Source organism: Phalacrocorax aristotelis, chromosome 8 (assembly GCF_949628215.1).
Source record: "Phalacrocorax aristotelis chromosome 8, bGulAri2.1, whole genome shotgun sequence".
Taxonomy (NCBI): domain Eukaryota; kingdom Metazoa; phylum Chordata; class Aves; order Suliformes; family Phalacrocoracidae; genus Phalacrocorax; species Phalacrocorax aristotelis.
Genome location: NC_134283.1, coordinates 35,287,342 through 35,359,430, shown reverse-complemented (window position 1 = coordinate 35,359,430; position 72,089 = coordinate 35,287,342). Strand labels below are relative to the sequence as shown.

Sequence of the window (72,089 nt, the reverse complement as noted above, 5' to 3'; positions counted from 1 at the left end):
TAAACTCTGAATTACCCATGCTGTGCCTCACTAGGCTGTTGGACCTGGCAGAAGGCTGTTATGGCTCCACTCTTCAGCTGCAACTATGGGGATATTGATTATTTGTGCCCTAGATGCTTTAAAACTAAAGCAGTTGAGAAAGCAAGAGGGAAAAGCAGCATTCCCAGGAAAACGGCTGAAGTGGGTCCAGCTTGTCGTTCCTTCACAGTGTGAGTCTCCTTCAAGAAATGAGTATTCGAATCTGTTATTCTTAAGGGAAACACTTAATCACAAGCTTAACTCTAAACAAGCTTAAATGGTTTTCTGGATTTTCTGACTGAGGGGAAAAAAAAGATGAGAGGAAAGAAAACAGCATAGAGGCATCCGAAAGAATAAAAGAGAAAACAAAAAGAACAAAGACACACAGAAGAAATACAGTGCTGCATGGAGAAAGGAAAACTTAGGTGTTAAATTGGGAGGGGGAAAGGGAGAATTCAGATGTAGTTGAGGTAAAATATGAGCAGCACAGACCAAAAAACACCCCCACACCCCAAGTTTGGAAATAAAAAGTCAAAGACAATATACCCCTTGACCTTGAGTTAATATTCCAATGAGTCAGAATGAATTATTTGTACTCTGCAGCCCACTTCATGTTTTTCTGATACAGAACTGGAATGATTGTTGTTGTTGTTGTTTTTGTTATTATTATTATTGGATTTGCTTCTGGGGGAGTACTAACAAACCAAATATATTCTTTTCATTTCTCCTTCATGCTCTACTTCTGCAAGATGGATGTGAATGAAATCAGAGCTCCAACGCCAGCCGTCACACCCGCAGCATCATGAGATGTGAGTCACCTCAGGTATCTGCAGCTGTGGCAGGTGAGGTACTAATGCTTTTGTGCCTTTCCAATGCTGCATTCAGCAAGAGCTGAGTAGCCTCTCTGCTGCTCCTGTCTGTGCCGTTCTTGTTCAGCTAACTCAAGATGGATGTTAAAAATCCCTTCTGAGAGGAGGATGTGCTGCAATATGCTGCTATATTCTGTGCTACAGCTTATGCCGTGGTGCAGAGAAGCAGCGTACATCATATGTGCAAACCCAAAGTGCATGGATAATAAATATAGTAACAGACTTCTTATGCCTTATGTTAAAATACATTTCCAGGGTAGCACATGCTGTGGGCTAGTGGAAGTTGCACGGATGGCCTATCCAGGGCTGTAGCAAGGTGGGTCTGGAGAGGCAGATACAGGTTTCCTAGTGGGACTGCAAATTGCCTTAGCAGCAGTGTCTTACCTCAGCAAGGTGCACCTCTGGTGAGATACTCAAGAGCATAGAGAGAAGAGCTGCCTTTGCTCTTGCTGATTGCGGGGTGGGGAGGGGGACAGGATGGACAGGAGGGGTTGGAGACATTTATCCTAGGAAAACAACGTGCTTTATTATGGTTTTAAATGTATTCCGCTCTGTCATACACCTTGCTGCTCAGCAATCCTTCACTGTAGGGAACTGCTGAGCTTTAGGACTCCAGTCCTCATCCACAGCAAGCACACCTGCTATTGATGCTTATTACCGTGAGTCTGTGATGCCAGAAAGAGTTACTGAAGTTAGCAGGAAAGTAAATTTTCAAACCTTTTGCATCCTGCTGGTTCTCCTCTGTACATTTGGGCTTCCTAGGCTAACTTCACACTGGTGTTTATCTCCTCGGGCCAACATGAACTCAAAAGGTGGCAGCTTTAGTTGCAAGGGGTTCAGCCCAGGCTGATTAGCAGATTTCTGCTGTCACCCCAGAGAAGGCGATTCCTGCAAAGTGCAGGTAAAAGCAACATGGGCTGTGTGACCTGCTGAGCACAAGCTGAACATGGCGAGGGAACGTGCAGACTCCAGGCAGCAGAAAGCAGAGCTTGTTTTGCGAGCTTATAAACTGAGCAAACCTCAGGTTAGCAGAGGCACAGGCATGAGTAGAGGCACTTCCCTCTATACAGGGGGTTATATATGACCCTCCAGTTGCCAGGCTGAAGACTGGGGAATAAAGGTGGTGAAACATCCAGGGACCTGAGTATATTCAGTTACTAGTCAAGGACCCCTGCAGCTCGGCATGCTGCAGTGCCGCAGGCAGCAAGCTGCCTGCAGAAGGGAAGAAGAAGGGGAGCAGGGACAGAGCAAGGAGTCCAGGAATGGGCAGCACTGTGCAGAGACAGGAACCTTTGTTTCTTCATGAACCTTAACCTTCCAGTGCCGTGCATGGTCTAAACACTGAAACTCAGCTGGGAAAGCAGCAAATACATGGAATAAGTAGCTGATCCCCAAAAGCCCTAGATCTGCCAAAAGCAGCCCCCACTCTCCCATATCAGAGCACCAGTCAAGGCAGACAAACTCCCACACAGGCTCTTTGCCCAGGGGAAGGAGCAGGGAAGGACAAAAGAAAATGTTCCTCTAAACCTCGCGCACACACGGCCAAGAATTTAATTACATGCCATCTTTTGAGTCTGTCCCATACCTCGTTCTGTCAGGGGCTTGCTGATTTCTTTCCTCATTCAAACTAATCCTGACCACATTGTTTGGATGGTCTAACTCCTTGGCTGGCCCAGATGCCTTATCACTTCTGCCAAGATACTATTTCATTCTAAAATTCATGTTTCGTGACAGAAGACTCCTCATGATACAGATGATTTTGCTAAATGAACAAGAGCAATTGGGAAATAAGGACCTACCAGCAGAAAAGAGAAGTGCCAGGTGGCTTGCAAAGCTAGAGGATTGCCTGTCACTGCATGTCTGTTTTCTCAGAGGACCTATACTGCGAAGATGAGGTTTTCTAGGTAAAACAGAAAGTCTTGTCCAGGGGTGTCTTCCTTCCATTCCTGAGAGGATTGGATTTGGAGTCATCCTTCCACAGCTGCTAGGAAATAGCATCTTGTGAGCACCTGCCAACAGTGACAACGTGCTGATCACGACATGAGTGGGGTGGGTGTATAATGTGAGGGATATGGGTAAACATGCACCATTAATCTTTGACGTGAGAGCAGACCTGGGAGATCTTTGGTGGTTTCTCATAGGTAAGCATTTGGGGCTATCCCCAAAGGAAGAAGGTTGGATTCCAGCTGCTTTGCTGCTGTTTGTTTGAATGCAGGTAATCCAGCGTGGCTCAGAGACGCTCAATCCTCACACGGGCATTGCTTTGGCTTCGATCATTGTACAGTTATGTCCAGCAATCCTCATCTCAAACTCTGCATGACTGCAAATAAAAACAAAAAGGTAACAAATTTGTCCTTGTTTTGGGTTAGTAAGTAGAAACTTCAGATCTGACTGAAGAAAGGAGCAACTTGGAGAATTTTTCTTTGAGATCCATTAGTGAACTCTTTCCAATCCATGTTTTGGGTTGATGCTTTGTTCTCAGCCTATGTGGTTTCTACTGTGTGAAACTGGCTTTCTCTTGCACTCTCAGTTTGGTCCTGGCTGACTCTACATTCATCCTCTACTCAGCCAATGCACAGTCTTCATTACCGTCCCGATCTGGGCTTCAGGTTTTGCTGGAACAAGCGAAAGCAAAGGGCGACAACAAAAATTATATCCATTGGCCAGGGAACATATGTGATATTTGCATTTGTCACAGCCACTTAGAGAAGAGGGTGCTGTTTGCTCCATAACCATTGCGATATCCTTCACAGGTGGTTAATGCATTCTGCCAGCACATGAAAGAATAATTGGATAGCCACTTTTTTAAGCTGTATGTAACCAACCATATCAAGTTTATCACTAAATGTCAGAGTTCATCATAATCTAATCACCAGAGAGCAAGAAAAATGAGCATACTTGTCTCCATCAATAAACGAGTGATTATTCAGACAATAACTAGGTTTATTTCCTTTATTTCCATAAATGTTTGAAGTCTTATGAAGATGCTCTGGAGAAAGGATTATTTATGTTGGCATCCAGACAGTATAGTGATAGGAGGTTTAGAAAAGCTAGAGAGAGATGTTCATTTAGAAATTATCCTAAAAGTCTTAATCATTTTCATTTTGCAGAAGGAAACTGGGACATGAGATTATTTATCAGATTAAAAATGCACTGCCTGTTTCATCTTGTAGCATGCAAGCCTGATGCACAATGGCATCACTGGAAAGCCAGTAACAAGGAAAGAGCCAAAATTTCTGCTTTAGTTTTTATTTTTCAGATAACATGGTCATTCTCCTGCCAATTGGCCCTTCTTCCATGTCCCATTTTTGGAAGTTATGTAGTATCAAATGTTGACATGTTACCAAAGAAAACCACTCACTGGCAACAGTAAAAACAGTTTTGGTCAGCATCAGGAAAAAAAAATGTATAAAATATGGCTGCACGTCTCTAATATGTTCTAACATGGAGAAAGTTATAGCTTGTCCCCAGAGGGATGACAAACTGCATCTCTGATGGCTGAGCAAATCTAATGCCACATGACACCTGCGCACCCACGCATGCCAGGAGACAGGTGTGTGCTGTAGTATTTCATACAAACAGATGTCCTCAGCCAATGCACCAAGTTGCCTGATCCTCTCATGAGAAAATAGAGATGTTAGGAAAGGAAAACAATTTCCTCTGTGATCCATTTGCCCTTGCACCTATTCCTCACGCCTCCAGACTTAAGAGTGAACATCTGATGGCCACTCAGGCAGCAGCAGTGGCTCTGGGGTTGGGAAGAGGAAGCGTATGAGGACGCGCTGGAAAATATTTTAGTGACAAAAATAGCAATACATCAGCCTGAATGAATGGTAAGAGATAAGGATTCTTTTTCCATGCTCAAGTGGAAATACTAGTAACAGCAGTCTAAGGAAGCTTTGCCAAATTTGGCCACCAGAGTCCACGGGGTGTTTGCAGTGCAGTTCTGGTTAATGACTTCTTGCTTTTCCTGCAGAGAGCTAACAGTCTGAGAGCACTTCCCCTCAATTTCTTGGAAACATGGGGGAGATCCCATGAGAGGGGAACTTCTCTGTGAGTTCCTCACCCATCTGGATCAGGATGACAAACTCAAATCCCTAAGCAGGGGCCTAAGAGATCTGGTTTCAATTCTCTCTTCACAACTTTGCTCTCACCTGCCCTGACCTTTGAAGCTGCTGCATCTCTCAAGATGTGAGATTGCCAGCTTTATTGATGGGGAACAGCCAAAATGCCTTTTCTCTGTCCCTGCTCTGTTTTATCATATTACACGTACATGAAATACCTAGCAACAAAAGAATCTGGATCTTTTCAGCACTGCTGTAATGTAACAAGAAGACGGCTTCACCTATTTCCTTCTGAGGTCTTCTGTGACTTTGTGTGACTCTATGGCCAACCTGGTTTTCCTGCAGGCACTGAACAAGGGCTTGTGCTGGAAAGTAAGAGCCATTATGCCTAAAAAAGGGTTAAATGAGAACTAAATAAAATTGAAATCTGGATCTTGAGCAGGTTTGCCACTTCACAACTGGGGCCTATAGCTGCTGGAGATCGCTTTTGAAAATGTCCTTTAACACCTTTAAAACATTCATTTTAAAGCCTATTTCAGCCTGACATTTCTGTAATACGTCACTGCAAAATATCTTCTTAACAGCTGCTGGCAGTTCACGGCATCTTAGTGACCTAAATGCTGTGCAACAGTGGCCTGTAAACAGCAAATGCTGTGGACGATTTTGCATTACCTACAGCCCTGCTGTTAGGAAGAAGCGAGGGAGGAATAGCAATAGCAGGAAGCACCAAAGTTTGGGAGAGGAGCTGGGGGATGGGAGGCAGGGGACAAGCTGGAGAATATGGATGGGGGTCAGGAGACACTGTTTCTGCAAAGGGAGAGTTGAATTCCAGACTTAGTGGGAAGTGGGTGGCAAACGGACCCAAGCGGTCCTCTCATGTCTGCTGTCAGAAACCTCCTCAGGGACAGATGGCTGCCCTTGCTGCCTATCACTCCTGGCAGCGCCTGCCGTGCTGCTGCCAGTGTCCGTGCTGCACACAAGCCCCTCTGTCTGCTTAGGGCACCTCAGCATCCCTCCAACGCCTGGGGCAGACCACTGCTTTCCACTCTGCAGTGGTTCATCTCCAGGCTGAGGTCTCGTCCAAATACTTTTCCACTTATTTAACTAGAATTATGCTGATTAGACCCAGGAGGCCAATGAAAGCTCTATTTTGTTCAGCCCTTTCCATACCCATAACAAGAAGCAGAGCCTGCATCGTAGGGCATCTCACCTGAGCAGGCAGGACAAAGACTGAGAGGATTCCCCCCCGTAGCAATTCTTTCATGCAAAATGAGCTGAATATATGTTTGATCTTCCTATTGAACATGTTTTTATAAAAAGCAGACAGTGCTTTCTTCTTACCTTTTAAAATTACTGTTTACAACAGTTTTCTACCACATTTACGAGCTAATTCAAAAGCTTTATTGGAAGTCATACACCCCAGAGTTGTTTGGATGTAGTACAAATGAAGCAAACAAAAAAGAGGGGGGTGAAAAAAAATTTTTAAATCACTTGCAGGTTAACAAGATTTCAGATGGAAAAAAAAACAATAGCTCAGAGCTGCTGTGTGAGAAACTCTGAACCTATTTATTTCTATTCTCTCGCTTCTTATTTTAATGCATCACAGTTGAATTAGCCTTGGTAGAATTTACAGCCCTTTTGGTCTACTGGGTACGCTGAGTCTTTAATGTCCCAAGTGGTCCTATGATCTGTTAATTACCTTATTGCGTGCAAAGCTATATAGGGCTATTTCTCTACAAGAATTCTTTGTCAGGATCAAATTAGTTCTGGGGCCCCCATTCTGTGTGATGTCGAGCATCCTCAGCTCCACACAGGGAGCGTAAGATCCTCTGCTCATCGCAGGATGCATCCAGCCCTTTTTCAGGATGAGACAGTGTGTGAAGTAAATGATCAAAGTGGCCCATTAGATAAATCCATGCTCTCATCGTTAACCACCCAGGAAGTTGCAGGGGAATGGTCTACATTTTCATTCTGTATTCCGAGCACTGGGCTTAATCTTGACATTCCCTCTCTTTGTAAGGACAGTTCTGGTGCTTGTCTCTGAAGGGGTGAACAGCAGGTAACAGCTGAACTGAGGTGGTAAAACATCATCTTGTTTCTTCCTAACCCAGAGGAATTGTCATAAGCAAGGGGAGATTTTGAATGAATGGTATTTCTGTAATGGATGGCCCCATTCAAAGGCAATAGGCGAAAAGGCATTGCAACAAACAGTTCAGAGAGATTTGAGTTTTCCTCTTTTATACAACATCTTTCATCCCTTGCCTTGTAGAAATACCAGTTGATTAGAGACACTCACTTTCCCATCCTCTAAACCTCATGCCACAGTTTGCTTTTCTTTGCCCCAAATTATTGCCCATTACCTTCAAAAATGGCAAAATTCTGCTTCTGCAAGTAGCAAAGGTCCCCATGTCCATGGTCCCCACAGCAGCAATGCCTTCTGGGTGCTCCTTGTGTGCTTACAAAGCTCAGTAACTGAAGGGTCTCTGTTAATAACATCACTGCAGTATTGTTTCAGCTCTCCTCTCATCTGGATGGGGAAATACATAAAGCTTCTCTTCTGGAGGACCACTTATTAAGGGAGGTTGTCACTGTGTCTTCCACCCTGAGCATCTTTTTTCCCAGTCCCTTACAAAGCAAACAAATCTTGGCTCGTTTTGCTGTCTGTCAGAGGCGGAGGCAAGCAGCTGGCTCCCCTCCAGCTGTGGAGGCGCCGTGGAGTGCCTCACCACCAGTCACACTCAGCTCACTGGACTGCAGACCAGTGCCCTGAGTTGATCTGTGAGGTGGCCCACCACGAAGCACTGCAACGGGCTTTGCTCTGGGTCTAAGACTCTGTAAGGCCTTACAATAAGCTCCCCAGGAAGCTATTATGGTGGCCTGTGCTTACCCCTGCTCTTCTACTCTCTTGCAATTGGGAAACAGTCCCTACACCTATCAGTCATAACATTATTTTGTGCAACTAGACCACCTCTCCTCTGAGGATCTCAGAGGTGTTTATGATCTGCAGGGCCTGGGATCCTGCAGGATCCCTGCTAAGGGAGATGAACATGGGAGTCCATCCATCAGACACTGCATGAAGGTGGATATTCTAGAGGATGAGGAGAAACTTTGGTTACTGCAGTCCATCCCACCATGCTCCATCGAGCTGCCTCCTCCATCCTCAGCTTCCTCCAGCCCAGGCAGTAGATGCATCAGCCCCATCTCCTTATTTAGATTAGGAATCTTATTCAGCACGGGATTGAATACACATTCAGTTAGGCAGAGGGCTAAGAATGCACTGTAGGGTTTTTCTGAGCCTGAAAAAGGTCACTCTATTTAGGCCACAGGGAAAAAAAGGCTACAAATCAGAGAGAAAAGTGGATTATAAATAGGAATCAAACTAAGCTATCATTTCTTCATATGCCTTATTCCTTCAAAAAGCCATCCCTCATACCACCCTGGATAACTGTTTGGGCTGGGCAGCTCACTTTGACTGCATTTTCAAATTTTCTTCTTTTTTGGTTTTCTGGTACAACATCTGGAAGTGGGACTATAGAGACATTACAGAGACAGGGAAGGACAGGGCCAGTTTTCTGCACCGCTAAGTGAGCACCACTTAGGTACAGCAGTACCTAAATGTGCCCTTGGTAAGCAGAACTTGCTAATACTGTCCCCAGTGAGCAGCAGTCATTACCAATCACAATTATTAGGCTAACTCAGTTTCCAGAGAGACATCCAACTAAAGAGATCATCTTAAAGCTGTGCAAATTTGTTATCACTACCTGCAGATGGTGAAATGTGATGCCAGCTTTGCTTCTTACAGCTTTTCCCAAAGTGGCTGTTGTTGGTCAGCTGTTGGGTCAAACCGACCTGCTCCGATGGGGCTGCTGCTTTCTCACCTTCTCATGCAGAAACAACCACATTGGTGGGGCAAATGGTTGCATTGCAGCTCCAGGGGAGAAATAAGGTGGGGGTCCCAACCTCCTGACACCCTGTCCCTTGTTGCAGCCACTGCACTTGTGCCATGATCATGCATTTTCTTGTCTGTGTTGGCTCCTTGCCCCAGCATATCATTCCTGGTGCCATTACCATAGTGATGGGGTTTTGCCAAATGGGAGTTAAATTATACCAAGAATAGAAATGGGTAGGATTTTTTATGTGGGAAACGACAACTGCAGAAGCATTCTTAATAACAGTATTTGTACAAAGTTAAATTCAGTACTGATACATACAAAGAAGGACTACCTAATTCCTAAAAAAAAGAAGGCAGTAACATTTCTTTTAATAGTGAATCTTGAATTACAGAGCTGATATCAGTTTTAGGGCTAAAACTGCAGACTTTTTTTTCCTCTGAAACATGAAAACATGGTGGGATGACTCAGACAACTGGAGCACTGCAATGGATAAGGATATGGTTTAGTGGTGGACCTGGCAGTGATAGGTTAGTGGTTGGACTTGATGATCTTAAGGGTCTTTTCCAACCTTAATGATTCTATCATTCTATGATTCTATGATACAGGAAGAATACTGAGGTCAAACAAGTGTGGATACTAATAAGCCCTTCACCAATGTGGTGGAGGACCAGTTAATAGGATATTAGGAGACACTGAGACAATTGACTTCTATAATCATTTAGAAGCTACTCAGAGGAAAAAACTGTTAAGTAAAATAAAATAAAATTTTAATTAGCTAAACTCAGAAGTTTAACATACACAATATAGACAAGGGAAGAAGCATATATATGATATTCAGAAGCAATAGTAAACTGGACAGGGTAAACAGAAGAACTAGGAAGAAATTCACAATATATAACGTCACAGCTGAGAATTTATATGAAGATATGTTTTATGCTGATGGGAAGGTCAATGAAAAGGATGTGTGGGTGCTGCACAATTGGAGCATATAATGATAGTAAACTATGTTAGAGATGGACAATAGACTGACTGCTTCTATAGTACTAAAACTAAATGAGGACTATGTTGTAATTGTGACACAATCATTAGACAGACAATTACTAGAGATACACAATTAAAGAATGGAGGAAAAAAAAAACAAGGTGGAGACGGTTCTCTCTGAAAAGACCATGTTAAAAAATAGTGTGGCAAATGAGAGTCTTGTCAAAGGAGATTAAAAGGAGAAACTACAAGTGTAGTCATGTCTGCACCAATATGCAAAAGAAAAGAGAAAAGGTAGAAAGATGTAATCCTGACTATGCAGACATGCTCCAGGGTGTATTAGTTGTATTACAGGCGGATGTGCAAAGTTACCCAGAGGTATGTATGAAGCACAATATGACAAATGTGACAGGACTGAGCACTGGATACTCTGCCAGTAGGAGCTATGTATTACACTATGAGCCTGACAAAATGATAGGGACATAAGAAGATAAGAATAATGGAATTTCTCATTTGTTGCTTTCCTTAAAATATTTCCTATGGGTCCTGGCAAGGTTAGCATAAACATAAGGTATGATAGTGCTTTATTGTGGGCTTTGCCACTCAGTTAGTGTGTTTCGCAGGAAACAGAGAAAAATATATACACATCTGCAGCTATGAATGTGACTTGGTAAGGGTCGTAAAAAAAGATGAGAAGTATAAAAATTATACCGCTTATTTGTACACAACTGGGAACTCACGAAGGAGGTATCACACCACATGAGTGAGAACTGGATCCACTGAGCCCTTCTGGCATCTGTAGTAATGGCAGTGTCTAAAACTTGGAGGAAAGCTTTTGAAAGGATTCCTTGGCTTGCCCTGCCCTATGCTTGTGCCCCCATTGCAGTCAGTGACTGAAGACAACTCTATCCTTATGGTTATGTCATGGCAGAGTCACAAACTGGAAACAGGGAAAGCCAGGAATAGCATCACTGGAAGATCTCGCACTCCTAGTCATGTTACCACGCTGCACATTTCCAGCCATTCCCTTTTCTTCTAGCCTATTGATTAGGCTCACTGCCTCAATACCTTAAAACACCATGCTCAGCAATTCATAGTTTTGCTGGCTGGTACAATTTGCTACAGCCTTATCCTCAAAACCACATTTAGTATCCTATGCAAGGTGCACGAATGTCCAATTTGTAAACAAAAGTGAAGCGACTGTGTATCCTTTGTTTGGATTATAAATATCAGCCAAGTGCTTTGGGGGTCAAAGCTTTCCACTGTGCACCCCTTTTTGAAAGGGATTCTGTTAAATTATATATGTGCTTGTATAAAAATCGCAGGCTTTTACTGCAAGCTGAGTTAATGAATAGGTATATTGTACAGCTGCCTCATTCACTCTAAAGGGCAAATCACCTTGTCGTGTAGAGTCACCAAAAGCCAAAGCTAGGACCATGGGGGCCACCTTGGACTTGCTTCTTCCTGGGGATGGACTTACCCCATGGACTTTCTGTTCAGTTTTGGGTACACAGAGTTTGTAATCTCAGTCTTGGGACTGTGGGATTTTTATTTGCTCCCCACTCTCCTACACATCGACATTGTTCAGAGCTATGTCCAGGCTATTTAGCTTTGCCAGGCTTCCTTCACTTCTGTCTCCCAGGTGGGCAGGGGTCCTCCCACACTCCCACGCTCTATGCAGGTCCAGGAGCTGGGCTGCAAATACCGATCATGGTTATTGTTTGCTTTTTCTGCCTTCCTGATGTTTCCACAGCCACACTTGATGGAGGCACTTGGTCCCCTATAACAAACATCTGCATTTGATTGACAACATTTGAAGAGTTAAAGGCAAGTTATGGCACAGTTCCCTTTCCCTCCTCTCAGATCAAGAGCAATATCACTGTAGCCCACTATGCAACCCCCCCACCACTGACTTTTTTTGGGGTGATTCCACCACATATCAGTGGGCTGCAATACAACCTCCACAGGCAAGGTCACACCTAGCTTCAAAGGAATAGGCAATGTAGGGCAGGAAGCTTCTTGTTGTCTTTGGCAAACCAACAAGGTCACCGGGGGTGCTTATACCACCAAACCGCCTCCTCCAATCCTCTCACGCACCCTGGTCAGAGCCCAGGCTGTGCCCTGCCTTCCCCTCTCCATTGATGGGCTGCGCTGGGGCTGGTGCATGCCTGGAGCTGCCACTGAGTCTAACTGGGAGAGACAGCAGTCTGAGGGTATTCAGAGGCTCCTGTAGTTAAGAGCAGCACAAATGGTTTTTAATAGCCTGTACATCATTCTGATTAACAGCTAGGGGACATTGGCACTGATACAGTCTCTGTATGGCAGAATAAGCTGGAACAAAGACAACAATAAAAAAAAAATTTCTCTTATTCCAACCCCCCTGCTGGGGGTGGGTGGGAGTGCTAAACTTTCCGGTACTTGGAAAGAGGGAAATGATTATATGAAAAGGAGAGTGTCAAAGAAACATCCTCCATTTCCAACTCCTCCTCCAACTTTGTACTCCCCTTCACCACCTCCTCCCCACACAGACACCCTTCAGCATGGTCTTTATGAACTTTCAGACTAAAAAATCAAGCTGTTATTCAAAAAGTAGTAGTGGGGTCTCCCCCCAGTATTATGGTACCATGCACAAAGACTGGGTCTGTGTACTCTGATTCATCATGGCAGCAAGGTTTGGGAAGAGAAAGCTCTGCAGGCTGGGAATTCTCCTCTGGGGACCAAAACTGATGAAGCTGAGTTTGAGACTCCCATGGTCACAGCAAGCAGACTGAGGTCAGAGGAAATGTGCCATGCTTCAGGCCTCATCAGTGATCCTTTAAATACACTTCCTTTCTGGAATGCCAGAGATTTAATCTTGAACATTAGTGCAATTAATATGGAATAAAACTGTTTATTCTGGTACCTTGTTTTTATATTTTGACAAAATGAAGGTGCTGAGAGCAGAGAGTAAAATACTTTAGTGAATAGATGAAATAGTTGCTCTTTATTCTACACCTCCCTAAATTAAATAATTTTGTTTCAGTTTGCTTAGCTTCTGAGTGGAAAAATTGCTGAAAATGGACAAGAGTATTAAAGAGAGTTATAGCTGGCATAAACAGACCTTCGAGGAGAGAAATTACAGGACTGTATTAAAAAAATAGATTTTAGTGCAGCCCAGTGAAAAGCAAGTTTGGGTTTACAATGTAATTTGCAAAACCTGCAGGTGATTGCAGGAATACAAACAGAGTAAAAAAATCAATGGTGTAAATTATTAAAAAGCAGAGGGCCAGATCCTCCATTAATACCAATGGCTTGGTCCTTAACATCTCCAGGATATATAGAGAACTACAAGCGAGTCTAGCAAGACAATTTTGAAGGACAATACAAGGATGAGACAAAAAATTGTCTCATTAGAATTTGGGATGAGTGTAGTCGTTTGTGAATCTGGGAGTAAATAATTCCGACTATTAGAAGAAGAAGCTGAAAATTCCCTTAAGTCACTCTGCCCCATCATGTATATTGTTTGTGGTAAACATATTACCAAAAACCATTTGGAAAATGTTTTATAAAGCTAAAAATACATCCTCAGTCCTGTTTACTACTAAACCCTAAAGTAAGGTTTTTTGGCATCATACAAGATTCAGAGAAAAGCATTTGAAAAACCTGTAATTACCTTAAAATAATTCTATATCTGAGTAGAAGTTACCTAAGTGGAAATCTAGGGATTTTTCAGTCAATGGAAGATTTGCTGCTGTTCTCAACCGACCCAAGAACCTGCCCTAAGGTAACATTCCCCACTGGGGACCTGGCATCATGGTAGGTGAACAGTAGCTCCTTGGGAAGCTGAGATTTTCCCCTTCCCAATGGGATGCAGTTACAGGGATGTTCTTCCCAGAGTTCAGTTCCCTTGTGGCATCAGGCCTAATTGTGGCTGTTTAGGTTTTCTGAAAGACTGAACAGCCACTTCAGATCTGAGGACGGCTGTGGGATAATTGCCTGGAAATATAGTGGGGTTTCTTGGAGAAAACAAGAAAACACCCTGGTGAAGGGCTGATTCTCTTCCCCCACCACCCCACCCCCACCTTCCCCCGCAAGTTACCATTCCAGCAAAACTACCCCAAAGGATCCAGTCTGCAGAAGTGGGCGTGCACATCTTCCCCAGCCAGCCACAGGAGCTCAGAGGGGTGGCACTGATTGCCGTTTCCCCATAAAGCACACGGCAGTGAGCTGCTGCTCTTGGCCAGCTTCATCTTCAAACATAGGAAAGGAAACTCCCCAGGAGCTGCCAGACTGAATTCAAATTAGAAGGCAGCACTGAGCCAGCGGATGGAGTGTGTACGGACTGTCACCAAAAATCCCTGGGCACCAACACTCCTCTCCTTTCTACAAGCCTCGCCAGTCACCACCCACCCCTTTGCTGTCATAACAATTTGGAGGTAGGCTTAGTTTGGGATACGTTTGACAGCCTTGGCACGCTTTACATTCAGGGGGATCAGACAGTTACATCCTCTTATTTCTCCATAGAGCCATTTGTCAGCAGGTGCTTGCAGTCATTCTGGGTTGTATAGTATCTGGTCCTTTTTATAGTACAGACTCATTACATTGATAATTAATCCGATAATGCCTATATGTCTGCTGTTATCTCTGAGGAGCATGCAGCCTGAGCGATGAGCCATTAACACACCTCGCCTCTCATTGCCTTATAGCAACGATGAAATCTTCCCTAAACTTCACTCACTCTCCTTCCAGCCAGACTTTACAGTCAACGTGAGATTATACCCAGGTGGGGTTTTTGTAAATGTGATTTTTCAATTATGGAGCCAAGCCTTGTTCTTGGGTCTGACGTTGGCATTCCCAGTCCAGGTGGATGGGATCATGGGCTGAAAGATAAGCGAGAGATCCCGATCCTTTGGCTTCTTGCTCTAAGCAGAGAGTGTTGCAGCTCCAGCCCTCACCAACTCTCAGAACTAAAACAATGCATCAGGCAGACTGCCTGGGTACGGGACAGTGGTTATAAAAGGCAATCTATGTGGGTCTCAAACTGTATCCTCGCAGACTTATTTATGTCTCACAAATATTTTAAAAATAAGTGCTTAAAATTAAGAAAATACAGCCTCAGGTGAGATCCTTCAGCAGGGCACCTCTGATCTTCACATGGGAAAAAATGGTATGCTTGTGCCTGGCTTTAGGAAAACCCCGATCAGGGTGTCCAGCCCCTCTCCAGGTCAGTTAACCCTGCAGGAAAGACGTTTTGTATCAGTCACAGATTTTGAGTTTGTGTTTTCTCATTTCCATGTTTCTGAAGGAATCAATGACTGGGAGGTCTTCTGTTTGGGTCTGAAAGATACCATTTGCCCTGGGTTCCTTGTACCACTATAAAGTCCTAATCCAGGGAAAGGAATAAAGAACAGACTACAGAAACAAGGGGAGGGCAGCACAGAAATTATTTTTGCTGAAGCAAATGAACACATGCTGTAGCTAGGGAGGAAAATAAATTGAAAAAAAAAAGAAAGAAAGAAAAAATCAGAAGGAGCATTTCATTTCAATTACAATGCTGTTCTTTCCGTGGAAGCTCAATCGAGTGGTCTTCAAACAGTCCAGAGAAACAGAATTCAGCTTGAAATTTTATATACTCTGCTGAGCCCACCACAGTGGGTGGAGAGGGCTGAGCCCAAGGCTCTGCCGACCACCTTCTCCTGCTCCCACCCGTGCAGCTCCCACCAGTCCTGTGAGTGCACTGCAAAAGTGTCTGACAGCCCCCGAGAGCCACGAGCAACAGTCCCTCGTGGCACCACTAACCCTTACCTTTCCTTTGAACCTCAAGGGGCTGTTTCTCCACCAATCAAGAAAGAATGTGGCATCAGGCTGTTTCCCTAAAATGACTGTGACGGTTTTTACGTCCCACAACAGGCAGCTCCCCAACAGAAAATGCATCACAGGCAGAGGTAATCAGGGATCCTAGACCAGCAGCCTAACCACACCAACTAACTTTCTCTCATCTTTCTACCCAATTACGTGCTGTAAAATGCTCTCTCTGAAAGTAATTAGGTTGTCTTGTTTAGTCCCTGCACAAGTGATTACAGAGAGACTCTTGGTCCTGTGAGTGGTGGAATTACTCACAGTAGATACATCCCAGATAAAAGCACCCTCGCTAAGGCCTTAGTGTGCTTCAAGAGCTTATTTGTGCTGTTGGATTTTAAATATGCACCAAAGCTTAAGCTCAAGTCACTTCAATGCATTGCACTGTCTGCACTGCAGGAACACCTCTCTGCCTCAGCAGCTCTCAATAAGCAGAACAGGGCAACAGCCATTCAGTAATAAAAAGAGCAAAAAAAACACCAAAAAAATAACACACTGTCATTTAAATGTCTGTATTCTCATGGGACCCAGAAAATCAGACTTAAAGAGCCATATAGCCAAAGGCTGTCGTTTTACCAGCATTCTGGCAGAGCCCAGGCATCCGCTTCCTTGCTCACAGATGGCACAAATCAGTATTTTTTATTCCCATCTTGGATACTCATCTCTGGACATAGGAACTTGTACCAGGTTAATGCAGAGGAAGAACCCATTCCTAAAGGTAGGATCGAGACAAGGGAGAGAGGGCTGAGTCCAGACCTGCCATTAAATCCAAACACAACTGACCCAAACGGGCAACTGGGTCCCTGTGGTGCCCTGAGCCCAAGGGTCTCTGCTGATGGCCAGCTGGGCTCTGCAACAGGGCAAATGTGCTCCTGGCCACGCAGAGACTCAGGGCTGTGCAATTCTCTTTGCTGGATAAAATTTTGGAGGGGCTTGCACAGGCTGTGCTACAGAGAGCCTCACACATTGCATCCGAGGTCCCCACTGTGTGAGTGGGTTTCCCAGTTTAAGTGTTCAGACTTCACAGTTCAGCCTAGAGGACATCGAAAGTATAGCCCAAACAGCACCTAAATAAAGACAAATGGTTGGGTAGGACAAAATTTCTTGTCTGTTTTATGACTTTAATAATTGTGAGATTTCTTCCTGACTGGGGATTGCCTAATCCTCCCCCTTCCAGAGCAATGCAGTCCTGGGCATGGGGGCTTTGCTGACAGCAACCGCTTCCAGACTTCCTCTTGATGCAGGGCTGTGCATGCTCTGCTTTATAATCATTGCTAAGACTGTATCAACCAATGTGTATACTGCTGAAATGTAAAGCTCTAAATACCATCCTGGTTGTTCTCCAGTCACTCTCCTTTCCTTTCCATCCCATAAACTTCCCCCTTACCACTGCTCTCCTGCATTTTGCTGTCTTGTGTCAATTTTAAAGGGTTCCCCCAGGAACAATTTTATTATCTGTGGCAGGATAGAGGCAGATTTAAATATACTCAGCCAAAGCTGTCGCTCAGATTCTCAGAACAGCCTTTCTTCTACCACAGTGCTGTGGGTTTTGTTTACACAGCTCTCCCTGAGGGCCTGATTGCTGGGAGCCAGTGGTAGAATTTGAGCTAGAATTAGGAAATACAGGACGCTGCTGTCTGAGCATTATATAGTGTCTTTTTTCACAGACACGCAGACTTTAAAGGGAGCAAAGAGAAACTCTATTTAAGCAGCCAGATCATGCATGGCTGTTCAATACAGCGCTGCAGTTCGGCCCTGCGTGGTGATGCAGGAGCGTGGGCCCACCCCCACAGACGTTTTTCTTGCAGGTCCCTGGATACCGTGGGACTTGCAGCACTTCGAGACCCTCTGCACCATGGAAACTGGCAGAGAAGCTTTGCAATTGCTGCGTGCACTGCGCTGTAGCTGGTGGTGACCCATCTCATACAGACTTTTCCACTTAGGCTTGGACAGGAAGGATAAAATAACCCGAGGAACAAATGGGAAGGCAGTAGGTACTGGACGGGCAGAGGAGTTGCCGAGTACCTCTTGACTTCCAGTCGGGAGATAAAAAGCTGCAGTTCCTTTCCAGGAGCATCTGATATTATTTGAAGACCTGTTCTCAGTGCAGGTGGTGGCTCGGGCATGGCTTCTCCTGCTGATGCTCTTTGGGATAAAACGTGTGGCCCCTCAGTGTGCCAGTTTGGCTGCCCGCATCCTGCAACCTGTCCTTCTTCGGTCATCCCCGTGAATGCACCCAGGTGCCCCAGCCTCCCCTGCAGGTTGTTGCCCACTTGGTCTTGTCTCTGCTGAAAAGAGCCCACACTCCAATGTAGGGATAAAACAATTTGGGGGTAGGTGAACTGACTTTAAAGAAAGTGCAAACTTCATGATGAACACATTTACTGTTCAAGATAAGCCAGTTTTAGTGAAATATATTATCTATTCTACCCTATGTTTGTGTAAAGACTTAGAAAAAGGGATTTTGATCTTTGCTTTTGAAGGGCTTGCTGTTTCTCCTTTAGTTCTGTGAGTCCTTAATCCCGTTACTTCACACAGGCATTCACTGACATGACACAAAGCCCACGGGCAGTGTCTGCTAGTGTTTCAGCCCTCTACATGTTGTTTGCTAACAGGAATTAATCCCCATTCTGCAGCCCAACATGGTTCATCAGTTTCCCTCGCATGGGGAAACTGAGGCAGACATGTGCACGGTGCCGTGGTGTGGGGCTGTCATCTTCACAGCCAGGACTGCAAGGCAGGTGTGCACCCAGCTCACCTGGGTTGCAACCATGATCCCATTTCTTTTTCCCAAAGAAAAAAAAAGAAAGCTGAAAGATAAATAAATTCATTGCTCCATTTAGCATCTCTCTCTCTCTCTCTCTGTTTGACCTGGCGGGAGGAGGAAGAAATGTCTGTCATTCCTTTAGCTTATGTTTTTAAACACCATTTCTTTTTTAACTATTTACATTGCATAGATGTCATCAAACTGAGGATGGACTGTGGGCTGAATTACCTGTATTCCTGGTACGTAAAAGCATTGGCAGGCTGTAACCTGCTACAGAAATTTGCTGCAACTCAAACCAATTAGCAGGCAGATCTGTCTCATCCAGTGCCATTCATTTATTTATTTTAATAAACAAGAGAAACTTGTTATAGATAATGATGTTCTGTGCATATCAATCTTCTTAAATTTTTTGTGCAATATTAGCTGTGCTGGCAGGGTGATGACCAAGGACAATAGTCCTGGATATCCTTTGCTTTCTGAATGGACATTTCAATTCACTGCTTGCTCAGAGACAGAACATGAGCTCAGGTACATGGGGCTTATTGTTCCTGTATATATTATTTTCTCCTTATAGTACTTGACCACCACAGTGACTGCCATTTGCTGGAGAAAAGGACTGAAATACGTAACCCTTTGCTGAGACTCCCTGGATAAACCGGGAAGTGTGGGTGCACAGTGCTGCTCGCTGCACACCTCCCCTGTGGCATTGAGCCACGACAGGTGGGGGGGTCCTTTGCACAGCTCCAATTCCTCCAAGCTAATCGCTTTAAAACCAGTTAATCTCCAACAGGATTCTTCACTGCCCAGTGACCAGTTCAGGATGGAGGTTTGGTTCTCCCAGTCCCACTGTATTCAGGAATCAGCCCTTGGACGAGTTATTTCACCTCCATGTGGGTACTGTTCCTGCCTCCTTTGGCCACCCACCCGCTCTCTTCAACCACATATTCCGGAGGTACTGTGTTTTAGCAGTGCCTTTGCAGAGGCTGTAGCACAGGGAAGCTCTGCGCTTGTTTAGGACCTTTAGGTTTTCCTCTATCCAGCAATAAAGCATATATGGGGCCCACAAAAAGCAGTATAAGGCCCATTTCTTTAACAGCAGTAAATCCCCATTGAATCAGAATTAGTTCTAGCAGATGGATTATGCTTGTATGTCCCTCAAAGTAAGAAAAATAGTAAGGGAAGGAGGTGTTTTCTTGAAAGTACACTTATGGTTTACCAGAGTTACCTCTTTTTGCTTGTATGTGGATTTTTGTGGGGAGCGCTTCTGTGTATACATCTAGGCATATGCATACCATGCACACCCACACGTGCACATCGGCTGAGGTGCCAGTCAACAGCCTGGCTCTGCCCTTCCATATTCCCTCCAAAGACCGCAGCCCAGTCATCATTTTGGTCTCTCAGACTCTGATGGTGCACGAAAACCCTTGCAGTCCTGCTGCGGTTTTAATGGGCCTCGTAATAACTTTCGCAGAGCAACCACTGATACATACAAAATATCAGCTGTTTTAGGGCTCTGAATGTTTTATTTCCTCCACCCCTTCATACTCTCCTGCCCTTTCTCATGCTCCCTCCATCAGGCAGGTTATTAGTATGTGTCTGTGCAGAAATCAACAGCTTCTCCGTCATATGTACCTGCCAAAATATTACTGGAAATAAAAGGGCTGAAGAGATGGCAAGTCATCCCTTTTTTATAGGCAGTCGCCACTGCACTGTGCAGATGGAAGGCAGCAGGGAAAAGCAACAAAAGCCGGTGCTGAATAAGGAACAGAGTAGCTTTTCTCCCTTTCTTTGTTTATTTAGTTTGAGGAGGTTAAAGTGGCATGTTTTGCTTTTTTTAAAAAGAGACCAAACGTACCTCATTGTCACTTTTAAAGCAAGGTCAAGACACAGAAATGAGCAGATAATGGGGTACACTGCGAGACGGGGTGACAGCACAGATGTGGAGCGTGCACGGATTAATATCATTTGTACGAGCCGAAGACTTTAACATCTTAATTACTCATCTTAAGGTCTCAGTCATTATGCCAATTGATGAAAACCACCAGAAAAATGCCTTCTCAAGGGATAACATGGAGTAAGGAGAGAATGCTATATCTTTAAAGGTTAAGTGACTACCACATCTCCATGAACTGGAGCCTGAGTCAGCTCATGCTGAACAGTGACGCCGGAGCTCTGCGGGAGCCCACTTCTCCTGACACAGCCTCTTCCTCAGCAAAAATCATAAACCCACTTCTGTCCCTCTGTTATTCTCATCTAGACCTTCAGCCTGAGTATCAGATTAAGAAAAATGGTTCCTCTGAAATACCCATTACTTGCAGCATCAAACCAAAGCTCTACTCAAATGAGCTTGTGCAACCTGTAACCTGCTCTCAGCCACTAGCACCCGACAGCTGGCGAGGTTGCTTTGGAAATGCTTGTCCTGCTTACACGTATGGAGCCGTCCATATCTCCAAACCATTGCCATGTGTGTTTGCCTGCATCCTCCTTGCAGAGTCCCCAAGGATCCTCTCCCATTGTAAAAGCACAGAAACAACTACAGCTCTGCTACAATAACAACTGAGAGTGCAAAACAAAATGGCACCTCCAATAAGCTGTGTGTTGGGGGGATGACCCATAAACTGGCATGATGAGGGCTCATTTATACACCTGCACGTGTGAGGTTGCTGGAGTTTGCTCAAGGTATTCATATGAGAAAGTCTGGAAGAAGTCAGGTTCAGCTTCCCCTTCATTAATGAATTTGTGAAAACACATCTGAAAAAAGAGTTGGGTTTTTTTCACTGTTTAGGTACTTTCATTGCTACCATTAGAATTCTGAAATTCCCTTCACCTTTTTTTTTTTCTTTAACGTTTATTCTTTTAAATTCCCAAAGATGCTCCAGCTCTATTAAAACATCATATTTCAACAGAAGACGTTATCTTATTCCACTTTCCCCCTCCCCCAACAATTCCTTTTCTTGTGATGGCAGGGGGAGTTGTTTTTCCAGTGAGCCAAAGCTCCATAATTCACACAGTAATTCTACTGTCTGCTGTAAAAATAGCCAAATCTTCCCAGTGGATTAAGCTGTCTTGCACACCAGACTAGCCAGTCCAGACCTCTGCCAAATGCTATATTTACATTTCCAAACTAGAATCTGCTTCTAATACATTTTTATAGGGAGTTTTGACTCTTTATATTTATTGTTAATGAGCTTTCATCTCTATAATAGCCTTTCATCCCAACGGATCCTGAAGAGTAATTGTAATAACCTGGCATACAAAATATACACAGAAATCAATTTACCCACCATTGAAATGTAGCCATGACTGGAGAGGTTGAGAATAAGCGACTGTTTAGCAGAAACCTGTGCAATGCTGCAGAGCCGTTTCCATTTGAGTGACAGGGTGAGCTAATTACCTGCACTGGCTGTTGTCCAGACGAGCAGGGTTCACCCATAGGCCTGCAAAGCAGCCTGTGGAGAAGATATTTAGTGACTGCAAGAGCTTGGGAGCTTGGGTTTTCGGGTTGTCGAAAGGCCCCCCTGTAGCTGTGCACTTATCCATCTGGGAGACGGTTCTGGTGGAGCCCCCAGCACTGCCCCTGCAGAGACCTGGTGCCGCCATAGCATTGAACCAGTGTCTGGAAAGCTGCTGGCAGAACCTGGCACTGTCACTGGGCATTGCTCCTTTTGCCGCAGCAGACAGCACCTCCCTCGGATTTGCACTGTGTTGCTGCTTAAAGCAACCTGCTGGCATGGACCTATGAACTCCAAAGGAGAGCTGGGCTTGCTGTGGCTTTGTGGCCCCATGTAGCATGATCTTGGCTCTTTTTAACCCCTGGGATTGTGAAGGGCTAGGTTCTGCTTGGCAATTTGCAGCTGGCCAGCACTGGCCTTTGATAAGCTGTGCCGACATAGGAGGGCAGGGGAACAGTAAGTAATAATGTCACCGTCAATCACTGATTGCCACAGGGAAGCCTCGTCACTCATCTAAAACACCTCTGCCCAAGTGGTGTAAATATTTTATTAATGGCTGCCTCAGCTTGCAGTGTTTTCATTATTGCTCACGCCAGTAGTGCTCACACTTTGTATTATCAGCAAGGGAAGCCACGGGGCGTCTTGTTTCCGACCCCCTGCCCCTGCGCTAATGGGGACTGCCGGCAGCTGCCACAGCCCCTCTGCGCAGGCAGGAGCCTTCTGCAGAGGGAAGCAATGCACATCCCCAGCAGCCAGTTCCTGCACCTGCAGCGGGCTCAGGCTCAGGCAATCCCATCACGTGAGAGCAGGGCAGGGTACTGGCCGTGTCAGGATGAACTGTGTAACCTGCCATTAAGAGGTTTTTCTGTTTCCTCTTGCTCTGCTTTTACCATTCAGAGTCTGCCTACTGCAGGACAAAAGCCTCTTCAGCATTAATCCTGCCCATCTTTTCCGGGTGACAAGTGGTTCAGGCGTAATACCAGTGCATTTACCACCTTCCTGTATTTCAGCTTGCTGTGGATTATTTTCCACGATGGAGCAACCCACCATCCATCAAATGACTTGCCAGCCACCCTCCCAAGTAAAGTAACATTCTTAATCAAAAGGTCTTTACCTTTTTTGCCCTGCAAGGGCACCAGTCCAGGGGAGCAGGGGAGCTGAGTACCAGAGACACCTGACTTTGCTGGGTGCTCATTTAGTGCTCTCAGTGGGATCCCTGTAATGCCCCTACCGCTGCTGGCTTTTTAAAAAAGCAAAGGCAAAAGAGACGGAAGGGAAGAGCCTCCCCTTCCCCCATCCCCTCCTGTAAGTAATTTTCTCTGGCCTATTTTACAGGAACTGAAAATCTATTAGAGGAATAGCTTAATCCGGTTTGACTGTAATAATTAGGGTGCTTTAAAAAAACCCTGACTAATCGTATAAAATGTGATTGTAGACAGTTCAGTGCATGACCCTTACACTTATCGCTTGAGGTATTATTACAAACTAGAAACAGCTGGCAAGCATGGAGGAGGATAAAGGGGAAAAAAATTCACATGCAAAGGAACAGGGACTGTTCCTTTTCTGATCTTGTAACAGGGGTGCTTGCAGCACCTTGACCTGTCTTTCTAATGCAGATCCAAAGCATGAAATCATCTCTGAGACCCTGAACAGACACCACTATTTTGCCAACAGAGCACGCCACCAGCCCTGGAGGTCCCACCATTGGCACCCCCTTTTCTCACACCGTTTTTGTGGGCAGTCCAAGAGGATCTGAATCAGTGGTGGAGCGATTCCCCTCAGAGTGTGCTGCAGTCAGCAGATGTTTGTAGCAACAATGGGCAGCTTTTCAAAAACAAGGCAGTCTGTGTTAGTCAAGCAGGATATAGTGCTTTAGGGTCATTGGGTTACTTCAGAAAATCAATGCTTGCTTCCACGTGTTGGCTGGTAGCAATCTCTTTTTCTCTTGCTCTCGATCTTTCTCAGGCTCCAACAGCCACCATTTCTTCCTCCTCCTCCTGAGCCTAGGCTGGGGGCAGCTGAGTTCCCACCCCAGCATCACCACACCCTTTAGTAAAGCTACTTTTTCCCCCACATGTTCTGCCAGTTATTCCACAGGACTGCTGCCCACCCTGTATGCTCCTGTCCTCACAAGATGAGCTCATCCATGTGTTGACACTTCTTGTTCATTCCTTCCTACCACTCTAGATAGGACAAACAGTCCTGGCACCCATCTCCTGCATGACTCTCAGAAGACAAATCAACTCTTTCAGTCCCAGTGGAGAATTCAAAATCTGCAGCAATCTAGCATAACAGAGAAGCTCGCCCAAAGGGACTCATGCTATAGCAGGGTCCGTCACAGATGAAGAGGTTGGGGCTGACTTGACTTGGCCATCACATAAATGTTGGGAGAAGCACAGGAAAGGCTCTTGTTCATCGGTATATTCAGAGCTGAGACTGAGCCCTCGCCAGACACTAGCTCACAAAAACACTACTCTGCAGAGCCACTCAGGAGCTTCAGACTTCACAGAGAGATGACATCCAGGTTGAGACTGTACTATCATCAATATGCTACTTGAATCAGCATTGAAAACATATGATCAACATTGAAGGAGGCTTTTAAAGACTGAAATAATAAGATGATGTACTACGTTTCAACCTTCTCTCTCTCTGTTACTGTGATTAAAGCATGTGGTTGATCTTGGAAGCTCCACTGCAGCTTGTAGAAAATCCATAATAACAACATTCACAGTAATGAAACTTGCAGCTGGAGTTGGGTTGTTTGGTTTCTTTTGCTCTCCCATGAGTCTTCCTTGGGTCTTTTTTTAACATGCTGCTCCATGCAGATTTTGATCTTTCCTTTATTAAAATGGAATGGCTATCCCCACTGACTCACTTACCTAATAATAGCTAGAACCTCGTAATTCAAATTATTTGATTCTTGGGTTTTTTAGATTAAAGTAAACATACGGTTAGAGTATTACTGTGAGAGTTGCAGTAGAAATACCATAGTCAAATTAGCCTGTGACTCAATGCTGCAAAGCACGCTGAATCACTTTTAACACATTACAAAAGTACTCAGTGGTGACCTCTAACACCAGAGTGGTTTCTGTCCTACGGTAGCTCAATTTCACAACTCTGAATAGACTTTTTTTTTGGAAGCAAAGCTATCCAAAGGTTTTTATAAAACGTTCTTTAGCCTTTGGGAACGAGCCAATTAAATGCCAGCATATCATTCCATTTCAAAGGTTGAAGGACTTGAGGAAACACAATCTGCTTTCTGAACAATGTGAGTTGTGGTTTCATTAGAAACCAAGCTGCAGAGTTTGGATACAGAGCTCAACTTTTTAAAAGTTCAGCGGTGGCTCTTGGTTTGTCAGCTGCATTTCCCTGCAACGCTTTTTGTAACGGCCCCTCTGAAGGAGCCTGCTCCACTACAGATGAACACTTGCATTGGGAGTAGATGGCAAAGCAGGCATTGCTGCCAGCCAAAGTTTCTACCTTGTTGGCCTCAAAAAGGGAAAGGAGGGGAGGTCCCTCCATAAAGTCAAGAATCACCAAGAGAAAGCATCTTCACTTGCTTTGAAGATCAGCTTCGTTTTAAGCACTATTTTTCTATTTGCAATTGAAAAATGGGCAGGAACATAGGGAATAAACCCCCAGTGATTAAAGTGGAGCAGTGATTAAAGTAGCAAGCTCTGAACATGCCTCCTGAAAGCCAGAGTCACCTCGGTCCCATGCAAAGGTGCAGTCTCTGCTGCAGCCACACTTGACAGCACCAGGCACACACACATCACCACCCACCACCTCCCAGCCCGAGTCACCAAAAAAACCTGCCAGAGCCACAAAGACGCTCAGTCACATCTAGCTTTATTTTAATCCCGTCAGAAAAGTTCAAGAATTACACCAAAAAATACTTCAGTCTCTGCTACCTACTGACAAAAAATACACCACAAAATTATAAACTGTTCAGTGGTTTGCTGGAGTTTTGATTGTTGGTGGAGGGGGTGGTTTGTACATTTTGAGTGAGAAATGAATTTACAGGTGGAAGGATAGGAAATCAGACAATGGCATTTGGCACTACATTTTTAGCTACATTATACAGTTATTTATCATGATGCCTGTTAGGACTGAGGAGTTCTGCCCTCATTTACACCCTCTAGTGTCTATGTATGCAAAATGGAGGACAAAACTGCCCAATGCAGGGGAAGAAGGGGCCAGTTCCTAATTTCCATCCCAGTCTAACCACAAATCTGAAAAAGCAGCCTTAGGCAAATGTGAACCTTGCTCTCCCTGTGCACTCTGCTCCTGCTGCTCAGTCTCACCTTGCCTCTGCTACCGAGGAGCAGAGCTGCTTTGCAGCAATGGCTTGCAGCTCTGAAAAAAGAGAATCCTTTTCTTTAAATCCCACCAGTCTGTCCTAATCACACATGCCATTTGTGGGGAGCGGATGTTTTACATTGGCCTGGACTGGATTAAGCTTGGGGTCTGGTCTGTGTTTGCAAGCAGAGATTTGATGGGACCCTTGTACTCTGAGAGCATGCTATGGCCATCCCTCTCTAATTACCTAGAATGACATTAAATACTGAAGTATCTGGAGTTGAAGGAGGGAAGCAGGAGCATCCAATTTCATGGGTGAAGGAAAATCAGGACCTGAAAAGTTAGAGGCTTAATGCTGTTCTACATTATCACCAGTCTTGAGAGGCTCCTCAATTTATAACGGGATTTCTTTGCCTCTTGGTGACCCTCCAGAGGGACGTCCCAAAGGATGAAGCCTCATGTAACTTGCCACAGGTCATGCAGGAAATCTGTGCCAGCAGCAGAAGTAAAGCCCTGATCTCCTGACTCCTAGACCTGTGCTCAGAAGTATATTCTTGATTTCACTATGGCAGCCTCCAGCTGCTTCCATCCTGCTCCATACCCAAATGCCAGCCAGGATTTCAGCCCCAGAACCCAACCAAGATCACTAGCACAGTGGCGGCTCATTACAACTGCCTAGATCTTTCTGGATTTACTTAGGCCACTGTGCAGGGCTGTGTGTGCATGTGTTTTTGCACATGCATATGTTCGAGGGAGGAGGGGATGCTTGTATTTATCAGAAAATGAACACTGATGCTAGATTCAATTTGACAGCAACATATCCCCCCTTTGGCAAGCTAAACATTGCAACAGGTTCTCTCTACCCTATTTCTTGAAAGGATTTCAGATGTTCCTTCACTGCATGTTAAGCCATGTCAGCTTTCCAGCAATGATAAAACTTTGCGGGATTCTCTTTGCTGCTCTTATCCTCTCTGGCTGTTTATCTAATTTGCTTTTTTTGTTTTTTAATTTCTTTTTCTAACAAATAGTTAAGCAATGATTTAAAAATATTTTTACATCGTAAGGTACAGTCAACATCAAACATGCCTTTGTACAAGAGCTCGACTCAGTTACAAATCAACGAGAACAATGCACGAAAAGAAATATCCATTAAGATGACTCCTGCTCTTGGGTTTTATTTATTCCTGTCAGGCTGTTAGCACAGCACCCTCAGCTAGAGCAATGCAGTATAGACATGGTGTTGTTCCCCCACCCTCCCACTTTGCCCATTACCACTTGGTAACTTTAATGACCTTCTGTCTTGGCAGCCTTGGCTTCATGGTTTACCGATCCTGAAGACAGCCAGGGTGATACGGCACGGGAGCTGGTCTGCTTGGCCATGCTGTAGTGGCTGATGACGGTGTAGAACCTGCCCCGGGAGTTGGAATCCTGTGCAGAGTAGTACGCGTCCAGCGAGGCCGGGATGCACCGCTTGTGCTGGAAAGGGGAAGAAAGCAGGAGGAGTAAAGAGTGGTCCCTCGGCCTCAGGTCCTTGCTTTAAAAATCTCAGGGTTAGCTGTTTGCATGGATGACATTTTACTCAGACTTGCTGCAAGAGTGTTTGCTGCGCAGCCCCAAATGCCTTCTAGTGCCATGGGAACACACAGAGTTTAGAGTCAGGCAGCAGCCTTCAAAACCTGTTGCTATTAGCAACCCTGATTGCAGGCTGATTTCATCTGTGGATGGGAAATGGGCACTGTAAAATGAAGGTCTGACTGGTTTAGTACATTAGTGGCATGCACAGAGTCTGAGCCTTCTTGCTGGGGTCCTAGCAGGGCTGGCTGAGCAGCTCTTATCACGTGCTGGACTGAAAGCTCTGTAGTGAAAGGTCCAGAATTAATCCTCAGACAAGCAGAGGACGGGCAGAGGCAGAGTAAGCTGCTTACATGCTGCTCTGCTACAGTGTGTTATCTCTGACCTGCAGGACAACCACCTTGGTCAGGGAAGGTAGGAAGTGTAGCACAACTGTCCAGCCCTTGCAAGAGCTTCTTGTCTGTGCAGGCACTGCCCATGCATCTCCACTGTGCTAGTGCGGACACCTGTGTGCTAAGAACTGCACAGATAAAACAATTTGCTTTGCCACAGCTGTAAAAGAGCAATCAGACGGTAATACCTTTCAGACTGGTTGGTATTCACCGGAGTCAAAGTAGCACCAAGGACACAAAGGCCCCCAGGTACAATTATTATTAAATTGTGAGATACCCTAACTCCCAGTTCAATGTGACTAGCTGAAATCTGAGTCCAAAACCTTTAATCTTTTCAGAAGCACAGGTTTGGATCTGATTCTGAAATTTATGACTCCATTCTAATTTCGTTTTTATATAACCTAAGAGAATAATTCACAATGACTAATACGCCAACATCCTTACTCTATTTTCCAGCCCACAGATGATCCCCAGTGTGGTCAAGACTCCTGTGAGTTTCTTCACAGTAAGGAGTCAGTGAATCATTTTACAAACTTCTTTTTTTTTTTTTAAATCTCAAGAGACCAAGCAAATTGTTCTCTGTGAATATTCAATATAAGATCACTGGGCAGCAGGGTTTTAGCAATTAAGTTACATGGTTTTGTTCTTGATAGAGGCTCAAAATCACCTAAAAATGAACTACAAGGGCAAATTTGGATTTCTTTCAGAAAGGACACATGTGCCAGCACTCTGGGAGTTTGCTTTGCATTAAAATGTATGCCAGTAAGCCTCAGTCATTTGGATGTGTGGGAAGCAAACGCAGGATTCCAGCTGCAATAAATCCATTCACAAATATGAGGAATTGTTCCTGAACATCTGTCTGTAGTGTTCACCAAATGCTAATCCCAACAATTACAGCGTAACAGTAGCTGATGGAGGCAGATGCAAGTCCACATTTCCCATAACACTTTTCCCATTTCAACACATTCTTGCCAAATGTTCTGTTGGCCTGGTCAAAAAAGCAGACTAGACTGCAACCATGTAGTCAATTAGAGTCTATCATTATCTCAGGCAATTCATCTGTCTGAAGTTTCTTACCTTATAAACAAATCCATCTGGGCAACTGTGGTCATAAGTAAAGGCTTTGTATACCACAAGAAACACTATGCAGGCAAGGAATGCAAGAGCCAGACTTATGAGAATAGTGACCTACAAAAGAAGGATAATGTTACTCTACATATGTTAAAATGGCATATGAGCAACCTCATAATTAAATGACTTATAGTAACAGCCATCCTAACAGACTGCAGTCTTCACTCCACTGTGCAGTACTTAACTAAGCATGGTAATTGAATGAATGCTGGATCCAGTAGCCCTGAATTCTCACATCGTTTCCATCCTGCCACAGGCCTTCAGGAGCCACATTCCTGTGTTTAACCCCTTGCAAATGTATGGATTTGGCTGAGGCATTTGGTGTTCTCGGAGGCTTTGTGTTCCCATGATCTCAGCTGTTCAACCAGCAGCAGCATCTGCTGGCCCAGCAGGGTCTGCCAGAAGCCAGGGTCCACATTCAGGGTCTAATCTGTGCAGATAAGCTGCCTTATAACTATGGCGAGAACCCACTTTTCTGATAGCAGAGGTAGGCGAGCAGGTAGGAAGAATGAAGCTTTTGTAGCACACACCCCTTTGTGCCTTCTGGGCAATGCGACAAGGACAAATTGTGCTTCAACCTTCTACCTTGCAGAAGGGAAGGATGGGAGAAAGGGAATCCTTCTCGGTTTATTGAAGTTGTAAAAGAATACCCTGACCACCAGCAAAGCCCAGCATGTAAATCCCACAGCATGTCCAAGAGCAGGTGCCATTGTTGGAGGTACCAGACACAATACCCTTTTGGGGGCTCAAGTATCTCCCCTCTCCTCATTCCTAAGCAGGTTACTTTGCTGAACCACTCTGTTTCTTCGCTGTAGCACCCTTCTCTCCACCCCTTCCAGGTCCCTCTTAACTAGTTCATTCTACAGCAAGTTTCCTGGCCCCATTCAGATGTCTGGACTGAGGCCCTGATCCTTGATTTTAGCTGAGCTGCGTCCTCCCTGAAGACTGAGCAAGGGTCCCAAATGCACTCTCCTTCTCCTCTTCCCTAAAGCTTTCTTGGTCCCAGCTGGTAATTCCACAAATGCAGCCTAAGTGGCTCTGGAATTCTACTGCCTAAATTATAGCAACCCATCCTGTCAAGGCTGCTGTCTCACACTGATCTGGACTGGCATGAAAAAAATATCATAGACCCTGGGGCTCCAGTGTTACCATGCAAACTAGAGTTCTAATCAAATGAACTCACTTACAGAGGTGATTTGGGTGGGAACAGGAGCAGGGGAAACATTTAAAGCTGTGCACAGGCAGCAGCATGGGGAGGAAGCTGCGGCAGCTCCCCAGCTTGCTCCGGCTCGCTGGGACTGAACACCAGCAGCATGCATTTTGCAGGATGTTTGCCGCATGAAGAAGGGGCTGCAATGTTCCTGTGCCTGGTGAGCCTGTGAGAGCTCACGCTGAGGAAGTTCCTACACCAAAAGTTAGAGGTCAAGCACAGGTTTACAGGAGAGATAGCGATCCATGAGGCTTTTTCCTACCCATGACCTCAATCTGTTCGCTTCAGAATCCCACTTTCCCATCATGGCACCAGAAGCTGAGTCCAGGGCTGCAAATTTTCCCTGGTCACATCAAAACCCAACCACTGAGAGAACCGCAATGGTAGGATGTGGCAGAGACCATGTGTCTGCCCCCAGCTAATGCCATTACGTGCAGGCATGCTACCACTGTACCATGCAAGTGCTCATCCTTCAAAACATGCCCCTGGCCCAATATCAGGGCTGCACCTACCTGTACTAAAGGCAATCATTATCATTTACTGCCCTAGCAAGGAAAAGGCACAATTTTTTCTGTTCCATCTAGTTATTCATAGTTCATCCACCCTTTTGTTAGAGTTATGTCACAATCTTTGTTTTCTTGTATGAGTGTTCAAGGAAATGGAGTTCAAGGTACAGGCAGAAGTTGTTCCTTAACTAATGTATAAGAGACTGGTCATGGTAGAAAGTGGAGAAATACAGATATAATTCCTACAGTACACTGGACAGGCTTGTCAGGAACAGCAGCTAATAAATAGCAAGCCAGCCACATCTCAGAATTCATCAATATAATACTATTAATATAACAATAATATTATATAATATTTGTAATATTATATCAATAAAGACATACTGATTGCTTAATATTGGTTCACACTGGATTTCGTTCTAATTGTCTCCTTCGGTGATCATAGCAGCTGTAATTCTGAGAACCTGTATGGTATGCAATCCCTGCACAGACTCAAAGGGCCACTGTAATTGCTTGCGGTGTAGGAAAATACTTCTCATCCTCATCAATCCTGCAGAAACATGCACTTCCTGGTGAGATGTATTCCTACGTCTCACACAGCACGCTGGGACTATTACTCAGAGAAGCTAAAGCAGCCCTGGCAATGCCACCTGCAGTGCTGGAAGATCCAGAGATACAATTTTGGTGGGTGTTTTAAGCCAAAAAGAAAGAGTGAAGGTAAATCTGCATGTATGGTATAAAATCTGACCCAACACATCCAGTTCAAAAGTCAGGAAAAAGAGAGGTGTGGAGACTACATATAGCAGGAGAGATCCATAAGTTCATTATTGAGTCAGAATATTTTAGAATAAAGCATAAAAAGGTTAGAAAATTGGGGCTAACAGGCTTTTCCAGTGATGAACTGAAGCCCCATCCTGCCTTGTAGAATAACGGCTCATATTAACCTCCTCCTTGGGGCCTACTCTGCTGCAAAATGGGTCAATTAAGCAAAAGGCAGCTGCAGAGGGAGAAGCACTTACTGCTGGATCTCATCAGAGAACATGTGTAAGAGAGTCCTGGTGTGCTGAAAAGGTAGCTGGTAGGAAAGGAGTACAGTTGTATGAATTGCACCAATGTGACCAAGAAAATATGGGCTCCACCGCCTCTCCATCAAAGCACACTTGCCTGCAAGTTTGAATTGAAATATTTCTGATCAGCTTTATGGTCACCCATGGGTTCCCAACCTGGGGAAGCCGTGTGCGTTTTCATAGTGCTGAAGAAGAAGTTGTCTCAGGTGGGTTGCAGGGAGATAAAAACAGAATTTGCCATGATTTCTGCCCCAAAAAGAAGTCATATTACACCTGAAAAAATGAAAAAAATGTTACTTTGAAAAAGTATAGTCAAAAGGAGGATTAAGTATGCCAACACTCTCTCCTTTTTCCAGAAGGAGACCTGGGAAAAACGACTCCTCTCCAAAAAGGTCCATCACAACCCAGCTCTGGCAGGCCAGTATGGAAAAGCAATTCCACCTGTACAATACACGCTCATCCACTCTTCTCAATTTAAAAGCAGAGCATGTTAGGCCTGGTACTTCCTCCAGTAACAAATGATGTAGTAACACAAAGATGACAATGACACAAGTCCCCTTTGACATTAGTTTGAAGGCACTAAAACAAGACATACATCTTGCTCTACCAAAGTCAATTGTTAGAGGCCCGTCCTGGCTAGAAATTCAGAAAATAAGAAATAAGAAATGCTGAGCCCTCCAGTTTGGTTGCTCTGCCCTACATACGAAGGACAATGAAAAAAGAAATCTTGCCTGGGTTAAGCTGAAGGAACAAACTTGTGCTCAGGGCAAAGGAAGAGACAGAGGGCAATGAAATTACACTGAATGCCACCTGGGAATGCACAGAGTGTAACTCAGTGAGAAAGTACCTTTTGTTCCTGTGAAATAAGAAGCTGCTCATCATCCTCTAGCTTTCTATAGTAAATACAATCTTCATCATCAGAGCTAGCAAGAGCTGCACACCAGCAGTACACATCCACCCTGTGCTATGATTCGTCCTGCCCTAATGACTACCTGGTTCCTTTCTCCCCCTCTGCATCCCCGCTTCCTCCATCCCAGCGGGATCCTTCAGGGCTGACTGCACCCAGAGAAGAGGCTGTGAAAGAGGAATATCCCTGCACTGCCAGATGTCCTTCTCATCCCAAATGACTGTGCCTTCCCCAAGAGCTGCCACCAAAGTTGCTTTGAAGGCTTCTCACTCTGAGCCAGTTAAAAAGGCCAAGTTCTTCCTTTAGCCTTCAGAAAAAGAAAGAACTAAACTGTCTGGAGCGAGAATGAATGTCCCTTCTTCTGTTAAATCCCATGTACATGCATAGCCTATGGAAATGACCATTAGTAATGTGATTTGACTGGTTCCTTTCCTCTTGTCTGCCCACTGAGCCCCTAAAAATGATTAATTCCCCTCTGCTCTGTCGCTCTGCTCTGGCAAAGTGCTGACACCCAATTCATTACCTCCCAGGAGCAGGTCCCTCGCTGAGCTCTCCCCTCCCTTTGGGGTGTAATTGAGCCCATTCTCACCTCCCTCCTGCCGTTTCATGCACTTGCAAAATTGCAGCATGACACAATATTACACATGATGATACATAGTGTAAAATTGCTCCGGGATGAAATGTCGCCTAAGATGTTAAAACCCAGAGGAAAGTGAAGAAAAATCCACCCCTGGATGTTTCGCCACGACATAGCTAAGATCCACCTCTCTAGCTATTCCAGAGCACACAAAGCTTCATTAACATTCAAACACCAAAGAATCACAGAGCTGCAATACCTAATAAACCTCCACTTTTTTTATAATTAACGTGAACCTTGGCAGTCTCTAAGCAATATACACACTCACAGAGGGGAAATAAAATTTAGTGAGCAGATAAAACCTAGAAGAGCCGCAGGCATGAATCTGTCACGTGTGACTGCCCGAGTGGGTAAAAGAAGGGGGGATTCACCCGCCCCTTCCCCAAAGTCTTATATGGTTCCCAAAGGTTCCTTTAAGAGGGGAGTATCTGCTGGAATGGAGGAAAGAGAATATCATTGCCATACCAAAAGACTCCCCATCCTCCACAAATCAGAAAGAGGCCCTTAGCGTCAGTGGAAGATGTCAAACCCCCATCAACAACAGCACATTTGGCTTGGTTTCTCCCCATCTTTCCCACAGATGAAGTACATGTTGTATTTTCACAACAGCATGGATTAAAAAAAAGGTATATCCTCGTGAAGCAACAGGACATAAGTTGCCACTAGGTTTCGTTCCAGTGATATGACACCTAATTGCAATGGTGTTCCAGTTAACCTGGCTTTCATGCTGTCAATCAGAGTATCTTTCCTACTCTCTTTGATTTCAACAGCTGCCCATGATTTTTTTTCATCAAAAATTACCTTCTTCTCTCTCTAGCTACAATGAAAAGCCTTATTTGAAAGCAAATCACAGAATAATGCCACATCCAAACAGCAGGGCATTTTTTTAATAGCCTTTTCCATTGCAAGGTTTCTACAATTTTATTCCTTATTGTTTCCCTTGGCAAAAATTTTCTGGTTTGTACCCTTAGCTTTCAGAGAGTGTGTGCACCCTTCACTCCCCATGGAAGTCAACAAGAGCAGGGAGCTGCTGGTCCCTCCAAGAATCGAGCCTTAGGGGCTTTGACAGCAATACTGATAACCTGCTGAGCTACAGAGCCTGCAGGCGTTGGGCTGGTACTGACTGTCACACAAACTAGTGAGGTATTTCAGTGCCTTGGAGTCCTGGGAAACCTAAATTGTCTGGAAATACCTGGGCAAAAAAAGGAAGCAGAGAAAGGCAGACCCTAAACAGAGGCTGATGGGAATAGTACTGTACAGAGGAGATAGTCATAAGGAAGGATTTTCAGGCAGTGTAGGTGGGGTAAGGGTATCTCAGCAGATGGCGGTTCCCTCAAATTCATTCACTGTTTGAACTGAGTTGACAAATATTTTTTTCCCCAGTGGGGACGGGATGCAGACAGCTGCCGATTAGTATTCAGCATCCAACCTGTGCTGGTGAGCTGTGGCGGGTGTGGTTTTGTTCCCACTTAAGCCACATATTACTTGCATTAGCAGCTGGAGGAACATAACTTATAATCATGGCCCTGGTGTCAGGGCTTGTCATTCCACCGTTATGTATTTTTTTTGTTCACAGGCTCTGCTGATGGTGTCACAAACTACGAGGGCTCAGCATAAAAATGGTGAAAAAAAAATTGTATAGGGAGAGAAAATAACATGGGCATTCAAATGCAAGCCACCTCACAGTGAAACACAGAGGAAGACATCCTATAAAACTGTGAAGCAACACCTTTTGAAGAAATAAAGGGTTGTTTTTTCTAACCCAAACCACAATTATTCTATGAAATTAATCACAATTAATCTAACAAATTTACTCTGTACAATATGGTTGGCAGAAGGAGTAAGATTCCAAAAAGATTAGCCATTCATATGGAGAGCCTCCACGTGGCTTGAAGTAGGGCTTATTAAAAGAAAAGGCACAGCCCCCACCAAGTTCTTGTGCTTGATGGCATGAACCAATCACTCAGATCCAGATCCACAAAGGCGGTCAGGTGTCTAAACCTCCTTCAGTTTCCTACAAGACACTAAAATCAGTAGGCACCTTCTGTAGGCTCAGATGTCTCCAGAGGGGTAAGAAATTGTCCATTTTGGGTTTTCATGTATTGCTCTGACACAGCTGCCTCTGGGTCATGACAGTGAGTTTCAGCTAGTCTGGTACAGCACTGCAACCCTTGTGCTCCACTGCTAAAGCTCAGTCCCATCACTGCTCATAATCAGGCAGAAGCTCTATCATCTGCTGTCTAAAACTAATTTGGAAAATCACTGTGCTGCCCTTTCTTTGGGGAGGAAACAGCTGCATTCAGTCCAGCTTTGGAGGAACTCAGCAAGAACTGCCTACTGTCTGCGGACAAGGCACAAGGCCCAGGCGCCCAGGCACTTGGAACCACACTCCATTTGCCACCTAAGTGGAGCAATTCTCAGGGTGCAAACAGATGATGTGATCTCTATCAATCTGTCTGAATTAAACAGCACAGAATATCTCTTCTGTGCTCATGCAAGTCTTGTGAGAGGCTAGCAAGCAGGGATTTTCATCAGTGTGGGTGGTGCTTCTTAGATATCAAGCATGATTATTTTTCTAAACCTGGCAAATAAATGTTTGACCCTGGACACCTTTCCCACTGCTCAGAGCACATAATATACACGCTTATATACACTCAGAATAGGAGTATGGCCAAGAAGATGCCACAACCAGGAAAAGCATTGCTGTCTATAGAAAAACCAGCCAGACAAGGAGCACCCGGAGAAGAGTTAATGCTCTCAGAGCACAGAGGTGTGTGTTACTGTGAAGGAGATCAATTTAATTCCCAGGTAAAGACCATTTACCATGGAAAAACCCCTACAAAATTCTGCACAGTTTTCCTAGTCTTAGCATCTGTAATGGGAATAAGGGACCACAGAAGGCAGATGCCTCTGTCCATTCCTGCACTGCAGGAATTCAAGTTTGTCAGGAAATGATGCCACTGATGATACCATGTCTGCTTCTCCAAGATACCTTCAGTGTTGCTGGGTATTGGGAAATTTTGTGACCTTTAATAGGCAACTCAGTTTAAGAAATTCTCTTGGGTTTAATTTTCTCTTTGTAGAAGAAGAAAGGCTCTGAAATGAGGCAAAATTTGTTGTAAATAAAATTGGCAGAAATTCTGTCAAGATTATTTTCACAGAAGGGCATATGAGCTATGCTTGGATAGGCAACAAGGCTCTTGCCATAATTACATCTGGAAACCTATCAATCCATTAACAACCTAGACCACTTGCATGCAAGAAAAAAAATCATAAAATATTCAATCCATTTGCCACAAGGTCAGTCCTAGAGGTCCTGCTGCTCAGCTAGAAAGGTTTCAGCTCTAAGGGCATCTCAGTTTACGTTCACAGATTCATGATGTCATTACAAGGATTTTTGACACCGAAAAATTCAGGAGGGTAGATTTTTCCCCTTCATCCCATAACTCCTTCCAGCTGAAAATTAAATGTATGATTGACAACATTATATCTCAACATGAAAGCTACAGCTATTTATCAAACATATATGAATTCATACCTGTTCCTTTTTCGGGTTAAGTATAGGTGGCCCATCCACCTTGGTAAAGACCGGTGATGATTGTTTTTTTGGCAGGAATGGTAAGTGAAAGACTGAGGAGCATCTCCCACCTCCCAGATCCAGCTGCCTATCCTGGCTGCCTCCCACCTGTATGCCAGGATGAAATCCACGTGTGACCCACCCCACCATTGGAATCCAGGTTACTAATGTAAGAAAACGAGGCAGGGAAGGAGCTACAGGCTGACAGGTCACTCAGATTGACCAGGGGAAGAAGGACTCTGAAATACACCCCAGGAAGAGCTGCTCCACTGTTTAGACTTGGCCAAAGAAATGGTGTGGTGCGTTGTCCAGCTCCTTGTTATACAGCCTAATCTACTCTGCTGGTAAAAATGATTAGGCTGCGCTCTTCAAAAATGGCATTTCACTTCTGATTTTTAACAATCTTTTTGTAATAAGTTGCTGATTTTGCAGCAGCAGCTTAGCCTCTGAAATTTTGAAAGGCTAATGGAAAAAAGTGACACAACTGGGTCTTCATATTTGCTTGGTACTGTTCAAGAAGATGCAGTATTTGTCCTTTATTATTATGGCACAGCTTTACTCCAGGTGGTGCCCAGATCCTTAAGTAGCATCTCTTAGGAGATGTTTTGTAAGAGGGAAATGTCCTTAGTCATGCTCCTAAATCCTCAGAGCTATGGGAAAGTACTCCTTAGTGAGGCATGGCTTCTTACACAAAGCTTAAGGGTTGTTTTCTTTTTTTTTTTGGTCCATTATCTCAGTATTCATAACCATAAACCAATTTGTCCCCAATTCTCCTAAGAACACTGAACACCATCCGTGAGGATGGTATAATCTCGGGGTCCAAAAACATCTCACATCTGCCCCACTATTTCATGGGTTCCTTTCAGCCCACACAGCCTAGCAATCAAAGTCCAAAAGACTCACAGAGTAGAGGAAAGAGAGGGTTATTTCTCCAACTGCCCTAAAGCCTCAAAGGTATCTGCTTGAAACAGCACTAGCTGAATGTGAGCCAGTTTGCTATCCTAGCCGTGGCCCCGTTGGCTCTACCCATCTCTGCATACACCACCCCACCATGACTACACGAGTGAATCTCTCCAGGTTTGCACATCTTAAACATCATTCTTCCGAGGTGACTACATACCCACCAGCAATTCCTCTGCTCTGCGCCTTGTAATACTGTGAGTGTAGCACGAGTGTGGAACAAGAACACCGTGTTTCTAAGCAATTTGTCAAATAATTAAATTATGCACACAATAACTAGCTGGCTCAATTATATTAGCCAGTCTCCATCATGTAATATAATTTCTAGTGGCTGTTTAGGCACTAATAGCCTCAGATCTTTTTAACTGTGTCTGGTGCCAGCTGCGATCTGCATGACGTCTTTCTGTGCCAAGTCAAACCCCTTGAAAGGAAAATTCATGGCTCGGTTTCCAAGTCCCCATTCCTTATGGAAGTTCTACAATGTCATTTTCAATAAGGATGCTTCCACCACTGAATATTAGTGAAATTTCACTGAGGTAAATAAAAAGCTCTGTTTGGTTTGCTTTTTCTTTTCTGCCATTTAATGCCATTAAAAAAAAATTCTTCATCAGAATAGGCCGGTATATTGAGATGCTATAATATTGCTTCTAGGAACACCAAATAAATACATACAGGTGTTTAAAGGTCTTTTTCCCCTTCTCCTACAATAATATTTTCTTCCTTTTTTAACTACCATAAGCCTTCCCTCCTTATTTCTGTGACTCTGCTACTTTCAAAAGAAAAGAAGCAAAAACCCAAAAGTAAACAAGTGGGATCACTAAGGAACACTGCTATAAAGGTGCTTTTCTTCCCAAACCTGTGGTCTACTAACGCCTGACATACCGTTTCATGAGCTGAGCGATGCTGGAAGAGGCTTGCTTCCAGGTCACTAATTTGAGATGGTTTTTCAGCTAGTGGGATTGTGGTAGACAGATACATCGGCTCCACAGCTAACTCTTCATCAGTGACATCTGCAGTTTCCAATGGCATTGTGCAAAGCCTTGGCTGTGACATTTCCTCTGGTCACTTCATGTGGGACATGATGCCTCAGCTCTTCAAGGGCCCTTTTTAAATGCATTAACAGGAATACAAGATAAATCAAGCCATCAATAAAATGTTTCCTTGCCTACCCTTTGCCTGCCAAGACTCAACCTCTGAAGGGTCTCATACACGCAAAATAATCCCCTCTCCCTGCTTCCCTCACACTGGAGGGAAAGCATTAGGAGCCTGAGTACAAACACGTTCAGGGATTAGCACATGGCAACCGACCTGGGAAATACAGGTTGTGTTCCCTGCTCTGCTGCTGGCTTTCTTTGACATCTGACACACACACAGGTCCAGCTCCATGGCTTGCTCCCCACTGATACTCACAGACACTCCAGCAAGATCCACCCAAAGCTGCAAGCATCTAAGTCTCCAAAAGCTTGGCTTTCTCTGGGCCTATGTGTGCAAAACCACCCAAGCACCAACACCATCCCATGGCCAAGGATCAGGCAGGTTCTAGCGAAAAGCTGAGGTCTGTTTGCTTTATGAAATTACCTTCTTCCACAGGCAGGGCAATTTTCAAAGCAAACCTTTCACACTCGAGTGCTTGAGTACCGAACTAAGGCACAAAATAGTATTCCTCGGGACATATTTTCTTGTGGATTTGCCTCTCCCATTATTTTCTTATATTTTGATTTTACATGTGACACTACCATTTTCCTCATCAGCCATCAACAACAGAAGACTGGATTTAAAAATGCACAGAACAATTTAAGCTCTTTATATGCCAGGGCACAAGATAACTTCCCCCTACCACTCCCCAGTCCCACGGACTTCATAGATAAAATGAAACCGAAGGTCAAGCATGCACAAATTAAAACACCTTTGTTCAGTGCACTCTTGTGGTTTAAAAAAAAATAAATTGGAAGTTTGTTCCTTCAAGAAGGTCAACATATTCACATGCATTTCCACATCTATGTCTACCATCATGGGTCAGGAAATAAAGCTAATAATATGGCAGCATTTGTGGTCCAATACACCCATTTCTCTTAAAAAACTTATTCTTATTATGTGGGTGCTTCCTACAATGACAAAGTGAGGACTTGGAGAGCAAAGTATCTCCTGGGTAACTTAAGAATTAAAAGCCTTTCCATTTTAAATTAGAAATGTAAAGCTTTATTGCTGCAAATTACTTACAAAAGCTACCCTTTCAAAAACAAACAACAAAAATGAATAATCGAGCTGATTATGATGCCTTCAAAGGCATGAGGCCAGTTCCATTAGCTGTGGATCTGGCCCAACAGGATTAATACATCTGCAAGTACTAACAAGAGGGAGCTCAGGTCTGTTTAACATTCAATCAGCAGCCTGTGCTGCTTTATAAATAGAGAGAATGAAACATTACATGGGAAAAAAAATGTCTGAGTGAAACATTCCACTTCCTTTGGGTTTTTTTTTCTTTTTTTTTTTTTTTTTTTTTTTTTTAGCATTCTGTGGTTTGGCTACAAGACTCAAAATGCACTTCATGACAGTAAATAAACTCTGTCTTGGCTTCAGTCAGCTAAGAACTCCTCCTCCATCCCATTCGGTCCCTTTTGCTACATTAGCCAAACTAGCATTAAGCATATATCATTCCACCTCAAGTGCTCACAAGAAAATTATCCAACAAATAGGGTTTACTGTGGGGTGGCAGAGGTACCAGAATGAAACGTGGCATTGTGTTGTTGAAGACAAAGATGCAGTGTAAGAAATCATTCAGACTAAATGGAAACTGCAATTACATTTTGTAATTAGCAGAATGGGTACCTCCATGCAGTCACTTATGAAAACCTTTCTCAAGCATTTTGTTCCAAAGCAAAGGGTCAGCTGAGGTTTCTGCTCTGTTACTCCTTTCTTCCTCTAATATATCATGGTCTGGAGAATTTACATTCAGCAGGTCTATCACACAAACCCTTAGTCATGTGAATATTCTCTGTGACTTCCATTTTTAGACATTTTCTGCATAGCAATTAACTTCCTTCTTCTCTCCAAAAATCAATTAAAGGAAAAAAATAACCCTGAACAAATCTCTTCAACTGATTACTCTGTCAGTGCTCACAGATGGCAAAAATAAAATATATTTGAGGTCTTTTCTGACTTTGCAAAAGAGTACATGTGTATGTTTCTGTAAAAAAGAATATAAAACAAGAATACACTTTAAGGAATGATTCATTTCATATAAAAGCCATACCTTTCTTCTTTTTCGTTGCTTTTTAGGTGGCCCCTAAGCCAGTCATACAAAGCATTCTAGCTAAATCAAAATATACTTTTCTTGTGTGTGTTTTAGACATGGAACATCTTCCTAGCTTTACCTTCTTGGGACCTAGCCTGTACCAGAAAGCCAGGTATTACCTGGGAACTGTTACAAAAACCACAGACTTCTACCCAGACAGGGGAAAGCATTCAGGGTTTATAGTACCATACCTGAGAATGCAATCAGAAATTTCTGGTTTCTGGCAGCAGAGCCACAAATCCACATTTGGTTCATCCTCACAGCTCTGAATTGTCACTGATGACCACAAATGGCTCCATCAATCTATCTCGATGCAAGCTGTGAGACCAACTAGGGCAGACGTGACCTATCCTCTTCTCTTCCATTACAGCCAGAGGAAGGGAAGAATGATTTCTGAGCTCAGGCAGAAAGATGATGAGCAATATTTCTCATTTCCTTTCATACACAAGAGTCTGAATCCATACAGGTGCTAGTTTGCATCAGATGTAAGTAGACACAAGGTCAAGCAGGGCTGGGCAGCAGATTTGTGAGAAAGGCAAAACTGTGACCCTCTGCATTGCAGTGGAAAATATTCAACCTCCAAAGACAAGGCAAAGTGTGGATCCAGAGACAAGTCACTCCATCACTGTCTGGAGAAGACTTAGGAGACGTGAGGGCTGTCTGACACCCCAGCAAAAAGAACATGCCCACTGCATCTGAGCCCACTGGGAAAGGAGATTAACTGATGATAGCTGAGAACTCCCAAAGGGAGCGAATAAGCCTCCAAATCAGTCCCTAGAGACTGAAATCAACCCCTTCATACTGAATCCTTTCCAAGTCCCTCTTTGAATGCAAGACAACAGGAAAACACCATACCATCCCCAGTGCTGGTGCCAGTGCAACAAGATGCCTGGACGCTATTGCCACGGCTCGCCTGGGCCTGCCACCTTTCTGATTTACCTCCGCTTTGTCCCTTGTTCTCCTGGATCACACGGCCCATCTGAATGCTGTGCAGCCTGGAAACAACATCTCAGCCACATTAGCAATTATCACCAAAGTGAGAAAAATCTCTGTGTATTAGAGCGTGTTCCCTCCCTCGAGCACCACTCACATTAGTCAGTGTAATGGGATCTTTCAGCAGCCACTCTGCATCTTCCAGATAACCAATGTGATGTGGCAGTTGCCATGGTAACACTGTTATTGTTAGTATTAAAAAGCAGTAAGGAAAAATGTCCTGCTCACACTCAGAGGACTCCTTTCTCTACGAGTTACTCCTGCCCTGTGGCAACTTAATAATTAGAGGAATCTTTAAATTTATTTAGCTATTGAATGGGCACAATGAAAAGCCCCATGCCATTTTCCTGGGATTCATTCCTTTGCAGGTTAGAGGAAGAACTATCAGCATAAAGCAATAGCCTACAAGTGAAAGCAGAACTTCCTATGGAGAGGTTTGCAGGAACCGTGGCATGGAAGGGGAGTTTGGGAAGGGAGAACGGGGTTAGCAGAAAGAGAGGAATGCCACATTTGGGGCTGGGTGTTTGTGCAGCAGAGCAAGGGAGAGTTGCCACCTACACAGCTGCAGTGGTGATGTGCCCTTTAAAAACAAGGGCAGGGTGGGCAGGTAAATAAATGCATGCATTCAGGGAAATGAGGTGTTTCTCACAGCTACGCTCACAGTGCAGTCATTTAGCAGCCCAGAAGCACACAGCAATTCTCTGCACCACACTGGACGAGACAACTTGTGCTCCCATCTCAGCGGATCTTACCTACAGAAAGAAAGTGATCAAGATCTGCTCTCCACCTTCCTCCACAAGCATACAAGCTCCCGACTTTCCTCTCCTCTGAATTGCAAAGCCTGTCACATGAGGATCCTTTCACTACAAGATCTAGCTGAAAACCTTGGGTATTCGATGGGTCAGGTTCTAGCAGTGCAAGCAGGGGGAACGTCTTCCATTCCAGCAAAGCTGTTACCAACAGGAAGCCAAGCCCTGGCCCTTGCCCAGAAAAGTCTTTCTTAATTAGGAGCCAAGCGCTTCAGATACTGGCTTGTTTTTGATAAATGAACAATTATTGCATCAATGTCTGTTTTGTAGGGTGCGGCTGGAGACAAACTGATTTTGTTCCAAGTCTTTCACATTAGGTCAGAGAAAAATAATTGTTTCAGTATGAGCATTTCAATTACAGAAACATTTGAATGGATTCCACTCTATTTTAAGAACCTGATGAAAAGTATGGTGAATAATTACATTCACCGTTTACTGGATCTGCATGTTTCAGAGCAGTTTCAGGGTGGAGGGAGAAGAGGGTTGATCTAATGATAAGAAATATATTGTCATTGCATACTCAACAGGAACAGATTATACATCCAGTGACTCTGAAAATGGGTCTTTCCACCTTGTAGCAAAAAGTGAAGTTCCCAGCCTTCTTCAGTGAAGTAATGGTCAATACTTGCAGATGATTTTTCCAGTTAGATAAATTGCTCATAAGAAAACATCTTAAACATCTCAATTTCTCCCCTATACACTCACTCCCAACTTGTTCTGTTAAAGACAAGTACATAGTTTAATTATTCCAACTCAGAAAGACCAATAACTTCAACTTTCTTAAGAAAATGACCCACGAAAAGAACAGAACTCTGGAAGACATGAGAAGTTGGATAACTATGGTGGGTAACTATCACCCAGCTAATAGTCATTAAATCATTGTCTCCCTGAAAAGGCAGTAATGAATAGCTCTATGGCATTTAGTGATAACAGAGGTGAAACTCATTGCCAGTGAACTTACTTGTGTAATAAAGACAGCAATTTGCACAAAATCAGCAGCTGACACGCAGTTATGTGTTTCAACCCCACACTCCCTGTGGTAAGCCTACACTGAGAGACCACTTCAGTAGCTTTTTTGGTGCTATTTGGAGACAGAAAAATCTGGGCAACTTCAGGGCTAGCACAGGTCTACGTACACTCACTGGTCCTGACTGGATCAAGCACAAAATCAATGAGCAACTACTATTCTCCAGCTTGTTGCTTCTTAAGCAGGGTGCTGGTGTCTTGAACACAAACTTCAGCTAAGTGACGGTCAATAAAGTGGGTAGATACCCACTCTCCACCATGTAAATGCTTCTGATTAATTTCTGTGTTATCTGGACTGGTTGGAAAACAAAAGGAGTCACTGGAAACCCTATCCTCCCGAAGTGACAAGGCATCATTCAGTGGATAATCTTCTTGAAAAGCAAAAGAGCATTTGATCTCATTTCAGTACTAATAGACAGAAATAAGGGCAGAAACTCACGGGAATGATGATAACTGCATATGAGACATTGTTCTTAAAGCTGTAAAATAGGATATCACTGGCAAAAAGAAGCAGTAAGCCCTGCCTCAAATGCAAAGTGTTAGTTCTGTTGTCCCAAAGACAAATGTGACAGAGAGAGTCATCACATTTGCAGACCTTTTCTAGTGTACCTCAGTGTCATCACCGGATGGCAAAGCATGGTAACATAAGTTACCTTCAAAGCATGCAAAATGGAAGGCAAACACTAGACACCATTCCCCTCCAGACGGAGAAACCTTGGATCATTACTGCAAAATAGGATCTTTGCAGTTCAGAAACTTCCTAGAGGGACACACTCCAAAGGCATAAACAGTCTAGAGGAGGCAAGGCCTATAAATCACTGTCAGTCAGCTTAGAAAAAAATGTTGTCATTGCTTCTCTGTGGAGGAGTAAAATGATAAAAGAAATTTCTTTTATGTACGGATGGCTCAACCATAACGCTATTTTAACATCATTTTGTTGTAACCCATCTACACATAACTATTTAAACATTTGTTATGAAGTATGTATGGGGTGACTCATCCAGCTGAAGAATAAGCCTAATTGGTCAAACTTCCAGGACACTGTGTGCTGAGCTATAGAGAATCATAATCTCATCTATTAGGAGATGTGACAAGTTGCAGAAGCTATCTAAAATTCCTGGAAGAGGTAGTGTGAAATAAGAACCGTTGCCTAGGGACAGTCTCTTCTTTACGATAATTAAAGAGCTCAGATCTGTGCTATTCTGGATGGATGAAAAACATGCTTGCATAAGCTTAAATTCTGGCTTTGGCTTGCTCATGCGAGAAAGTTGCCTAATAATTCATTAGCCTCTTCAATAAAAGATACTCAAAAGGCAGAATAAAGGGCATCTGTGGATTTGACTGCCATGTTGATATGGTCCCAAAATTTCCCCCAGAGATCCTGCTCTTCTGTATAATGCAGCTACATGACTCAAAAAAACCCCACAGACTTGGGAAAAGTTTCCTCTTCCCTGAGAACATTCCCATACCATGGGACCAGAAGTAGAGTGGAAAGAAAAGCACTTCATAGACTGAAACAGAAATGTTAAAAACCCCACAAGAGGGGTTATTAGTGGGTGGGAGCACAGTCGTAAATACGGAGTCCAGCAGCGTTTTTCAAGACACAATCATTAAATATATTAACTTTGCCATATTTCTGTTTGACTTGATGATAATTCTACCATTTGGGTAAAATAAAATACAAGACGTCACTTTGTATTCTCCAGGATGACAAAGTAGTGCAGTAGCATAGCAGATAGGAGAGGACCTCTTGGCTATTCCTTCCCATCCTCGTACTGTTCTGCCTCTTTCCCCAACACACAGGTACCACGTGCTGAGACACATTGCTCCTCATACACAGATTAGTAGAGCTGTAGTAGCAAAATGGCTCCCTACAAAAACCCTTGAAATCAAGCATTGCTGGGGACTCACAGTAGTTGTACAGGCATTTCCCATACAGCTCTCACATATTTGGAGTGCACTAAACGAATGGGCCATCTACACTTGGATGGACTATTGGTCTTTCCCTCCATCATTTCTCTTGCAGAAATCAATGGGATTATTTACTTCCTTCTGACAGCGTACAGCTACCAACAGCCTGGCTCAAGTATAGATGAATACTTTAATTTTAAGCAGTGTGTTAGCAAGAAGTTGTGGATGATATTTCCAACACACCACATACTGGAAGGTTATACAAAGCAACCAGCCGGCAAAAGAAAATATTATCTTATTTATATTACCTTTTTTTTTTTTAAGCTTTTAAAAGTGTAGCCAAACTGAGATAGTAAAAGTTAAGTGTTTACTAAGATTTCCTCTTACAAAAAACAAATGTAAAATGATTTCATCAGTACCAAATAATAGGCCTGCTTATAACCAGAGGGCAGTATTTTTAATAACTTCACTAAAAATATGCACTGGTACAAAAATGTGGTGCAATAAAAAAAAGTACAAAATTAATTAAATATTACCTATTATCTCAGCTCATTTTTGTCAGGAAATAATACTACAAACTTAATAGAATACATGGAAGCCTTATGAAAAGCAGGCAAGGAGAGGCTTATAGTCTTATCCAGTATTAGACGAGAGGCTGAGTGATTAATAAGTTGACATTGAAGAGCAGAGAATGGAAATCATATGGACTTTAGGGAAAGGAAATAGCTTAAAAATGAAACTGTCATGCTGCCAGGCTGCATAGGAGGAGGCATAGCTCCCACAGCCATCCCCACCATGCACCAAAGGGGAAGGCAGCTTCAACCTCTGTCAGTGCTGTGCACTAGCTGGAGCCTCTGGCTCCCCCACGCCTGCTGCTGTGCAGTCCTCGTGCACGGACAACTGAGAGCAATGAGAAAACTGCACCAGAAATTGGAAGGGGAGAGTTAAAAATACATTAAAAGGAGACATTTGAGTGCAACAGCAAGTTGGAGGTTTAAAGAATGGGAAAGGTAAGATACTCTACAGTAGATGAAATGAGATTTACCCATAGCAGTGGATGAGCTATATGTCCAACTTAGGGTCTCCAGCACGCGCAGTGTGTAAAAATGAGATGTTTTTGATTGCTTTTTAAAATAACAGGGCCAGATCTTTTCATAGGATTAAAACTTGGTCTTACGCTGACCTTAACACTGCTCAAGGCTGCAGGATTAAGTTTTAAATACCCAGTAAAACACTGTTACTTAAAATACCAACATTAATGCCACTCATTGAGGGTCACAAGCCAACACATCACTTCCAGGAGACTCTGAATTTACTGTTGTTCCTCAGGCTCACTGTGTCTGGTTCTGATTTGTACGTTGTTCACACTGGAAAATGTCTGCTGCGGTTTCCAAGACATAGGATTTAACTGTGGCTAATTCACTGTTTACTTTCCTAGTAGTACTGACAGAGTCTCACTACTGGTGGTAAATAGGTACTACGTACGCAATAAGATCAGTGAAGAACTCTGTCAAAATTAACAGCATGTAAGCCCCTGGTAAGTAATTTAGATCAAAACATGTGACGTCCACTGGAAAAAAAAACCAAGAAGCTGTAAACATTTATTTACAGACCTCTTGAATAAATTATGGCTTTAAATATCCTGGATAAAAGCAACAGCATTGTCCTTGTGAAATACATGTTAGTGATTTTCTGGAAAAAAACAGAAACCGTGCCATTCTGTAGTGCTTCGGAAGAGAGTAGCTAAACATTTCTCCTTTCAGTAAGTTGAACAAGCCTTATCTTGAACTTTATCAAGGATGAATTATAACAATTTTTTCCTGGATCACATTACAATTTTAAAAGTGACAGTTTTCTTCTAAATTACTAGAAAATAATTATAATTAACTTTTTGATTTCTTGCAAAACTAAGAACAACAGGGCCAAATGAAAGCCTATTCAGTTCCTTGAGTCAATTCCTGTACATTATCAAGTATGATACCCTTTCACAAAAATTTGTAAGCCCAATCCTAGCTTTTCAAGGAGCAGGACTACAGCTAAGCACTGCCTACTCTCTGTTTTCCACTCAAATCATTGATATTTCCTCTGACTTTGAAAATGTGAAATCAGATTTCACATTTTTATCACTCCTATGCTCTGTGGTTTAGGAAAAGCACCATATCTTCTCAATGAAAAGGGCGAAAATACTAGCAGCTACACAATTGGAGTCTAATTTTAGGAGGAACTGAGCCATTCTAATATGCTGCAGTCAACAGGAACTGAAGGCACTCAATAATTCATGAGTTTCTTTCCGTGTTTGAGTAGAGCCTGTTGAAAATTTCTCAGGGAAACATTTTTCATCAGAAAATTCCAATTCCTGTGAACCAAAACTGCTTACGGGACAGGATATGCTTGGATACTTGTCTAATATATCTTTTTTTATGCAGTTTATAATGGTTTTTAATCTGTAATAATATCATTATATAATAATAAAATATTTTAAATATTAAAAGGGTTGTTTGACTACAAGACAAAAGGATTTTTAAAAGGCAAAACAAACTGTTTCAATCAATCTTTACTGTGACCTTTTTGTTCTTTTTAAACACAAATGTTTGAGAAGAAAAAAAAGGCTTAAACTTGATTTACTTTCAGTTTGGGTTAGAAAATATTTTAATAACTTTTCCTGGGAAAAGGAAAATATTTCCTACTTTACATCTAGTTATGAAGGTATTTTCATGCCTGTCATAAAAAAAAAGACTTTACACTAATGCAGATAAACCTCTCTTTGACCCTAGCAATGAGTGGAGTGTTAAATTTGTTATGTCTTTACTGTCACTTTGATTCAGTTATTTTAAAATGAATGGCATTTGCATCAGAAGGCAGCAAAATAACCATTTCTTACCTTTAGTCTTTCTGTTACACCATCAGTGAAACTGACTGTGAATTCAGCAATTTTGGGCACTCTGAGTTTTCCTTTGTTCTTCTGGTCAGGCTGATACTCTGTTCTTGTTTTCACAATTACCTGGAAAATATCAACACTTTTAAGGTTTCTGCACACAGCACACTGGGTTTTGGGTTTTTTTGTTATTGTTGTTATCTAAGCTTTTCTATATGAACCATCCTCTGGACCTACACAAGTATCTTAGAACCATAAATTAACACAAATTCATCATACCCTCAGGAACTAAGACAGACAGATAAATAGTCAGGCAGATACACAGACCTAGGACAGTGAGCTTATCACACTGAGTCTTAAAATAGCTAACAGCAAAATGTTTGATACCCACTTTTGTATAAGACTAGGCACATAATTTTTATATTGTATTCAACAGGTAGAACATGCAGAATAACTGCCCAACCTAAAGAAGAGACCCGCTTATTAAAAGCCCCATCCTAACAAGTTCCACTGAAGCCAATTTAAATTTAGGCCATTTGGTGTCTCATTTATTCAGGCTCCAGATTATCAATATTAACCACATACTATCACCTCGGGTTTTTCCCAGAAGATCTCAGTATCATTTGCTGACTAATCCAGGTCCTACTAATCTTATAAAAATGAGGTGTCTTATGCCAATGGAGAAGCCGTAAGTGGCTTTTAAAAGGGTACGGTCAAATTACCAAAACTGCATTGCCAAACTACATTGAATTTATATGTAATCTAGAATGGCCCTAAATATTTTGGGTAAAATGCACTCACTGCAAACACAGAAAAGGTAACACCTAATGCCAACTGCTCCCAGAGGGGACAAGCATCAGGGCTGTACTCTGAAACTAACAGCCCTTCAGAGGAATAAGCGTATCCATCACTTTATACACGAGAATCTCAAAAGACTACCCATCCATGAGCCTATGCAGCTAAATAATATCATGAGAGCATGCCCGCATAGGGACACTATCTACTCTAGCTAGAACATGCAAGAGAAGACAAAAATGGCCCTGTCTTCAGCACTGGCCAAGCGCTGGAGCTCAACCCTAGAGAAGGGGGCTGCGGTGGTCAGCCCACACTACCACCGCGCTTCTGCACAGGATTCCCAGCCCAGGGACAAGGTCCACAAAGCGTACAATGGTTTGGTGTGGGTTGTAACGTTCGGACAGGTTAAACACAAAAGGATAGAAAGAACATTGCAGCTCTCAAACCCAGGGCCAACACTCCCACTTTTTGGCCGCCCGTTCTGAATTGCAGGACTACGCAGCTGTCAGCCTTGCCAAGGTGAAAATTAAGTACTCCAGGAGTGGTGACTGGTTCATATGAGAGTGAAAAGAGTCATCCTAAAGATCTGTGTTAGGAAAAAAACAATCTTGAAGGATTGAAATAGATTAAGTGCTGCACAAGGTTGAGTTGCCAGCTAATGAAGAACTTATTTCCAAATGAAGATAGCAAAGTCTGGTTTGGACCAGAAAAAATCCCAGGTATTTAATCCTCCTGCACTTAATGCCATGTGAAAATCAGAGTAAGAGAAAATCAGTGTGGAGTCATAAGCCAATTTTCTGGATTCAAATGCAAATCATTAAAGACTGATGAATATTTACATCCTTCAGTGAATCCCTCTCAATAATATTTATTACAGTAGCATCTGCAACATTAAGACTTGGGAAGAAGAAGGGACAAAAAGCCACCCAAATAACATTTATATTAGCATTTTGGAACTCGGGATTTCTGATGACACAACATAGATGATAGGAAATGACACATGGGGACAAGCTTGATTCAGCAGGTTGGGGATGATCGCTGAACCTACTCTGAACCTACTATTGAATAAAACCCCACTATGCTCTGAAATGCAGTCCAGCACACTGTGGACCAAAAAAAGCAAAGCTCCCTCTCCAGCCAAGACAAACTGGCCCAGGTTAGCTCTGAGTTAAGAACAAAGCAGTAAGTTCATTTTTTCACCCATAAGGAGGTAAGTGCGCTCGGGACTCCATGCAGCTGGCCCCCTACCTTTCCAGTCTCCTCGCTGGCCTTTTGTAAACCCAGTCCAGTAAATTACAGAATGTCAGCCATCAACACCTGCCAAACAATGTTCAGCAATTGCATTCATTCTGTTTTCAAGCCTGACAGCCACAATATCCAATTCTCCCAAATTCATGCTTCCTGCTTGATGTAAATCTTTGTTTCAGACAAAATCTTTACATATTTATGAGGGCTTTTCCACAAACTCTAATGCTAGGTCATAATGAAGGACAAAGAAGCAGAATATAAGAAAAAAATTTAAAACCTTACTTGTTTTTACATATAATTTACATTTTCTTCCACTCTTTGTCATTAATGCAGGTTTTCTTACAGGTATTTTTAACTGTCATTATATTCCACCATTATTCTATAGGAAAGTTTGAATTATGCTGTCTATAGGGATACAGCATGAGACTGAAAATAAACCCACACAGCCCTTCACAAGGCATCAGATTCAAGTCCAGTAGCAATGTCTATCACGTCTGTGAATAAGTAAGTAAGCTCAGTCCCCAGCCAGATCAGAAGGTACTTGAAACCCAATTTGCTGGCTGTGCCAGCAGTGAAATGTGTCCGTGCACAGAGCCATAGTCATCCTGCTGGTCAGTGTTTTGCAGAGAAATTTGCAGAGGTATCAAAAAGCTTTAGTAGAAGAGGTAAGAAGTACCTTTGCTAAATGCCTTTTGGCATTGCAAAAGCTAAATATCTGCTCTCCGGAAGAATCTTTGTCAGACACCTGGTGGACTTACTCAGCAGAAGAAAGACAGGGCAGTCAGTAAGGTCTCCTCTTTAAAGAAGAGCACAGAAATAAAATTACAAAGGACAAAGAGAAAACTGACAACCTGTAGTGTGGGGGTAGCATTCAGTATTGTGGCAGTAACAATAAAAATGCAATTTTGCTGAGGGCACGGGGTGGTGCACATTTAGAAGAAAAGAGCTACCTCTTGTTCAGTCACCTACACTCTAAATAAATAAGCCTAAGCACAGATCCCACTTTTGCAGCAATGTGCAGCCCCTCTCCAACCAACAAGCTGCCACCAGGAAGCCCACGCAAACGCTTCTGGAAATTGAGTTGTGTTCATCACACTCCTTGAGCCTCCTGCACTAGCGAGACCACCCCAGTCAGGGCTACCTCAGCAGTATCCAGAGACAGGAGCGAACACTGTCAGGTGATAATGCACAAACACACACACATACAGCCTCCCCGACACACAGCTTTTAGCAGAGCATTGGCTACACTCGACGGCCTCCCATGCATGTGTCAGTTGTGAGTGCCTCTGGAACAAGTCTAAATTAGAGCCGGTCAAAACCTAAAAGAACTTTTCTAAAGCACCAAGTATTAATCTAAGTGCAAATTTAGAAAAGGAGTAATTAATCTTATAAAAATTCTTTTCCATATTTTAGCAGCATTGTTTTTTGCTATTTTGGTTGGTTGTTCTGTTTTAATTTTCCAGTTTTCTGATTTGGGTTGGGTGCAAAGGAAGATTTGCCTTCCCCCATTCCCTGCCATCACTCCTTTTTCACCTTTTCTTTCCTTTTTGTCACCAAGAAAAAATTCTGGGCAGTAAAGTCTTCCAAAAATTCTAACCAAATTGCTGTTGGATGTACAGTAATAAAAACCCCACTGACTCCACAGTCAGCACAATGATCAGTGTTCATTTATCACCGGCTGCCCCAGGGCAGTTCCATCAGAGCCCAGGATCCCACTGTTTCAATGCAAACAAGGTACATTCATCTCACACCACGACAGGTTTCCTGGGAGAGCTACTGGCGTTTATTACAAACCACATCAAACGGAATGATCCCTGTTCCCTCTTCTTGTCCATTTTGCAGCTTTGCTGACTTCAGTAGAGTTATTCTTGATTGAAACCAGTGAAAGGGAGTATAAAATTGAGGTCCTGTGTAGCTTGCAATTCAAAGCAAACTGAAATGAAAGAAATGCCCATCTCCTCATTCCCTGCTCTGCAATGCTGTTAAAGTGGAAATAAACTACTGTAAGGGGGTAACTTCCAGAGCTGGCAGCATTGCTTGGCTGTGCTCTGGCCTCGTGAGTAGAGACAATAAATGCAAACAATCAAACCGGTGCTTAAATGGACGAGTAGTCTCTTGAATACTCCCAAAAAAGACAAATAGCCCTCTTGCTACCCCCGCTGCAGCAACACCATTCTGCCCATTCTCTGCACTTGCCTCCTGGAGCTCTCACCTCCACCTGCACACTCCCTAAGTCTTGTCTTAACTCATACTCCTCATGGTGAGATGGGTCTGGCTGTTTTATGTTGGCATCCCTAACAGTGAGCTTACTGGGGCAGGGAATTATATAGACATATATGTATGTATAAAAAATAATAATCTCACAAAGCAACCTGCGCACCTATAAATTAATACTAAAAAGCAAGACCAGTCCCATCAGCTTTTTGGATTGTCTGAGCTTTTGCAATTGCCAGATAAATACCCTCTGAACTTTTTTGGACACTTGTCAGCCTTTGCGTTTCATTATCTAGGCTCTGATCCAGCACCAGTTTATGCCTGTGCCTCTCTTTGCGCATTGTGATCGTCCACTAAAGAGAGCAGCCTCCCTGCCAGCCCAGTCCAGCCTATCGATAGCACTTTAAAGTCAGTACTGTGGACAGAGTCTAGAAGAATACTGGCTCAGGGGATCTCCCTGAAAATTATATTGCTGCTGTAACCTGTTCTTAATGTTTTCATGCTATTTCCCAGAAACCCTCCACATTTAAACTGCAGAGAGACTGCTCTTTATGACAGATGCAATAAAGGGGACACAAATAAATTACCTGGGACTTTCTTCATTTTACATCCAAATAAAGCAGTTCTTTGAAAGTTGCTTCCTAGCTGAAGTCTGCAGACTGATTGTACGAATATAACAAAAGGGCTTCCACAGAGCAGCAAAAAGACACATCTGATTACAGGAATCCACACTGCCAGTCCTTGCAGCTTCCTCCAAAACCAAGTTTATCTAGCATTTGAACTCATTAACTTCCAATTCAGCGAAGCACTTAAGCATGCAACTAATCCTATTAACATCAGCAGGATTAGTCAGATATTTAAAGTTAAGTGTGCATTTAAGCGCTTTGGCCAGATCAGAACTTAAGCTGCCTTCAATCACCTCACAGACAGTTATAATACCGATGATCAGGGCTCCTGTGGCATTCTTCAGCAAGACGTTCAAAGCGCTCTATATACCAGCATGACCCCAGTACCTCCATATTACTGATGGAGGAGTAGGAAAAAAGAAAAGTGGGGGGAAAAAAAAGAAAGCTTAGTAATGTGCTGAGTCACACCAGCATTTGGTGGTTGAGTCAGGAAGACAGACCACAGCTCACTGCTACTTACGGTGCACCATGTTTTCTCAGGTTTTCATTAACTGAGCCATAATAGTAGCTACAGCACATTCTTCATATAAATGTAACATTTTTGGGATTAGGTGCTAGCAAGAGACATGGCTGGGGTGGGTAGGAAGTCAAATGCTCTATGGAAAATGGCAGCTCTCTGCAGAACCGTTGTCTTCAATCATCCTAGGTTAACAGAGGTAATAACACTCTCCATGTCTTGAAAGGTTTTTACTTTCTGTTTTCTTTCTTGCATCTTCTGGTTCCTCATTCCAATCCCTCAAAAGCTTTTTTGCAAGAACTCAGTAGCAGAGTATAGAGAATGGCCTGTAAAAGTTATAAAAACCCAGACACAACAGGAGAACAAGCCACATCTATCACGCTGCTCCACACAAGCAAGGTTTTTCTCATTATGCTGTTTGCTAATATATTTATCGAGTCCTAAACCTAAATGCACTTATTATTCTAGGCTTAATGCTAGTGACACCACTGGAATCAATAGGAAACCTTTCCCTGGCTTTAATGAATGCAGGACCAGGCACCTTCTCTGTAGTGATGCTTTGGAAAATTATAGGTGTGCTGAGGTGAGAAAGAACAGATGAGAGTCTGTGTACACCAGCAGGAAATCCATCATTGACAACCTTGAGAAAGTATACAGTAGGAGACTGCTGGGAAATCTAGAGATTTTGGATGCTGAAAGAAAAAAGAAAGCAAGCTTCGAACCAAGTGGACTATATTAAAAGCATTTGCTTTCAGGAGAAGGAGCAGAGTTAGACATGAAATGTGACAAATGGAAAAATATCACATTAAGCATGGAACCTCAAAAAGAATTTTCCTGCAATGGGATGAAGTAAGTGTTTCAGAAAATGAACTGATATGAATTCTGAGTCTTGTCTCAGACTGGCTAAATGTAACATCATTTATTGCCACTTTATATTTGCGTTTGAGCTCTATGGTTTTCCCTGAAGAAATGAGTAATAATATTTAACATAACTGGCATTGTGAAAACTTTAAATTATTCATTCGAAAAAGGACATGCAGCCCTGCTGTAATTCCCACTTCACTGCCACGGTGCGTGTAATATATTGTGGTTCAGGTGCTGCGAAGTGCAAGCCATAAAAATTTAAAATACTACTTCCTGGAATTATTAATAATGAAGAGTCTCTCAGTCAGAGTGGCTTTCAGATTGACAGAAGAGATAAACAAAATGTGTTTCTCCTACCAAGGAGAAAGGTTTCCTCCAGGTTCAAAGCTGGACTTTGTAGCCCCACAAAATGGTTGTAACACACCCATTAGTTTCCATGTGGGTTAGTCATGCTCACTTTTAAATGAAAACGAGACTCTTGGCTTCCAAAGGCATGCCTTTCTTCATTCCTTTCAGAAAGAGGAAATATAAACTTGTCACTGGCACTGACCTCGTGGTTTCCTTTGCCTTCATTACCCAGCTGAGCATCAATAGCTGAGAAGGACCTTAGACCGAGTCCCAGCTGTAGCCTGCTGCCCAGGTTACTGATGATAGCACAATGGTGACCCCAGGTCTTGGCACTAAATCTGCTGTGACTGAGTTGGCTTCTATGCTTATGGGCTACAAGCCAACGGGGTGGCTAAAACTCACCACCTGCTCACACACAAAATTCTCCAGTGACCTACAAGCTCTCATCCTCACACACAGCCAGCTTCAAAGAGCAAATGAGATGTGCACATCGCCAACAGTAGCTGAAGTTTAAATACTTAGCAGTAAAAGAGTATAGGAAAAGAGATGGAAAAATCATGTTTCAGGGCTTAAAACAATCCCTTTCTTTGCAGGGTTAGGATGAAACATTCATAGACATGAGCCGCTCCACACCTACTGCAGCGTCCACGGTACCTCCTTCTGACTCTTGCACTGGCTACTGCTAGAAACAGGACATGTTGGACTCGATGGACTAGTACTCTGAGACTACCTGGCAATCACCATGCCCCAAATTCCCAGATTTTTAGACAATTAGGTCTTTACAAACTTTCCCAAATGATTACGACTATGTCCCATCCGATGGAAGAGACAGCTGTGCTTCCAAATCTAGAGGATGAACACATCTCACCAGGCAGACTTCCCAGAGATTAGTACTGAAATTGGCATTTGGCATGTAGGTAATGGTAGTCCCCATGGCATCCTAGTCACTATCTGAATACAGGGAATGCCTGAAATATTAATCAGCATAAAAAAGAAGGTAAAAAAAAAAAAAAAAAAAAGCAAGCTGCCTGGGGATCACATCCATAGTCAATGGAGAAATCCAGCATCATTAGAAACACTGCTTTTTTCTTCCTGTATCAGCTCATCTAATGGATGGTGTGCTGGAAATGAATTTCACAGAGGGTGGTAGAAAAAGTGGTCTCCTGAATCACTGCCAGGAGGATATTCCAGGCATAAGGAACATCACAAAAGGACAAAGACAGCAAATGTAATCAGCCCTGGCATCACCGATGAAAGGCAGCACAGAACGCAAAGGCTGCACTGGGAGCTGAAAGCAGCTGAGAAGGGAAAAGCATAGCTCGCAAGCACAAAGGGAGCTTGGAAATTATCCAGCTAAGTCTCCCTACAAATCCCTAGGTGACCATAACCACCAGGAACCCACAGGAGGCTATGAAGGGGTGACAAAAATTGATTTCAGTAGATTCAGCTAGGAGAGGGTAGAGCAAAGCAGACAAAAGAATCAATCACTCAGCTATAGTGATGGTAAATTGGCCAGGGTAAATTAGCGGAGCTCCACTGATTTCATCTAAATTACACTGATTTACACTAGTCAAGAATCCTGCCCAGTCTTACTTCCCAGACCAGTAAGTAACTGGTATGTGGGGTTCACTTCACAGTCTTGCTGAAATAACCTCCACCTGCAGCAACGAGCTTCCATATTAGAATAAAGAATAGATTGCAATAGGCTTAGCCAAACATCCATACACTAACACACTTTTCCTGTGTCCATTTCTGCTGCTCCTGCAGAATGCAGCTCTAGGAATTGCAGTGCAGACATAACTGGGTTTAAGACTGGCAACGGAACTCACAAAACCAGACATGAGGCAGCTTTAAACAATGTAATTCAGACACCGGTAACAGTACAGTTAAGGAGATAAATTTATGCACAGGCTACACAAATCCTGAGACTTTTCACACTCGAGCTGCAGCAGCAACATGTTCTCTGTATGCAAGTGAGGTAGTTGAATGCTACGCCAGGTGCCTGCGAAGGCTGTGAGCACACGCTTGGATTGCAGCACAGCCCTGCTGCAAGTCGATTGCCCGTGCACAGAGGTGTTCAGTGTGCTGTAGGGTAAAGCCTAGCCTGACAGCAGCTATATCCAAACAGGAGGAGCATGAACTGCCAAGGACCTCAAGTAGGGCTCTCCAAGACGCACAAACAGAATTAAATAGGTTACCCCAGAAACACTGCACTGTCAGAGTGAGCGTTGCTGCAAATATTTATTACAGCTTAATGAGCAGAGGTGGTGTTTACATTCAAATACACGTTTAGAGGACAAACGGATTTGCACAGTGCAGAAAGGGGACAAATGTCACAGGAGAGGCAGGCTCAGACTTTGGTGTTTGTGGAGATCAAGCAGAGTATCCCAAGTGGAGAAGGGATGGGGAAAGGCAAGACAGCCTGCCCATTCCTTCACATTTGCAATATCCTCTATTCCCTTCCTTTCTTTTATTCACACTTTCTTTCCCTTTGCATCCACCTCCTCCCTTTTACTCTTCCTTCCTTCAGCTGCCACAATTACTAGCCCTGCCCCTTCTCTCCTTTTGCCATTTGCTCCATCCCACCAAACTCACGAGCAGCATGAGCCGGAGCACAGACACCCGTCCCCAGCTGCAGCAGGAGCCCCCCCAGACAGCGGCAGGGGAGGCTGAGCTGCCTCTGGCCCCACCACATGTAGCAGCACCCCAAAAGCAGCTCCATGCTGTGCCTTCAGGGCTGGCTAAAGCCGTCGTGGGCTGCTGGGCTTCGCAGAGGGCAGACTGACATCAGTATTTCAGGACAGAGCTGCAAGTAGTCCCCTAGGTACAAAAGCGCTCATCCAGCATACTATTAATTATGCCTGCTCAGCTGGCCAGGACAAAACAATATTTTCTGTTAAACCAAGAGGGACAGGCTGTGAAGACAAGGGACCCTCTTGATTTTCAGGAACTCTTGATTACTTTGTCTACACACACGGCCTCAGCCACTCAGAGAGGGCTGCAGCCAGGGAGGGCAAGAGGCAGGAGCACGGGATGGGAAAAGCATCTGAAGAGAGCACTTACATCTATTTTTTTCTTTCTTGGGTTGAATGGCAGGAATTTGTCACCAGAGAAATTATTTCTCAAGCCTCCAGATGCATTCAAAATAAAGAACAATGGACCACATGATAAGCCTTCTGCAGCTTTCCCCACAAAAGAGATGATGGAATTTTTTTTTCAGCCCTGACAATAGCTTTCATGCACTTTTGTATTACGTAAAATTAGGATTTTTACTGCCAGAACAGAGGCATTTCCTGCTGTATTGTACTGAAGCGAGCCTCCGAGACTAAGGCATCCCCAGTAGTTGGTGTCCTTTAAAATTTCAGTGAACCAGTATGGTCCCTGAGAAGCTGCATATCCTTTAGTATTATCATTGCAGAGACGCGTAACAATTACAGGCTGAGCACTTTGTCTATGCCTAGGAAAACAAGTGAACAGCTAGCCTCTTCCCCTTTGATCCTAAAAGAAAAAGGCTTCTTTTTTTTTTTTCCCCCCGTCTTCTTCTTGAATACAGAAGAAATGAAACTCAGAGACATAAAAAGCCAGGTCAAAAGCTTGTCACTGGTGATGGCATTATTCCTGTTACATGGATGGACTTCAGCAAAAGGGCCACGCAAAAATGATTTAAGAGCATCTGTCTCTGCCTTCTGCAAATGCCACCCCAGCAAGAGAAGAGGGGGCAAGCAAAATGCCTAAAGATAGTCAATAAATATAGATACACAGCAGGCTAAGCACCCTAGGGGAAAAAATTACTGTCCTGGGTACATTTCTCCCCTTGCAACCATACAACCGCTGACAGAAGGATGAGAATGCTGCTGCTGGAGGAGGAATAGCACGAGCTGTGGGAGGAGACATCCTCATTTGGTGGAAAAAGAAATAGTCAGTCCAGTGGCCAGTAATTTTTAAAAAACATTGCCAAACTCAAGCCTCCTGAATTCCTGCCTCGATTTTTGTGACAGCATCAAGGTAGAAGTCAGAGGGAGCTGCTAACCTCACAGCACTGCAAAAAACAAGCTTATTAGGAAAGTATCCCCAAAAGGACAGCCAACAAGTCTAAGCATACCTTTAAGAAAGTGCTTCCCCTTATCACCCTCCACTCAATTTCTTATAATCAAGGAACTATCTGAAAAGAGGTGGGCTTTAGGGATTACATCACAGGAGCAACAGCCTAATTTTTATATTCCTTCTCTGTACCCTTTCTCAGAAAAGGGAGCCAGTCACCGAAAACACTTTGAAAGAGACAAAGGTACGGAGAAACACAGAGGTCAATGCTGAGAGTCACTTTGAGTGACTCTCAAGTCATCCAGTTACAAAAAATATCCTTAAAATGAAGAAAAATCAGCCCTTAAAACACAATTTTCAGTCCATGGATTCCATAGACTTTGTGGGGTGCTTTTAAGGATCTGCAAAGGTAAGTATACTGACAAACAACGGGTTTGTTTTTCTCTAAACTTGCATGCAGGTGTCTAAGACTCAACTGGGAAAAGCCTATAAATTAACAGAGCTTGCAAACCTTTGCCATGCAATATACATACACCAGGTGAAGGTGTTACTGCATGCTGGTAATACCAGCAGTTGGGTTGCCCCACACAGACCTAGTATACTCTTGGATCGTTAGCCAAAGCCTGTACTACTCCTCCTTTACCAAACAGGCTGAAGCTAGAGCAAGTACACAGCCCCAGGCTGCAGCCAAACCTCCTTCCTCTGGTTTTATGCACCCCGGCTTGCCCCAGACCCAAGGTTAGATCCAGGTTGAAAGCTCACATTATCTTAAATGAAGATACTCCCTAACGGTGAAGAGAAGACCAGAAATGGGAGTATTTAGCAGGGATTTTTTTTTCTTTTTTTTTTTTTTATTTCACTTACAGGAAAATGCCAGGGCGCATGAGCTCGTTGCTGCAGAGGCAAAGGCGATGGGACTCGCAGCGGCGAGCAGGGCCAGGAGCATTGCCTCCTTGTGGTTACGAGTGAGCAACGATGGGTTTGCATTTAAGAAAACGAGCTAGCAAAGCCTTTCTGAGCTGTTGCATGCAGACCCCAACCCAAAGCTGTTTTGGCTTCAGTCATTTATGCGGCAAAAAGTGCCTTGGCTTGTGTTCCCACTCTCCCAAGCTAAAAATCAACGGCTGGCAGGTTTTAGGAATAGACAGAAAAAGTCAAATCGATTTTAGGGTTTGTATTTTTTTAACCCTGCCTCCTGACTGCAAGGCAAGTCTAAAGAATACTCTCTGAAAGACTTGAAATCCATGTCTATTCTTCCTCAGGCTCACGGTCTAACTGAACTCAGTAGCAGCTTTGCTTTCCAAAGTACAAAGCTGAAATTTCCCCCTATCACTTAACCTTTGCCCAAGTTTTTCACCTGAGGCTCAACTCCTTATTAGCAGGTCTTTAAACACACCCTCTGCCCTAGGACTCACCCAACAGAATCTGTTCTACGAAGAGCAAAAGAAACAGATTGTGAATTATTTCGCTTTTACCATAAGGAAGCCCTCCTCCTTGTAACTGGATCTCCAGTCACCATTAACTCCAGGTCTACTGCACAGAGGAGCTGAGCCACAGCCTGCAGAAATCAATACCATTGACTCTAACGAGTTCTGAATCACGATTAGCACTCTTGGAGACACATCCCACTCTTCCAGCAAAGAAAAATATGGATGTCAGTAGATGCATTGACAGTAATGTATGTTAATGAAGGTAATGTAACCTAACAACATGTGAATTATTGATGTAGTCATGTTTAAACAGAAAAATCCGCAAGGAATCACACCAGACCAATACACTCCAGTGTTTGTTCACCAACAGGCAATTGGAACGTGGTGGTTGTGAGAACACTCATTACCACTTCATTAGCATGAAAGGATTTTTGTTAGGTTATCCATGTCTCACCTGATACACGAGTCATTTAAATTTCACATTGTGTGACACTGTGTGATCTCAATGAGCCACTTGTACTAGAACCAAATGAGCTACTTTTACACATCTATAGTTTCCTCTGACCTTTTAGACTTTTATGATAAATCATACTGCTTTGCCTGAATTATTTTCCTCGGTCTTATTTATCAGAGTCATATATACGGGCTGGTTTAGTCTCTCATTCACAACAATCTGGGGAAGTGTAACTCTCCTGAATGCTCCTGAAGTTGCTCCTGATTGCCACGAGGCATGTGGAGAATGAAACTAGCTCCTTTGTCCAGCACGGTTCTGGTTCCCAGGATATCAAGGCGGTTGACTCAGCTCTATCATAAAATAAACATAGTTTGCCTATCTAGGCAGTTTTATCACATCCATCATCATGTTCTCCTAATGTATTCAGAGAAAATTCATTCTGTACTACAGTAAAAACAGGATATATGTTCAATAATCATCAGTGTTAATTTTACTATTATTCCATTATCCTGTCAGATCTAATCATTCTGTGTGTACTTTCGGGTGAGTTGGCTCCATCTCTGTGGCATCTGGGAACTACACTGCAGACAGGCTTTGTTTTTGCAAGGACTGTTGGGGCATGCAGATTTTTACGGTCTCATCATGTCCTCACCAGGTTATATTGATATGCATCGTCACTGCATCGATATAGACAAAAGATTTCCTAGTACATACTGCACCTAACAACCCCAACCACCAAACCACAGCCAATCGCCAACCCACATTTCTGGACATGTTAGTGCTGCATTCAGTTTTCAGAGTGTTGAGGGGACAGGGGAGAAAGCTGTCCCCTGGCTGGAGCCAATCCGGAAAACAAATCCCTGGGTTGCTCCACCAACACCCCATGCATGGGGGAACGCAGCCGCTTTCTTCAGAGAAATCAGCATCATCAATGCCCAGATAAGCTTTGCAAAGCCATGGAGAACAAAATAAACCTTAACTGAGGTAACTAAAAATGGTGCTTATTTTGGAAGAGTTATCACATTACTCTCAATGCAGGCAATTAATCTTACTGATAATAACGCACTGTAAACTGCCCCTCTATTACTCCAGCACTTGCAGGAGAAACACTCTAAACCTTTTCCAGTTATATTTATGAAGGAATATTTGTGGCTTTTTTGAGGAGGGGAGGAGTTGGCGGACAGTTGCGTGCTTATTTGCCATATTAAAACAGATAAACACGCTACAAAAGACAACCCCTTTTCATTTATTGAATAAACACTATGGCACAGGTCACATCATCAGAGACCAATAAGGCACTAAGGCAGTGAAAACCAAGGGGCATATATGTGTGCAGAATCATGCAGGAGCACCGTCTGGTTTTGTTTTACCTTTTCCGGAGCCGGGAACTGCAGGTGGTTTACTTCCAAAGGTGTGATCAAAGGAACTGTTTGAAAACCATCTTCGTTGGATGGTTGTTTGTTGTTCTTGTCGTTCAAATTACTCCCCAGCTTCACCATTCTTGGACCTTGTTTTCCAGACCTAAAACCAGCAAGATGATCAATGTCACGAGGGTAGCAGGAAGGGGAGGATTTCTGCCTCACCCTGCTCGGTTTGACTTAGTGTTATCCGTTACCTGGGATTTACGCCTGGGTTTCTAGACACACCGCGGACCACACTGCGACTTGACATCACACATGCAATTTGCCGTGCCTTACGCAGACACCCCACAAACACCCCTTAAAACTCGCCGCCGAGAGCCCAGGCACGGCCGCTCCCAATGCACCGACGCCGCAAACAGCGTTACCGATCGGGACTGCCACCGGCACCGACACAACCGCAAACATTGACAGTGGATGGGCGCACCTCCCGCTGGCAGTCTGGCCCCAGGGGTGCTCCCCCCCCCCCCAGTTATTTTTTTGCACATCCCCCCTTGAGGGTGCAGAAACCCTGCCCTGCAAACCCACACCCTGGGGGGTTTGGGGGTCCGTCCCCTCCCTCCAGCTCCCCCCGGGGGCGTCGGGGCCGAGGGTCGCGCCGCAGGAGGGGGGATGCTGAGGACGGGGGGGGTGCGGGCGCCCCCCCCGCGCCCCTCCCGCCGCCCCCCAGCCCCTACTTACTGCAAACCACGCGGTCACCGGCGGCGGCTCGGCCCGGGCGCTGCGGCGGGGCGGGGGGGGGCGGGGGAAGGCGGAGGCGAGGCGGGGTGGGGGGGGGGGATAGATTTCCGTTAATTGTTTTTACTGGGGGCGGCGGGGCGCGCGGGGGAGCGGTGCTGAAGGGACAGCGCTGCGCCCTGCGCTCGGCTGCGGCTCCGCAAGCGCGACTGAGGGCGGGCGCGGGCGGCAGCTCCCCCCGCCCCGCGCCGCCCGCCGCGCGCGCGCGCGCCGCCGCGCGGCCTCGGGCTCCCCCTGGCGTCCCCGATGCGCGCGGCGGGCCGTGGCGCCCCCTGCAGGCCGAGGGCGGGGACGGCGGTGGTGGGGTTTGGGGGGGGCGCGGGGGGGGGGCGCGGGGGCTGCGGGTGAGAAGCGTAGCACGGCGGGGGGCGCGGCGCGGGGGCTGGCGAGGGCCCCGCGGCAGCCGCGGCACTGCAGGGGTGTGCGGCGCGTGCGCTGATACAGTTGCATAAAGGTTAGAGGGGGCCCGAAGCAAGCTGTGACACTTCCACAGCACATTGCACAGGCACAAATGCGGTCACAGAGGGGGCTGGGGGCTGGAGAGGGTCCCAGGGCAGCTGTGGTGCTGCAAGGAGGCAGGACTGGTGCTGCTACTGGGTCAGGTGGGCACCCCATTCCCCCCATTTGGCACACATTGCCACCGACCGCTGTGTCCCTCACCAGGGCGTTGCACAAGGTCAGTCGCTGCCCAAATGCCAACTCAAATGCTGGAACAGCAGGACAGGAACACGCCCCTGGCCCTCGGATTTTTAGGGGACTCTCATTTCCAGAAGCCAGCCTGGCAACACATCACCACCACAACAGGGGGTACTGCCACAAAGCACCAGGCCAACCTGCCAGCAAACACACTCCCAACCTGCCAGCATCCCTGAAACCGCCAGCCCCGGCAGGATGAGGCTGAAGCACTTTGCCTAGAGACAGAGTATACTTTGGGATGACTTTAGCCTGATTTGTTTATAAATATATATTTTGCCTCCAGAGCTTGCAACTTGGCATCTTTTGCAAGCCCTAAATATACTCCTAAAAGGCATGAGCTGTTTCCATAATAAAGCCTTTTAGAACTCACTTGTGAAAATTAATTTAAAGCCATACTTTGCCAGAGCAAGTGAAAGTGCTTAATGCCTTGGTATGAGCTTGCTCACAGTACGGCAGTTCAATGTCTAGAGCGACAAGTACTGAGAAGCAGTCAGTAGAGTTCGGACAGCCAGAACTACCTTTTACTATTATCACCTTGCATGGTCCATTAAAGAGCTTGTTTCCTGTAGCATCGCCACCTTTTAATGCTTGGGTTGGAATTTTCTGTATCACATTTCTGCACAAGGCCAAAATTCTACAGAAAAATGTCATGCAAGAGAGTTTTTCTGTTTTTAAGTATAAGGTTGTGCCATATATAAAACTTAACTTCGAATAATTTTTTCTCAGTGTTGAAAATTGTCAGCAGGTAGCTTTTTGATGTTCTCAAAATCATCTGCAAAACAATTGATCACATCATAATGTTTCAGGAGTTCACATTCAGGAAATTCAGGAAAGATTTCTTAAGCTCAGCAGCAGAATTCCCCTCAGGTCCCATCCGTTACAGGCACGTTCAAGCTCAAGACTCAGCAAGATTTCCACTGTAACTACAACTCCAGGTCGCTGCAGACTGGCCCTGGTACCTACGAAGAAAGCTGGCAGGTTGCATCCCTCAGATAATGGAAAGTGTAGTAACGCTCTACAGGTCTGAAGAAGCACATAAAAACACTCACTGAAGATTATTGATTAAACTACTACAATATAATGATTTAATATTGTAGTAATACCAGAAATCAACCATCAGGGCCCATCGGTGCAAATATATAGCGAGTTAGAAACCCTGCAAAGTCCTTTGCTCATGCTCCGCACAGAGATGAATGTCACTGTGCTAGTTTGGCTCAGGATGATAGTTAGGACCTTCAAACTGTGGAGGTTGTAAGAAAATCCAAAAGCACATACTTTGCAAGTGGTGACAGAAGCCCAGACTTTTTCCCAGACATTGCCCGCTCTCCACATCCAGAGCGGAAACCCTCTGGTCCTAGAGGGGCACTGGACCAGGCTGCTATTAGAGTATTTCTTTTCTTTCATGCTGAGTATCACTGCGGCTGGCAGGAACCTCTGGAGGCCACCCAGTCCACCCCTGCTGCTTAAAGCAGGGGCGGTAAGAGCAGGTTGCTCAGGGCCATGTACAGTTGGGTTTTGAATATCTCCAAGGATGGAGACACCACAAATGCTCTGGTAAACCTGATCCAGTGTTCAGCCACTCTCATAGTAAAATAGTTTTTCCTATGTTTAGAACATATTAAATTTCTGTTTATTATTCAAATAAAAATGAATTTTTAATTAAAACAAAAAAGACGTTTCCTGTGTTTCAGTTTGGGCCCATTGTCCCTTGTCCTGTCACTGGGCACAACTGAGAAGATGCTGGCTCTGAGCCCCCTGAGCCTTCTCCAGGCTGAACAACCCCAATTCTCTCAGCCTCTCCCCATATGGCAGATGCTCCAAGCAAGAAAGTGCAATTGCAGCAACTCTCTCCCCAACTTTCAGTATGTTACAGATTCTCTCATCTGATTTGACCATCCGAAGAGATTCACAGACTTTATAGTTATCTTCCACAGAATGCATACCTTTGAACCACTTTAGCTCCACTGTCAGCAAAATGGCTATTTTCAACAGAGGCACTAGGAAATATTATTTTTAAATGCAAAGGAGACATTGCATTGTAAATCCATAGAAATGGCATTGTGGTTTTCCACCTTTATCTGGTACTTACCAGGGGACATGAGAACTTCTTGCTGAAAAGCAAGGTGATATCTTTCGTAGCTTGCAAATGCATTCTGTGATCTGAAAACCAAATCATTTTTATGCCCATCAACATCAGTAATGAATATCCTGCTAGACAACACTTCACAAACACAGTGACGTTAAATCTTCAGAATCACTTGTGCAAACCCATATAAAGTGTGGTTACACAATAAAAAATAAGGTTATCTGCTTGCTTAGCATATCTACTCACTTGGACACACTGATATGCTCACAGAATTTATTATATTAACTTTTGGTTATACTTGAATATTCTTCAGAGTGACATAGCTAAGGGGCAATGAAGCGAATCTCATTCCTTCTTGTGCGTTACTACCATTTAAAACGCTTTTCATGTAGCTGCAAATCTACTGATAACTAAACAGAACTGAACTCTGCTAGAGATATTCCATATAACCTAGAGAATGCAGCTCAACATTGCCAGCTCTCAAGCACTGGCAGTTAGAGCCATTTTTTCACTAGAAGACTTTTAGTTGTGAGTACTGGCAGCAAGAACCTCCAGTAAGTGAGCAGATGCTGCTTTTACCTTATGACTTTTCAGGGTAGAAGCACATTTTAAGCAACACCTTTCAGTGGCACCATCTGAGAATTTCGGCAGTGTTGTGGAGGGAGATGTGCAGGTTGATGCTGAATCTCTCGAAGCCCTCCTTGGCATTTCATCCAATAACTGCCTCCTGAACTGGCCCTGCAACTACTTAGGGTCAGTATGCCCCATTTCAGTTTCAAAACACCTCTCTGCAAAATGCCTCTTGCACAAGCAGAAAAACTAGCTGGAGTAAATTTATGTAGCAGGATGCTTTATGGAAAAAATAGATGCCTAAAGTTGCCAGCAAGATCCTAAAAGTGAACATTCTCTAGGGACAACATTAAAGCAAACCCAACTGGAATGAGAAATCAAATTGCAACATACAGATTTTCCTTACGGAGTGACTACAGAGTCTGACATTTCCACCCACACAGAGCAGCTCAGTGACTGGCAATAAGACAAAGCCGCAATATGAGCAACATGAGACCCCACAGGGATAAACAATATATTTCTTCCATCAACAAAAATATATGCCACTTTTTATTCTTTTAATAAGACTCGCACCATATATTATTTTCTATTTCCTGTTAAACAAGTTAGAGCAGAATTACTGTTTTCATTATCAGTTTACACTGAAGATTATTGGCTGTCATTAAGAGGCATAATATTTGTAATAGGGCTTGGGTCTAACTGTTCACTGTATTGTAAATTCCGCAACTTGTAAATAAAATATCAGTCACAGAATAGTTCAGTCTCTACCCACTTCAAGCCTGAACATATAAATCAATTTCTCTTCAATGTTATACTACCTTAATTGCTCCTTGATCAATTAAATTCTTATGCTCAGCTCTCTTCATAACATATATTTCCTGCACATTTTGCATTTTTTCCCTAAATTATATCTGTTTTCATATATTGAAAAACTGGGACCAGGCTTTCAATGAAACTATTTGAAAACATGTGAACAGGCAGTAGCAATTACCAAGAAGAGAAAAAACAACACTTGAAGGCATAAAGTGAGGAGAAAGTCTCAGGAAGTCAGACTAGTCACAGTAGTCAAGGAAGGGCAATCCTAGGAGGAACATCAGACACCTCAGACTTCTACCAAAAGATCAGGTTTGTTTCTCAAACATTCATGTTAATTCCTTGCAAAATCAGTCTAATACAACATTGAAAACCAGTACAGAAGTTCAGGAGACAGTTTAGGCCAAACCCAGCCCTGATCTGGGTCTTGTGACTTAACAAATACATACAGTCAGAATCCAGATCTGTTTTCCTGGAGAAAACACCATGATGTGGATGGAAAGCAACATTGAGACAGAGCACATCATCACGGCAAGGAATCTTATCACAACCTCAAGCTAAACCCAAAATGTGGGACTATTAGCACTAAAATCTTCCCTGAGTGAACTGCAGACCTGTAGAGGTTATAAAAGGACAAGTCATTGTTCCCTACTCATGCTCCAAACTGCTCTTCACTGCTCATCCTCCTCCTCTGTTGATTTGCTTAGTCTAGGATGACAGTCAAGCAAGGAGGGCATTTCTGTTCTTTTCCTTGGGAGATCACTCCACAAATTAGCACCACAGTCAAGATTTTTACTTTATACATAGTTAAAGGCATTTAAAGTACCAAGGGATGTAAAAAGTGATCAAGTACATTCTAGGCTGGGGTTAACTACTTGTAGTCATTGCTGTGGAGAAGCTCATCCATTATACAGAATTACATCGGTGCTGCTGACTTCCTGCACAACCACATTAGGAACAAGAAAATAAGGATACAGCAGAACAGGGAAAAAAAGCCATGTTAGTTTATTATTAATTTCAAAATACAAGTGATTACAAAGATTCTGGAAGAGAGGGAGCACTTGTCAGTGCACATCTCTCTTAATCTGCTGCCATTCCTTGTCTATGCAGGAATGCCTGGCGTGCAATAAATTTCACACATCACAGCATGAATGTATTCTTGTCATGATCTCTGGGAGACTACACAAATCAGACATGTTCACAAGCAGGCCAGCAACATCCACAGTTCAGCTGAACCACTTGGATGAGACACACATGGGTTCACAATTTAGAGGAAGAAGAGAGCGTCTCGTTAATGTGCCCCATACATACAGCACAGAAGACATAATATAGCCTGTTCTAAGAGGTGCTGCAGTCAATGGGAAGTGAAAGTACTCAGCATCTTCCAGGAGGTATTCAGCCTCTCTCTGGATCAAGGCATACCCCCTTTTTCCCTTGGGGCCTCCATAACTTCTGTTTCTAATAAAATATAACTGCAACTACATGCATTGATTTTTCACTAGCTACTAGGCAGGCAGAAACTTTCAAACGTGAATTTTTCTCCATCAGGTCGGATGGCCACAATTCTGTCACTAACAAGTGAGCAACTTCCTGTGAATATTTATCAAAAATTCACTGTGGCCTTAATATGCTTCAATAAGTTTTGCTCTTTTCCTCATAAAGTAACCTTCCACTTAAGCAATAGGTTGCCCTTCTACTTCAATTTGCTGGAAAGCCTATAATGTTAAACTAATCAAAGTATGGCTGCTCTGTTTTCATGCAAATTCCTATCATCACAGTTATGTAAGTGCTTATGCAATGAAAATATCCATAATACACCAACCTGCCTGTGTCACTGAGAATTACTTGCAAGAGCTATAAATCACAGTGGCATCCTGTTTTGTTTTATATTTAAAGACCTACTGCACACATAAAATGTCACATATGCCCAAAATTTGCTTTCAGTCACTTCCCCCCAAAAAAAATCCAGAATTGACCGGCCTGCTGAAGGCTATTCTTTAGTCAGAGTCCATGCAAAATTGTATTAGAATCTTTGAAGTTAAAACACGAACATTGACTACCAGAGAGGGCCCTAAAGACAAAGACATTTACTGGATGTAAATGTTCAGTGAAGACAAAGATCACCTTAAACTTTCTCAAAACCTGACTATGTTATAAACTCCACATCCTGTTTCAAGTTTTGCTTAAGAGCTGAAATCTTTTCATGGAAGGAATCAGCAATGAAATATGATTAACCCTCGTGATGGAGTACATCGTAATGGCCAAGTTATGATAACCTCACAGGCCACGGGCCTGCAGAACCTCTGCTGTTAGGACAGAGGAATGTGATTCATCACAACAACAGAGCAGATGGGGCATGAGCAGAAGAGCTGCCCGGCAAGCCAAGCCTCTAGTTTGCAGGAAATGGGATTTTATCTGAATTGGTGGCTTTGGTCCAATTCAAGCAGGAAACAAACTCTTTTGAAAATGCCCACAAACTAGAAATTCCCAGAAAGGTCACTTTGGTAACATCAAAACACTTCCAAAACACAATTCCCATGTTCCCAAGCCTGCAGATGATCAGTGACATAGTCTCTGGCAATAGCAGCAACATCTCTGAATGCCAGCTCTGCGCAGTAACTGTGGGAGCTCCCAAGATCCTCTAGCTCTGGTGCAGCCTTGATGCTGAGGACTACCCCGGGAAGCCTTGCCAAAGTCACAGCTCCATGTCAGGGAGTGCAGGCGCTCTGGCAGTCCTGCTTCAGCCAAGCCTCTTACTACTTCCAGATACGGAAATCAAAGTGGAGCTCAAGCTCCCAGGATTTTCTTGCTTTTTGCTTTAAGCAGGTTGGAAGCAGTAGCGCAAGACCATGGCTGGAGTTTCAAGCCCCCACCTCCTGGACAGTCCTCAGTGCCATTGGACAGACTACTCCAAGACAGAGGAGGCTGCAATTTCTGGGCTGACCTGCCAAGAAGTGCTCCAGGAACCAGGGAGCTCAATTTGGCAAGAACTCACTGAATGGGATAACTTCAGTAAAACATGTCAGCCCCAGCAGATACGCTATTTCCAGCTAAAATCTGTTTTACCAATAAACCTCTAACTAGCATGGAATAGCAATATAAAAATCAAAGGCCTTACTCTCCATTGCTTACCTTCATATAGAGTCATTTGTATTTATGAAAATACGGTACAAAAGAACACTTATTCAGACCAACTTTAAGATCTTGAGACAAGTGGCTGACACTATTATTTAGGGATAACAAGAATTCAGCAGCAATGCCTTCAGTTACTCTGTGTGCCCTGGCTGCTCCCTTCCATCTCTATACCACAAGGTACCTCCTCAGATCTCTTGGCAACTGTTCATAGGGTTGAGATGAAAATTTTTTTAACTTTTAGAATAAGCTAGAGTTTTTGTTTTCTGTAGAAAGGTAACTCACATACTGAGAACAAGGCAAAGCAAAGACAAAGCGTGACCTCTGTATTTGCACATCTGCTTTGGTTCACACTCCAAGTGAGATTTGTTATTAAAAACTTCAGGTAACTGATATGCATTTTGAAGAATGTGAAAGAACAACACTGCTTCCCAGGAACCACAGCAGGATAGTATGACACTTGCTTTTGGTTCTGCAGTGATGATTAAGGACTTCAGAGGAAGATCCGTTGTTTTCTGAATCTCGAGTATATGATCTAGTGCCCTGAGGTTCTCATATATTTCTGACTCCTTTTAACAAAGAGGGTTTAAATAGTTTTTCCTGCATAAATCAACCCTTTTTTTCTTCTCGTTGAAGATGTTACTTGGATCATTTAAGTATATTTTAATGTAACACAACAATGACTTTCTCTGCTGCAGTTTATACTTAAATGGTCATTAAAAAAAAAACCAGAATGCCTTACTACAGGGGTCTGAGTGGATGGTGATGATGTATGTGTCTGCTGGTCTGGTTTATGTATCTTATCATAGAATTGTTAAGGTTGGAAAAGACCTTTAAGATCATCAAGTCCAACCGCTAACCTATCACTGCCAAGTCCACCACTAAACCATATCCTCAAGCACCACGTCTACCATTCTTTTAAATACCTCCAGGGATGGAGACTCAACCACCTCCCAGGGCAGCCTGTTCCAATGTCTGACAACCCTTTTGGTGAAGAAGTTTTTCCTAATATCCAACCTAAACTTCCCCTGGTGCAGCTTGAGGCCATTT

The 72,089-nt window shown here is 43.7% G+C and overlaps 1 protein-coding gene across 2 annotated transcripts; it reads right to left on the bottom strand.

The window, feature by feature from the left end:
- Positions 1 to 25,714: 25,714 nt before the first annotated feature.
- NSG2 (neuronal vesicle trafficking associated 2) lies at positions 25,715 to 63,910 on the bottom strand. 2 transcript variants are annotated; one of them, XM_075102453.1, is made up of 5 exons: positions 63,686 to 63,910; positions 62,957 to 63,107; positions 49,056 to 49,175; positions 29,223 to 29,333; positions 25,715 to 27,657 (listed from the first exon to the last, which is right to left on the bottom strand). In XM_075102453.1, the coding sequence occupies exons 2-5, from the start codon at positions 63,083 to 63,085 to the stop codon at positions 27,466 to 27,468; spliced, it is 552 nt and encodes a 183-aa protein (XP_074958554.1). In that variant the 5' UTR covers positions 63,086 to 63,107; positions 63,686 to 63,910; the 3' UTR covers positions 25,715 to 27,465. The 2 variants fall into 2 exon arrangements, with proteins under 2 accessions (XP_074958554.1, XP_074958555.1); XM_075102454.1 differs by having other exon boundaries at positions 63,810 to 63,852.
- Between the last annotated feature and the right edge of the window lie 8,179 nt (positions 63,911 to 72,089).

Bases quoted from the DNA above. Each gene is read 5' to 3' on its own strand.
- NSG2 (XM_075102453.1), bottom strand. From the start codon at position 63,085: ATGGTGAAGCTGGGGAGTAATTTGAACGACAAGAACAACAAACAACCA. The intron at 49,176-62,956 runs GTAAAACAAAAC...GATATTTTCCAG, and splicing joins AGTTCCCGGCTCCGGAAAAG to GTAATTGTGAAAACAAGAAC. The intron at 27,658-29,222 runs GTAAGAAACTTC...TCCCCTTTCCAG, and splicing joins CAGATGGATTTGTTTATAAG to CACAAGCGGTGCATCCCGGC.